This window comes from Malania oleifera, chromosome 7, assembly GCF_029873635.1.
Source record: "Malania oleifera isolate guangnan ecotype guangnan chromosome 7, ASM2987363v1, whole genome shotgun sequence".
NCBI classification, from domain to species: Eukaryota; Viridiplantae; Streptophyta; class Magnoliopsida; order Santalales; family Ximeniaceae; genus Malania; species Malania oleifera.
In genome coordinates, this window is record NC_080423.1 from 37,345,591 (window position 1) to 37,417,679 (window position 72,089).

Genomic DNA, 72,089 nt, shown 5'->3' on the forward strand with positions numbered 1-72,089 from the left:
TCAATGACTACTTTTTCAAAAAAAAAAAAAAGGGGGGGGGGGGGGGTGGTCGACTGCCTGCATGTGCCGACCGATTGCTTGCAAATCAACATCCATAAACATGCTCTTTTTTTATATTCAAACATGTTTTTTTTATGCAATCAAGACAAAAACATGTCTTGATATTTCTCATATGCATTTTTAGATGAATAAATGGAGAAATCATGAAGTATTAATCATAATATTCAAATAATATTCAATTTGCTTTAACATACCAAAATTCATAAAAAAAAAAAAAAAACAAGTGAAAATGAATGAAATAAAGGGTTAGACACTAACCTCGTTGAAGAATAATTCCCTATAGATAAGGTGAAAGGTACCCTCACTTCAGCTCACATCCCAGGTACCCTAAACAAAGGAAGAGGTGTGTTGTTTTCTCTTCTTTTATTCTTTCAATTAAAGTTTCCCTTTGACCTTATAAAAAACCTTGGAAACCTCACCTTGTCCCCACATGGGCTTGCAATTTTTGTCCCTCAAAAAGTCTTTTTATAAACCTCCAATGAAATAAAGGGAAATGTCTCTTTGAATTTGAATTTCAAAAATTCAAATTCAAAAAAAAAAATAATAATAATTTCTAATAACTTTTAACCACCAACTGCCAATGTCTGAGGTTGACATATGGCATCATTGGGGTATGTGGCAAGCCCAAATTCCCCAACTAATAATTTTAAGACAACTCAAAAATTCAAATTTTCGCAGGACCAATTAACCACCTGAAGGAGTCGATCGACCACCTATGCGTGGCATCAAGCATTTGAAATGGAGGGAAGGTTGATTGATCATACATCTATTGAAGAATTTCATTTTCTCCTTACTCTTCATTGTATTTTGGTATCTTCATTTGATCAAAACTAGTTTGGTCGAAAAATGATTATCAATAGCTATCCCTTTTTTACTGACATCTTTTGAAATAAGATGTTAGGAAAAGATAGAGAAGTCTTTTTTTTACCAAACTCCCACGAGAAGGATATAATTATTGCCCCTTCATGACTTAATCATTACTTTGACCAAGTCCCTTCACAAAAATTTCCAAAACCGTAAAAATTTGTTCATGAATTCTTCTCATATAGATTTATCTTTTTACTAAATTCCAATAGGAAGAATATAAATATCGCCCCATCATGGCATAATCATTACTTTGGCCAAAAGCCTTCATAATTTTTTTTTTGAAACAATAAAAAAAATTCATGAATTCTTCTCATTTGCTTCAACAAATGTACCTTCTAGATTTGCGTTCTTGTTAACAATGATGTTACTAAACACCTTGTAAAATAGTTTGGGTTCAAAATTTCAGAAGATGAGGTTAGGAAAATGAAAGTGGCAGATTGTTAGAGGCTATGTTGAAACAAAATTTTGGTCACAACGACAAAATCATTGTTGATTGTTTTTTACTATGACCTTACTATTCTTCATGAATAAATAATAAATTTGAGTAAAATAATACTTTGTGAAAGAATGACATTTTCAAAGCTACCTTAGTTGAAAACCCCTAAAATTCACAGAATATCCTTGACTACCCTTAATATCAACTAAGCAAACCTTCTATCCAATATTTAAAGTGTTGGCTCAATTGTAATCTTTCGTTTTTAAGACCAAATGATGAGCATCAAATTTTCATTGGAGACCTCAACCTTGTGATTGTTTGGACGAAACCTATCATTTGATAGGCTGCTTATGTACCCCATTTTGAAGGGATTAAGTTCATTTGTAGTTTAAATGTTATTGAGATGATGCTTTGAGAAATTTAATCATATTCCTTTTTTATTTTTAATTTTTTTACAAAGCTCATCTCTCCATAAATAATGATGAAGTCACAAAAGATATATTAATGTTGTATTTGTATGTGTGGCTCTTATACTTGGGGCTCATAAATAGAATATGAAAAGAATATGGGTTGAATTCTTGAAGAGTGCAATAGTGACTCGTTGACAAGTGTCATATTCTCGTTGACGAATGCTCACAATGACTCATCAACGAGTGTCCTGTTCTCGTCAAAGAGTAGATAAAGAGAAGTTGGAAATTGAAGTCTCTAAGATACCGAGAGCATGAAATTAGACTCGTTGATGAGTGGTCATACTAGTCGATGAGTGGTCTTCTCTTTCTCGTCGATGAGTGTCCTGTTCTCTTTGACAAGTGCTCCTGGGCTGCGAGGAAGAATTCAAATTTTGAATTGGAACATTGGTACGGTTGGGTATTTGGAGGGAAGCCTTTGAGGGGTTGTTAAATAGGTCCTTCTGGGCATATTTTGTATATAGAGAGATCATTGTGTGAAGTGTAGTGTAAATTTTCAATTTCATAGTGAAATATTGGCCGGATAGCTCCCGTGGATGTAGGCATTGCCGAACCACGTATATTCTTGTGCTGTTCTCTTTACTTGGTTTTAGATTTACTAGTTGTGTATGAATTTTTGTTCTTGGTGCTTCATCATTTGCTGCAAGTTTAATTATTCTGCTGTGCATCCTATACCCGATTTCCATAACAAATTGGTATCAAAGTGTTTGTTATCATGGTGTTGGGTACTTCTTCTACAAGATTTGGTGTCGTAAAATTCGATGGAATTGGGAATTTCTATTTGTAGTAGAGGAGAGTTAAGGGTATACTTGTGCAACAAGGAGTGGTGAAGGCTCTACATGGTGTTCAACCGGATAATATGGATGAGGCAACTTGGGGAGAATTGCAGGCAAAGACCATTTCTACAATATGCTTGTGTTTGGCCGATGAAGTTCTCTATCATGTGATGGAGGAGGATTCTCTAGTGGTTGTATGGCAAAAGTTAGAAAGCCGGTACATGTCCAAATCACTCTCTAATAAACTTTTTCTTAATCAGCGACTTTGTTGGCTTAAGATGGTTAAAGGAACAAACTTAAATCAACATATTAATGCCTTTAATCAAGTCATAAGCGATTTGATGTATGTTGATGTTAAGTTTGATGGAGATGATAAGACTTTGATGTTACTAAACTCCTTGCCAGCGACTCATACTTATAAAAATTTAGTTACCACTTGCACTTGGGGAAAAGAATCTCTTAATCTAGAAGAGGGGACAAGTGCCTTACTGAATTTTCATCAAAGGCTTAAAATATGTGCTGAAGGAGAAGGACTTGTGGTGAAAAGTTATAATGAGCATGGCAAAGGAAAATTCAAACATGGATCAAGTCAGAAATCTCATACTTAATCCAAGAAGAAAAAGGATATCCAGTAATATAAATGCAGTAAAAAAAGAGCATGTTAAACCAGAATGTCCGGATTGGAAGAAAGGAAATGCTAAAAAGCATGAGGGTACTTCAAAATCCATGAATGTGGTTTAAGAAGGAGATTTAGTTTGCAGTGATGGTGATGTTCTTTCGATTTCGTCGGGGTCGGATCACCTTATGGACTCTTGGATACTTGACTCGAAATGTTCTTACCATATGAATCCAAACAAGGAGTGGTTCAACACCTATAGGTTGGTAAACTCGGGTTCAATTCTTATGGGTAAGGACGTTTCTTGTAAGATCATTGGCATAGGAAACGTTAAGATAAATATGTTTGACGGTGTTGTGAGAACCTTAAGTAATGTGTGACACATACCAGAGTTAAGGAAGAGTTTCATTTCACTTGGTACCTTGGATTGTAATGGCTTCAATTACAAGTCCGAAGGTGGGGTTATCTAAGTATGGAAAGCTAATCTAACGGTGATGAAAGGGCAAAAGATGGTAATGTCTACACATTGTAGGAAACTACTGTTGTAGGTGGAGCTGCAGCTGTAGATGTTGAATCTAATGAAACTATCTTGTGGCATATGCATCTTGGGCATATGGGGATACATGGTATGAAGGAACTACACAAGAGGAAACTCTTGAACGGTATGAAATCATGTCAGCTGGACTTTTGCAAGATTTGTGTTCTTGGAAAACAAGATAGGGCAAAATTCAAGTCAGTTGTTCACATGACAAAATATATTCTTGATTATGTGCATTTTGATGTTTGAGGCTCAGTTAGAGTAGCATCAAGGGGTGGACATGTGTATTATGTGAGTTTTGTTGACGTTTACTCATGGAAAGTCTGGGTATACTTCACACGACATAAGTTTGATAAGTTTGCCAGGTTCAAGATGTGGAAGGCTGAAGTGGAAAATAAGATGGGGAGGATAGGAGTGAGTATGCTGATTCTTGGTTTATGGAGTTTTGTGAGTAGTAGGGCATTAAAAGACACTTTATCGTTTGCCGGACACCTCAGCAAAATGGTGTGACTGAAAGGATGAACCAAACTCTGAATGAAAGTGCTTGGTGTCTTAAGCTTAATACAGGGCTACCGAAGAACTTATGGGCCGAGGTAGTTAGTATGACTTGTTTTCTGATAAACCGATCAGCAAAGGCATCACAAGAGGGTAAAGTTCCAGAAGAGGTATGGACGGAAAATGCAGTAAACTACTCTAAATTGAAGGTATTAGGTGTCCAACCTATGTTTACGTGTCTAGTGAAGAGAGGACTAAGCTTGACCCGACGTCTCAAAATTGCATGCTTTTGGGATATTAAAAGGGTGTGAAGGGGTACAAGCTATGGGATCTAGTGGCAAATATGGTGGTGATAAGTAGAGATATATTCTTTGATGAGAAGGCTATAGTGAAGCATACTCAAGATTGTGATGATCAGAAACATAAGCCAGAAAACTGGAGCAGAGATGAACATGCTGTGCAGGTGGCGTTGGAAGCTCAGGGCAATGACAATGATCATGGTCCTTTGGTTGTAGGGAGTTCTAGCTCGGGAAATCAGCAAGTTGAAAATCTTCCTATATGGAGATCCAGACGCACTATCAAACCACCACCAAGGTATGAATTTGAAGAGTTAGCGTCTTATGCTTTTCTTACTAGTTGCAACAATCCAATTACATTTCAAAAGGAAGTGCACGACCAGCAGAAAGGTAGATGGATGGGTGCAATGATTGAGGAGATGGAATCACTATATAAGAATCAAACTTGGGATTTGGTGGAACTTCCATATGGGAAGAGACTGATAGGTTGCAAATGGGTATATAAGAAGAAGGAAGCAATTTTAGAAAAGGAAGGAGAAAAATTCAAGGCACGGTTAGTGGCAAAAGGGTACTCACAGAAGAAGGGAATAAACTATGATGAGATCTTTTCACCTGTGGTCCGACACACTTCAATCAGGATTGTGTTGGTCTTGGTAGCCCATTATGATCTTTATTTGGAACAAATGGGTGTGAAGACGACGTTTCTTTACGATGACTTAGAGGAACAAATTTTTATGGTATAGCCAGAGGGATTCAATGAACTAGAAAAAGAAAACTTAGTTTTCAAGTTGAGGAAGTCTCTTTACTGGGTGAAACTGTCTCCAAGGCAATGGTATAAAAGATTTGATTCCCATATGATGAAGATTGTTTACAAAAGGTGTGAGTATGACTGTTGTGTGTATGTGAACAAGCTTGATGATGGTTCTCTTATTTTCTTGTTATTGTATGTCGATGACATGTTGATAGCCTTAAAATATTTAATTGAAGTAAAAAAGTTAAAGGAACTGTTGCATAAAGAGTTTGACATGAAAGATCTTGGTTCAGCTAAGAAGATACTTGGGATGGAGATTTGCCGAGACAGAACTACAAGGAGGTTATGATTATCTCAGGACGGTTATGTAAAGAAGGTATTGGAGAGGCTTAGCATGACAGATGCAAAACTGGTGTGTACACCCTTAGTGAGTCATTTTAAGTTGTCTATTACAGATTGCCCAAATACGGATGAGGATATCTGGGACATGTCAAAGGTCCCTTTTGCAAGTGTCATGGGGAGTTTAATGTATGCCATGGTGTGTACGAGGCCATACTTGGCATATGCTGTGAGTGTGGTAAGTAAGTTTCTTTCTAATCTAGGAAGAAAGCATTAGGAAGCTGTAAAATGGATATTCAGATACTTACGGGGTACATCAGGTTATGACATCATCTTCGGCAAGCAACAGGGTAGTCCTTCAGTTATGGGGTTCGTTGATGCTGATTATGCAAAAGATATGGATGACAGAAGGTCTACAACGAGTTATGTTTTTACCCCTTATAAGAGGACCTATATGTTGGAGATCCATGGTTCAATCTCTGGTGGCATTATCCACAAATGAAGCTGAATATATGGTAGTTACCGAAGCTACAAAGGAAGCCTTATGGCTAACCAGTTTGGTCAAAGAGATGGGATTACAACAAGACTGGTTTGTGCTGCGTTGTGATAGTCAGAGTGCTATTTACTTAGCAAAGAATCAAGTGTACTATGCTAGAACCAAGCATATTGATGTGAGGTTCCACAAGGTTCGGGAGTTGATTACTTCGAGTGAGCTTGTATTGGAGAAGGTTCACATGTTTGAAAACGCAGAGGATATTTTTACAAAGCTGGTCACTAGTGAAAAGTTCAAGCATTGCTTAAACTTACTCCATGTTTCCAAGTGACAAAAAGGAGACAAACTCAACTGAGCAGTCCAAGTTCAAGGTGGAATAGTTAGATATGTTTTTCAGGTTCTCCTAAGGGGTGTATAATCTCTAAGGTGGAGATTGTTGTATTTTTATGTGTAGCTCTTATACTTAGGGCTTATAAACAGAAGAAGAAAAGCTTATGGGTTGAATTCTTGAAGAGTGTAGCAGTGACTCGTCGATGAGTAACCTGTTCTTGTAGACGAGTAGATACCGAGAGGCTAGAAATTGCAGAGTCTCTAAGATACCGAGAGCATGAAATCAGACTCTTCGACGAGTGGTCATACTAGTCGATGAGTGGTCTTCTCTCTCTTATCGATGAGTGTCATGTTCTCATCGACGAGTGCTCTTGGGCTGCGAGGAAGAATTCAAATTTTGAATTGGAACATTGGGACAATTGGGTATTTGGAGGGAAACCTCTGAGGGGTTGTTAAATAGGTTCTTCTGGATATATTTTGTATATAGAGAGATCATTGTATGAAGTGTATTATAAATTTTTAATTTCATAATGAAATATTGGCCGGATTGCTCCCATGGATGTAGGCATTGCCGAACCACGTATATTCTCGTGTTTTTCTCTTTACTTGTTTTTAGATTTATTGGTTGTGTATGAATTTGTGTTCTTGGTGCTTCATCATTTGCTGCAAGTTTAATTATTCTACTGTGCATCTTATACTCAATTTCCACAACAATTAAAGGGAAAGCTTGAATTTTATTGTTTTTCAAAAGATCATTATACCATTTTTGAAAAAAAAAAAAAAAGCTTCTAAGACATAGATCTAGTTACGTCATATATCTTTGAGGCTTATTCTTAGCTAAAATTGTAGCTCGTCCAAATTTTTTTTTTTTCTTCACTACAAAGGGACCTTGGTAGTCATGATCCTTCTTTGTTCATCTTGTTGTTCATTGTCTTCAACCTTATTCGTTGATTTAAACATATCCTTGAACTCCATCACTCCTGATTTGTTGTGTTTTTGTGGCTCATATACTTGATGGATGGCATAAATAAGGAAGAAGACATAGTGAAAAATCACATGTTGTGAGGTGCAGCAGGGAAATTGTCTAAGATTTGGCTAAATTAGTCAATGGTTTGGCTCTAGAATTCAAACAATTTACATTCTGTCTGAAACAGTTGACGATTTGACATAATCAATCAATGGTTTGGCTTGGGAACCCAATGTAGATTTTCAAAATTTGAATGTGAATGTTAAGTTAGTTGTGTGTTTGGAGGGAAACCTTCAAAGTGTTTATAAATATTCCATTCTGGGTATATTCAAAGAGTAGAAGATCATTATAAGAGTGATTGTAGTGTATGTTCTTTGACACTTACATAGTGAAACATTGTTGATTACTCTCGTGGATGTAGGCATTGCAAAACCACGTAAATCTTTGCGTTGTTGTTGTTCTTCCTTTTAGATATACTATGTGTGTGTGTTCCATATTTGTTCTTCACTGATTGCTGCATTTAATTTTCCCTATGCAAATCTAAATTCATTCACAACAATTGGTATTAGAGCGTTGTTGTTATGGCATCGAGCACTTCATCTGCGAAATTTGATGTTGTCAAATTTTATGGAATTGAAAACTTCGGTTTGTGGCAGAGGAGAGTGAAAGATTTGCTTGTATAGCAACGGATGGTGAAGACCTTGCATGGTGTTCAAGCAGAAGGTATGGGTGAGGCTAATTGGAAATAGTTAGAGGCAAAGGTTGTTGATGTAATATGATTTCATGGAGGAAGATTCTCCTATGGTTGTTTGGAAAAAAGCTTGAAAGCCGGTACATTTCCTTGCGAGTGACTCACACATATGAGAACCTGGTTACCACTCTTACACAGGGGAAAGAGACCCTAAACTTGGAAGAGGTGACAAGTGCGTTGTTGGGGTTACATAAAAGGATGAAAGTTTGCGATGAAAATTCACATGGAGATGGACTTGTGGTGAAAGGTTACCATGATCGTGGGCGAGGAAAATTCATAAATGGATGGAGTCAAAAATCCCGAACTCAATACAAGAAGAAAAAGGATATTTGGTGTTATAAGTGCAGTAAAAAGGGGCACATTAAACTGGAGTGTTTGGATTGGAAGAAAAGAAATGCTGAAAAGCATGAAGGGACTTCAAAATCAACAAATTTAGTTTAAGAGGGAAATTCAATTTGCAGTTCTTACCATATGATTCCAAACAAGGAGTAGTTTAGCTTTTACAAGTTAGTAAATTCATGTTCAGTTCTTATGGGCAATGATGTCTCTTGTAAAATCATTGGCATTAGAAGTATTAGAATTAAAATGTTTGATGGTGCTGTAAGAACCTTAAGTAATGTAAGACACATACTGGACCTACAGAAGAGTCTCATTTCACTTGACACTTTGGATTGTAATGGATTCAATTATAAGTCCGAAAGTGGGATTATGAAGATGTGCAAAGGTAATCTGATGGTGATGAAAGGGAAAAATTTAGATGGAAATATTTATACACTGTAGGGAACTACTGTTGTAGGTGGAGCTGTAGCCGTAGATTCTGAATTTGATGAAACCATTTTGTGGCATATGCTGCTTGGACATATGTGTGAACATGGTATGAAAGAACTTCATAAGAGGAAACTTTTGAAAGGTATGAAAATTTGTAAACTGAATTTTTGCAAGTTTTGTGCTCTTGGAAAACAAAATAGGGCACAATTTAAATCAACTATTCACAAGATGAAAGGTATTCTTGATTGTATACATATTGATGTTTGGGGGACTGTTAGAGTAGCATCAAGAGGAGGACATGTTTATTTTGTGAGTTTTTTTGACGACTACTCATGGAAAGTCTGGGTATACTTCATGCAACACAATTCTGATACATTTGTCAAGTTTAAGTTATGGAAAGCTAAAGTGGAAAACCAAACTGGGAGGAGAATCAAATGTCTTAGGTCAGACAATGGGACCGAGTACGCTGATTCTAGGTTTATAGAGTTTTGTGAGTAGTAGGGCATTAAGATACATTTCACTGTTTGTCGGACACCTCAGCAAAATGGTGTGGCTGAAAGGATGAACCGAACTATGGTTGAAAAAGCTTGGTGTCTCAGGCTTAATGCAGGGCTACCAAAGAACTTCTAGGCCGAGACAATTAGTATAACATGTTTTTTAGTAAACTGATCCCCAAGGGCATCACAAGAGGGAAAGTGGCAGAATAGGTATGGACGGGAAATGCAATATACTATTTCATATTGAAAGTATTTGGTTGTCCAGCCTATGTTCACATTTCGAGTGAGGAGAGATTGAAGCTTGACGCAAAGTCTAGACGCTGCATCTCTTTGGGATATCAAAAGGGTGTGAAGATGTTCAAGTTGTGGGATCCAATGGCAAACAAGGTGATAATCAGTAGGGATGTAGTTTTTGATGAGAAAGTTATGGTGAAACATAATCAAGAATTTGATGAAGAGAAATAGGAGCCAAAAAACTAGAGCTAAGACGAACATGTTGTGTAGGTAGAGTTAGAAACTCAAGGCAATGATAATAATCTTGGTCCCCTGGTTGCAAAGGGTTCTAACTCGAGAAACTAGCAAGTCAAGAATATTCCTATACGCAGATCCAGACGCATTATTAGACCACCGCCAAGGTATGAGTTTGAAGAGTTAGAATCTTATGTTTTCATTACCAGTTAGAATGATTCAACTACTTTTCAAGAGACAATGCACGGACAGAAGAAAAGTAAATCTATCGGGTTATGTTCATGAAGGCTACAAAGCCCAAGCGTGAAGACTTGGAAAATTTGTTTTGTATATTGAAATTAGGAATATTGTAAGTACACTTCATTTGAACTTTGTGACGAACGTGTTTGAAATCTGCAACACAAAGCCGCTTTGAGGATTTTCCTTTCCACTTTATTACCAGGTGATGTATCTCTCTCTCAATTTAAGGTGGAGACGCCTCTCTAACGAGAACAACCCTTTCGCTAGGTGACTCACTCTAAAATGAGCAACGTAAAAGCTATCTCAAGTATAAGATTTCTGTTGCGTAATAATTTGCCCAAAAGGCTAGATCGTCTCCTCAAGAAATGTAGACTAATTTCAAAATCGCATTAAAACAACAAGGAGAAAATAAGAAAAACATTTACTAAACACAATTTAGATTCTTATTTATGGGTTTCTAGGAGTTTGTAACGAAATTAAAACAATGCAAAACTTAAACTACAAACATAACATGCAAGAAATGGATAACAGTAAATAAACGATGGAAGGTAAATGACAAAAAAAATGAAACAATAAATTAAACAATGACAAAATTAAACGAACCAAACGACTCAATGTTTAAACATTCAACTATAAACTTAAACATGAGTATTCCATTTATTTAATAAGCATTCAACCATGAAATTTCCACTCCAACATTAAATTAAATAAAAATAAATCCAACAAACTCAACCCCATAATTAACCAAAATAATTTATCTAATGGTTCATTCAAACAATAAAACAACTATAAATAAATTGAATAAACAAAACAACTAAATACTTAAGCATTCAAATAATAAATCAAAAGCAAGAATCTCATTAATCTAATAGCAACCATTCAACAATAAAATGAACTTAATCCAACAAAGTCTTAAACAAAAATAAATCCAACAATAAACTAAACTCAACAATGACATAAATAAAGATAAACTTAAACAAATAATAAATTTGAGCAAGGTATTAAAACAAGAATTGAAATTACAATAAAGTAAAACAAAATATAAATAAACAAAGAAAGGGAAAAGAGAGAGAGAGAGAGAGAGAGAGAGAGAGAGAGAGAGAGAGAGAGAGAGAGAGAGAGAGAGAGAGAGAGAGAGATGAGGCTGAGCGTCTCTTTTTTCCCAAAGTTGTTGCCCCAATTTTTTTCAGCTGCCACCCTCCAAAACTACTGTTCTAATCTCTCACTTCAAGCCCAATTTTGACCTTAATGCAGCTAGTGTCTCTCAAAACTCAAAACATGAAAATTGTAGAGTTTTTTCTTAGCGTTCCATAGCATCTTAAATCATCTCAATCAAAGCTCGGATGAGAGAGTTATTCTCAGATTACGAAACGATGTTGAAACTGTCCATAATCGCCCAATTAGCTTCGTTTTGCACTTAACGCCTCCATTTGCATCATTTTGCATGGCCTACTCCACTTTTTGCATGTGCATCTTTATTGCTTCTTTAATTCCTGAAAATACCTTGCAAAAATTAAACACAATTACTTGTAAATTTACGAATAAAAATAGAATAAAAATTCAAATATTATAAATTGAGCTCAATATTGAAATATTGGACGTAATTAGGCATTTAAGTAAAATTGTAATCTTTAATTAATGCTTTTAAACACCTAATTATGCAACTTTGACGCATAATCACATAAAGAATATGTATGTGCAATTGTGTGCTACTATGTGATTTTAATTTGATGTGTGCATGTGTTAGATAGTTGGTCCACCTTTAGGAAGTGTTGGTATTGAGATTAGAGTACTCTAAATCCCTTATTTATGAGCGTCACGTGCTAAATTTTTTTCTTTTTGAGAACATGAAACATGTAGGATGTAGTGCAAATTAGAGTTTAAATCAAAAGGGAAACTTATCCATTTCACTTAATTTCAACCAAGGGAAGGATGTTGAAAGTTTTGCTAAACACACACAACACATGTCAGAATACTTAGAAAGACTACCTTAGATCGTTTTTGGTTGATGTATACTTCAATTGTTCGGAACTCTAATGAACCATATCCTAATGGCTTAGAAAAAAAGAGAAAAATAAAAATATTGGAACTGGTGTATTCCAAAGAGGGGGGTGAACTGGAAATTTAAAATTATTTCTTCCTAGGTATAACTAATCCAACAACAGTATACCTCAACCTAGGGTTTGTCTAAAACACATACCAATTCAATAGATAAATTACTGAGTAGATATATAAGAAATTAAAGCAAACTCAATATATCAAACATTCAAAGTAATAAATATTAACATACAGGTGCAGAAAGTAAATTTTAGAAAATAAAACTGACACCAGATATGTTATCGGGGGTTCAGCCAAAACTGCCTATGTCCCCGCCTTAAGCCACAACTCAAAGATTTAACTAATTGTTCGCTTAATGGGTGGAGCGACACCAATTACAACATCTTACAAGATGGTGCACCTAGTACTCCTAACTGGGTTTGAATCAGTCCGGTGCTCACCTAACCAAGTCTGAGCAATTCGGGACTATTCACAGGGCTAGTCTCCCTCTTCCGACAATTCGTAGGGAATACAACAGATAATCAAATAAATTTTGTGTACAAACAAATGTGTTTCTAACACTAAGCAAATGATGTACAACAATATGCTCAATATACTCACGTATGATAAGGAATTAATGCTCAAGTGAGATTTGGTCTAAATAATGTATCTACTCACAACAAGATATATATGAGTACGTGTGAGTGAGTAAGGTCTTTGATTCTAGAAGATGTTCACAATATGAGCAATCAAAGACTCTAAATAACCTTAATCAAATACGTCAGTAATATGTTTAAACAATGAAGCACAAAAAGGTTATAGATTAAGTTGGCAAAATATTTATCAAGGATAAATGTAAAATTTTAGTTCTTGCAATCTGTATGCAAGAAACTCACAAGTTAAAATAATTTTCCCAAACAATGCTAATCAATCAACAACAATAGAGGAAAAATTACCAAGCAAACTCTCAATGAAGAATTTTCAAATGAGTATATAGAGATTTGTGTAGGAAAATACTTGCAACAATAAAGCTCAAAACTCCCCTTCAACTTACAATTAATTTGCAAGTGAGAAGAATAAGCAAATAAATCTCTCCACTCTTAAAAAGATTTTAGCAAGTAATGTAAGAGAGAGTATGAAAAATTTTGCTTGAAAATATGTAGTATGGTCAAATGGGAGTATACAAATTTGAGAGGATTTTTTCTTAATCAATTTGCTAATCTTATTGCTAATTAGGGCAAATGAAGGGTATATATAGTTTTCACAAAAAATATAACTGTTACGGACACAGACAGTATTTTGAAAAAGTTTAATTAAATATTAACCTTCATTAATCGCGGTAAAAAATGGATGAACTCGAGAGGGTCGGTCAACCCAAGCTTTGGTCGGTCAGTCGAACAAACTCAATGATTTAAAGTTCTTTTTCAGGTTCAGTTAATCGTGGGCAATGACCGGTCAGCTGAGCCAGACAATTTCCCAAGCCTTCGTAGGTTCGGTCACCCGGTGAATGGTTTGGTCTGTCGAGAGGTTAAGATCAGTCGACCGAGAGGTTTTTGAATTGAAAGTTCGGTCGGCCATGGTAGCTAGAAAGAGTCATTTTTGAGGTTTGGTCAACCATGGAAGCTCAGTTCAAATTTGGGTCGATCTACCGAGCTATGGTCAACATTTTCACTCTAGGGCAAACAGTGGTTCGGTCGACCATTTGATTAAAGCACAAGGGTGGTCAGTCAACCGAGGACATCTAGATTTATGTTTTTGCACTCAAAATTGACCCTAAAACTCCAACGCCAGTCGTCTGAAGGTAGATCAAAGTCTATTTTTGTCCTTTAAACTTATTTAACCATGTGTGAATAAGTTAGCATTTTACTATAAGGGTTTTGGGTCCTAATGGTCAGTCTATGACCTTTTGAGCATAAGATTCTAATCATGCATGAGATGCAAATATTACAGATCATAATTATTACAAACCCAAATAATAAATGCATTACAATACAACTTGAAACAAAAATATCCATGCTCTACTCCTTTACAATTTTATAGATTGCGCCGAATAGTGTGCGCATTTAAGTACTTCTCAGCTTCCATTTCTCATCTTTCATCCATGCTTAGAAAAATGAACTTTTTTATACACTTAGCACGCAAATGAGATATTGTAGTTTATCATAATTAAAACAGGGATCGGACTCTAAAAATCAACAAAAAAGTTTGAAGCAAATGAAAATGAGAAACAAGTCAGGGATCAATTGCAAAAAGAAAAAAATAAAAATAGGGAAACAATTGTGTATTGGAAAGGACTACCTATTACCGGCGTCCTAACTAAATAACAAAGTGGGTACCTTCTAAAGTGTAATAGCGTGAAAGTCATCATTATACATTCATGTAGTGGAAAAGGCTACCTACTACCAAGGTCCTAACTAAATAAGAAAGTGGGTGCCTTTTAAAGTGCAATAATGTGAAATCCACCACTATAATGGTTTTGAATTAGAGTAAGATCATGCGGTTGTCTCAAATTAACTGTTGTAAATGAAACTGTTAATGTCTATTGGTAGTCAATCTTGGAATTCTAGCCTTATTCCCATTCACACGAGCTTTGTTACATTCCATTACCTTGATTGATTTACTAAATGGTGTATAAATCTTTTAATTGATACTTAACTTTGACTAATTTATTTCCTGTGTTCCTGTACTCATTAAGCATATTTCATGGCATGTGATTTTCAAAAGTATTGGAATTATAGTTGCTACTCCCTTGGTATGAATGCATACAAGTTATTTTCTAGAGACGTCAAAGTTGCGTAATTAGGTGTTTAAAAACATTAATTAAGGATTACAATTTTACTTAAATGCCTAATTACGTCCAATATTTCAATATTGAGCTCAATTTATAATATTTAAATTTTTATTCTATTTTTATTCATAAACTTACGAGTAATTGTGTTTAATTTTTGTAAGGTATTTTCAGAAATCAAAGAAGAAATAAAGATGCACATACAAAAGTGGAGTGCGTCATGCAAAATGATGCAAATGGAGGCGTAAATGCAAAATGAAGTTAATTGGGCGATTATAGACAGTTTCAATATCGCTTTGTAATTTAGGCATAACTCTCTCATACGAATTCCGATTGAGATGACTCAAAATGTTATGGAACACCAAGAAAAATCTCTACAACTTTTATGTTTTGAGTATTGAGAGATACTAATTGTATTAAGGTCGAAATTGGGCTTGAAGTGGCAGGCCGTGCGGCAGCAGAGCCACGTGAGGCCCATGCATGCAAAGGAGGGCTTTGCGCTGTGGGCTGCCAGCATGTAGGCCGTCTGGGTGGACATTGGAAGGCCCATTCGGCCAATTGGAATTAAGGAGGGCTGAAATTAAATTAAAATCTTTGGAGGAGGCTAGGGCAGCAGCTTAAAGGGGCTGTCATGTGCTGGAAATAAAAGGAAAAGGGGGAGATTAGGGCAGCAGTTTTGCAGGGTGGCAGTCAAAAAGAATTGGGGCAGCAGCTTTGGGAAAAAAGAGACGCTCGGCCTCATCTCTCTCTCTCTCTCTCTCTCTCTCTCTCTCTCTCTCCCTTTCTTTGTTTATTTATATTTTGTTTTACTTAATTGTTATTTCAATTCTTATTTTAATACCTTACTCGAATTTATTATTTGTTTATCTTTATTTAAGTCATTGTTGAGTTTAGTTTATTGTTGGATTTATTTTTGTTTAACACTTTCTTGGATTAAATTCATTTTATTGTTGAATAGTTGTTATTAGATTAATGAAATTCTTACTTTTGATTTATTATTTGAATGGTTAAGTATTTAGTTGTTTTATTTATTTAATTTCTTTACATTTGTTTTATTGTTTGAATGAACCATTAGATAAATTATTTTGGTTAATTATGGGGTTGAGTTTGTTGGATTTATTTTTATTTAAGTTAATGTTGGAGTGGAAATTTCATGGTTGAATGCTTATTAAATGAATGGAATAATCATGTTTAAATTCATAGTTGAATTTTAAACATTTAGTCGTTTGATTCTTTTAATTTCATCATTATTTAATTTATTGTTTCATTTTTTTTTTGTCATTTACCTTCCATCGTTTATTTACAGTTATCCATTTCTTACATGTTATATTCGTAGTTTAAGTTTTGTGTCATTTTAATTTTGTTACAAACTCCTAAAAACCCAGAAATATGAATCTGAACTGCATTCAATAAATGTTTTTCTTATTTTCTCCTTATTATTTTAATGCGAGTTTGAAATTAATCTACATTCCCTGAGGAAACGATATGACATTTTGGGTTAATTATTACATGATAGAACTCCTATACTTGAGATAACCTTTACGCTGCTTATTTTAGAGTGAGTTACCTAGCGAGAGGGTTGTTCTCGTTAGAGAGGCATCTCTACCTTGAACTGAGAGAGGGATACCTCTCCTGGTTGAATCTTGTAAAAAATCCGGTGTTCAACTCTTCTTTCCTTAGTCTTTAAATTATTGCAAGATATAACCTGCGTGTATGCTTTATTCTCATTAAGAAATTGTTGAATATTGAGAACTTGTTGAATATTGGGAATTTCCTGAATGTTTGAAAATTGATTGTGATTAAATCAAGTTGTATCTTGGAGATTGGTTTGTTTTATTGGACTAAAAATCAAATAAGCATTATCTCTGAATTCAGGTGCAAAGTTGTTGAGGTAAAATATTTGTGATTGATTATCTGATTGAAGCATAAGTGCTCAAATAATAGAAGTTGCATTACTGAAATTCTTAAGAAAATCATTGATCATTACTGAAAATCAAATTCTATTAATTGCTTAACTGAATTAATTGAAGTTTGATTTTGTATTATAATTTCATATTCATATTCATATTCATATCTAGGATTCCCGATTGGTATAGTTAGGTCGCTGTTTAGATATTGTGATTGTGTGATTGTGGTGATAGAAATTAAAAGGGCTAAACTAAATTAAAATTCAACTAAGAAAATTTAAATAACCCAAATTCACCTCGCTCTTAGGAATACATATTAAATTTCAGGGACTAATTTTTGAAAATTTTATTGAAGTTTATTTCAATTGGTTGGAAAGTTTTAAACCTCACTTCTAAATTTTGAAAGCCAAACTAGATTTCAAATTCAAATTATATTCTTTGGGAACTATTTAAAATCAAGTTTTACTTCAAGAAATTTCGTATAAAGAATATTTCCTAAGAAAGAATGGAATTTCACTTAATATTTCTTGTTCTCTACCTTCGCCAAGGTTGCCTTTCCAATAATAATTGACCTCCCAATTCCCACCTAAGCTCAAATTTGAAGTTAGGTTTTAGTGTGTGATTTTTCAATTGATCCTTGATTCTATTCTTAATTTTTTAATATTTTGCACAATGCTTGTGCAGTTCCCCAAAGGGTATGACTATCCAAGCAATGAGCCAAAATGAGGCGAAGGAAAATGAAGGTGAATCAAATTCTCTTGTGTAAATATTACCTAACCAAGAAGCCATGTCTTTGATAGGCCAATTAGGAGTAAGAGATGGCTAGAGTGAAGTGAGGAAGATGAAGCTAAGCTAAGCACAACCAGGTGAATATTACTTTACCAATTAGCTACTTCCCTAGTTAGCTAGATAAGAACAAATTTAGCATTATCGTAGAGAGGAATCATTTAAGGCTTGAGGTATGCCCACCCTCGACTAGCTAAACCTAAACCAAAATGAGATGAGGAAAATAATAAATGAGACAAACTTGGGGTTATATAATAAAAGGACTCAATAAAATAAGGCATGCCTTGTCCCAAGCACATAGTAGGATATCTTGCTTTTGATCCAACAAGTCAAGGAGTTGACTTCAGAAGCATTCTAATATAGCTAGCTTAGGAAAAAGTAATAAGCAAAAGTCAACTAAAACAAAGTGACAATATTTCAGAAGTTTTGTTTATGTTAACAATGTATCTCAAGAGCTTGACTCATATAAGTTTGCTTTACCAAGGGCATGATTTGGGGGTTACTTTCAAGAGAAGGTAATATATGTATTTTATATCCTGTAAAGGACATTACAATCAATACACATACCAATACAATTAGCCCAATGCAAATCAACCTGGCACAACTTTATCTCTCCTTTTATCTTATTTTTTCTTTATCTTTAATCTATTTCCTTCTATCCCTCTCTTCTCTCGTCTAACATATGCCTACTCACTTCACTATTTTCTCCCTCCTTTTACAAATTTCTATGACTCTCCTTTTCTAACCCTAATCTTAGATGTGATGGGGGTTGGCAAAACAATCCCATCTTATCCACATGTTAGTAAAAATCACACCACTCCTACAACTTGAAAGGAATTTTGGATCCACTTTGATAAAATTGAAACAACCGAGATAGTTCGTTCTTGCTTAATAATACATTCAAAAGAACAAAATAATTCAAATATTCTAACTTTATAGTGCATAGAAATAATATTTACTTTTCAAGCCTCCCCAATGAATTCTACGTCAAATAGAAGAACTGAGTCCGGTGGAATAATACATGAACCTAAAACATGCAAACAATATAAAATAGTCACTAGAAATCTTCGTTATCCATACTTCAATGCATAAATACATCCATATAGACAATAGTATAGGTATAAATCAAATTTCTATTTTCTATCAAGACACTTAAAGAGCTCTCGTGCTGACCTTATGCCAATTAAGAAGTCTTTACCACTTCCAGTCATGCTCTCGTGATTTTTGTTCTCTTGATTCATTGTTTGTTAATTTTTGTTAGTAATTCTTGAAATACTATGTTGCTATTGTTTTTATTTGGAGTTAGGAGCATCTTTTGCTGGCATGCTACATGGATTATTTCTTAAAAAATCTAAAACTGTAGTGGAAAGATTATATGGATGCTTACTTATGTATGAAAAGCATAGTGGACAAATTATGAAAGAAGAAGGTATTTACAATGGAGATTATTTTCAATTTAAAATGGTTCTTATGTGATCTAGAAGTTTAGTATTGGATTTTAGAAAATAACCCATGGTTTATTAGAAACACTCTAAAAATATTCTTGAAAAATTGGCAACTAGTGCCTAAAAGAGAGCAATTAAACATTAAGAAAGTTCTAGTAGTACCAGAGGAGTCCATAGGTGTGCTTGATACACATGGGTGAGAGCACTAGGTTGACCCAAAAGCTTAATCTTATTGGGTCTTGGGTTCAACCATGTATACATCATCAACTCACTTTTTTCAATGTGAGACAAACTCACAAGTGGAATTCTCAACTGTCTTCCACTCACTTGTGAGTTCCAACTGCTCCTCCTTGAACGGAAGCTCCCTCACTTATGAGTTCCAACTACTCCCCCTTGAACGGAAGTCATCTTCTCCCTCATGGGGCTAATTCTCCATTAGTTGCTCAAGTGAGCCTTACCACCGCACCTTACATGTCTCGAATTGTATTCCACGTAAGCCTCCAAACCAAACCTACCTATCACGTCTTGACCCTATTCGGATCCATCTTCTAGGCCTATTGCTCACCCAGAGTTATGAACCATCAGCTCTAATAACACTTGTTAGTACCGGAGGAGTCCATAGGTCTACTTGATACACATGGGTGAGCACCAACTTGACCCAAAAGTTTAAACCTATTGGATCTTGGGTTCAACCATGTATATAAGTACCCATCATCCACTCACTTTTCCAAAATGGAACACACTCACAAGTGGAATTCTCAACAAGTTCATGTTTGAATTAAATCCAAAAAATTTTATAAATTTTTTTTTTAGTTTATTAAACTCATATTAGTGTCAACAAAATATAGTCATTTCAATTCAAATCCATATTTATTTGGACATGTATAAAATAAAAAAATGAAGAATTGTATATGTGTAATAATCTGTGTTGAAATTCACCTTAGAGAGGATTTTCTTGCTCATATTGGGGTAACGACTTTTGAAGGTGATACTACCATTGTTAATCTAGACCTTTCTTGGAAACCTATGAAGTGCACAAGTGTTCATCATTTTTCTATTAAAAATAAAAATATATATTGTGAAAGTTAACAAAAATAAATACAAAAACAAATATTTCTTCAATTCTAGTTTCAAATAGGAGAAATAGTGAGGATTCTTCAAATGATGGGAAGAAAGTCGATAATTATGATTCTATGGTCAAGAAAACTTCTTCAGCATGAGAAAAATATAAAAATAATATAATACTTCATAAATGGGGATCCATCTACTAAAACTCTAACGTTTTGTTTGGTTTGGGGAATAAATATTCTTTGGAATAATATGAAATAGGCTAAAAATTTGGGAGTAGTTGAAATAGACCTTCAATCAAATTCACATATCAACATAAATAACCTAGTGCACCCTCTCTCTCTCTCTCTCTCTCTCTCTCTCTCTCTCTCTCTCTCTCTCTCTCTCTCTCTCTCTCTCTCTCTTATTTTCCACTATATTCGATTTATTCCCTTTTATTTCCCGCTTCCCTCTTTTAATATGTTTCTATTCATGTTCCTTTTTTCTCCTTCCTTTCTACAAATTTCAATGACTTTTACAATTCTCAATATACATTCCACGGGCTATATACCCCTTGCATAATAGGTCAACTATCCCTACACCTTTTATGGTAGTTGGCAAAATATTCCAATTTCCATTCATTATACCATATTCATCTAACCAAACACAACAGCACAACACTTCTTAAAAGGTGTTTGACACCCAAATTTGATAAACAACCTTTTTTGACATGCTTGATGGGACCTTTCATGGCCCAATTGCTAAAGATGCAGGATAAGTTATAAATAGAGATACAATGTTGCTAATGCCAGCCAGACTCACCAATGTTGATTGGCAAGGATTTACATAACATGATGAGGAAAGTCTATGTATGGTTTCTAATAGCTCAAACAAAGCAATGACTACAATACAGATGATTGTTAAATGATTTGAAGGTTAAGATGGGATCTTGAATGGATAACATGTAGAGAGAAATGTTCAGAGATACAAGGTTCACAATAAAAGCTCCTATGTAGTTTGCTCACAATCCTCTTATGGATGTGACCAAACCATTGCCCACAATTATTGTGATCCAGTGGGTTCAATTAACATGCTCTTTGTTAGGTAGACACTAAGGAGCAAGTGTCAATCACTCCATAAATCCCTCCTTGACAATGCATCATTTACGACAATTTACCATGCTTAGCAGCATGGGTGCAAAAAAAAAAAAGAAAAAAAAACTTTTTATAGACAATGTTGCTGTTCTAAACAATTACATTGATAAAGACAAAGAATCCAAGCCCACGGTTTGTGAAGGATATGGAGATCCTTTAGTGACCAACTGCGATGAGGAGGATGATTTTGAACTTTTGAAGTATACAAAATTCAAGAATGCCTTTTTGGATGAGGATTCATTGTTTTCCAACGATGAAAGTTTAAAGATTTGTAGAGCAAAAAAGTATTTTAATAATGACAAACGTCGTAAATAGGACTAATGTATATGTTTGAATCCTTATGTGGCGATTAAAAATAAACTTGATTTAGATATTGGTAAATTCATCGGTGAAATTGTTGAGTTGGGTGAGATTCACTCTTTTTCTTATCTTACACCTAGTATAAGGTGACTGACTTTTATCTTCCACCCTTTGTCAATAGTCATTTTTTTTTTTACCAAACCAGCAGTAACCCAAATGAAGATATCAAAAATTAGAGGTGGGGGGGGGGGGGGGGGGAAGCAAGATTTTCACTAAGGTTGTCGACTGGTCCTTTTGGTTCCCTATATTTATGGTGTTTGGTGCCACCCACAAACGGTCGATTGGCCCCTTCAAAATTCAATTTTTTTAGCTATCTTCAAATGATTGTTTGGGGGAATTAAGGCTTGCTATGTACCTTAATGACGTCACATGTTAATCAACGACAATAGCAGTTGGTGATTGGTAGTTATTGGAAGTTATTTCTGAATTTAAATTTTTACAATTAAAATTCAAAGGGGCTTTTCCCTCCACTCCATTAGAGGTCTATAAAAGGACCTTTTAGGGGAAAGATATAGGCACGTCCAAGTGGGAGCAATGTGGGTTTTCAAGGAATTTTTGTGGGGTCAAAAGGGGACTTATTTCAAAGAAGAAAAGGAGAGAAAATCGCACATCTCATCCGTTTTTTAGGTTGTGAAGTTAAGTAAGGGCATCCTCCACTTGATCTATAGAGGATTGTTATTTATTAAGGTCAGTGTCTAGCCCTCTACTTCATTCATTTTCACTTGTTTCTTGAATTTTGAAATGTTAAAACATATTGATGATTCTTTGAGTGTCATGTTCGCTACTTCATGATTTAATTTCTCCATTAATTAATGTCAAAAATGCATGTTAGGATTAGTAGGTCATATATTATCTTGACTACATAGAAACAAGCATGCTTAACCAGACTTTAATGACTTATTTTTTATATTTTCTTTCAAATGTTTTTTCAAATTTTTGGTGATCTAATTATGTTTTAATATATTGTACGATAATGCCTTGGATGTGATTTGTATTGTATTTTCATATGAAAATATTTCATTTCCCTTAAGTATTTTGTTATTTTATTGCATTATTTTAGCCACTCATAGAGGAGAACCAAGCTTGAAGTGACTCTTTTACTGGTAGGATACATGTAGCATCGTGTTGGCAGGTGATCGTGAGTTTTTTTTTGGTGATAAATATGTTGAATTTTATTTCATTGTAAATGTTTGGATGATTTCTACTTTCTTTTTTTTTTAGTTTCTTTTATTTTACTTTTCATTAGAGAAGTCTTTGCATGGGTCTTTATGATGGATGATAAGAATTATGAGTACTCTATTTATTTTCTTGCAAATGGTTGGATAGTTTTTTTGTGTGTGTGTGTGTGTTTTTTTTTTTTTTAAGTTTCCTTGATTTTCCTTTTAATTATGGGAACTTTTACATAAGTATTTATGGTGGGATAGTAAAATTATAATTAGATTTTGTGAACATAAATAAATTCTTGCCATTGACTTTTTTACTTGTACTACTACTACTATCATTTTTATTATTTGAGAATAGATTAGGTTTTCTTCATCTATTTTTTATATTTCTTATTTGCACTAAATTGTTAAAAAAAAAAAATGGAAATAAGTTTTCAAAATTCCAAAAAAAAAATCAAAAAATGCATTCGAAATTTTTTTTTTAAAAAAACAAAATATAAAAAATGCTAGGATAGACTTTGAACTCAAGAGAAAGCTCCTATTTCACAGGCATTTTGTCTAGATTGCATGCGTACAATGATCTCATTTACACTATTGGGTCCATTATCATGCTTGTATAAAATTGGAATTTTCAATTACACTTTTGGGTTCATCTTAGAAAAATAGGCAACCTTGCTAACCTCCATGATGTCATCTTGACTTATGATGTGACAAGTGAAAGAATCCCACTATGTGGTGTTTTTTTCTCTTCCTTCCCCAAACACAATGTGAGTACTCTTCCTTGAGCCATATAGGTGAATGGAGAAATGTGCTTACACCATGAGATTGAAGCATGAAGGATAAACTTGTAATTCCATTTCTTTTAAAAAAAAATACCTTCCATTTTTAAAAGAGACATCTTTTATTGCTTTCTTTTTTTGCTGTGACGAAGCCTAGTAATATTTTTCAAAATTCTCTTCGTTTTGTCAAGTATTATCTTTTTGAAAAGAAACTTCCTGTTCTTGAACCCCAAATATCTTTTGCATTTAAAATCCTTCTCAATGATTGATTGCAAATTGAAAATCCTCCCTGTCTCCATAAACTCCTCGATTTCAATCAAGAGATTTTTCAACCTTGTTACCATTAAACGCCTGATTTCAATCAAGAATTTAAATTTCCATCTCCATTAAAACTCTAATTGAAATCAAGAGACTTTTCAATTCAATAAATACTTAATATCAATTAAGGATCTCAATCACCATTTCCATCAAAACCCTAATTCCAATTAGGAAATTTCTCAACTCCATCATCATTAAATTTTTGATTTCAATCAAAGATCTCAATCTTTACCTCCACTTAAACCCTGATTGTTAATTAGGAGATTTTTCAACTCCATCACTCTTAAATGTTTGGTTTCAATCAAAGAATCGATTTTCGGCTTTATATAAACCCTGATTACCAATCAGGAGATCTTTCAACTCATCACCCTTAAATGTTTTATTCCAATCAAGGATTCAATTTCCACCTCTATTAAAACCCTGATTTCAATCAAGATATTTTTCAACCTCATCCCCCTTAAATGATTGGTTTCAATCAAGGATTTAATCTCCACCTCCATTAAAATCCTAATGGCGATCAAGAGATTTTCAACTCCATCATCATTTAATCATTGATTTTAATCAAAGATTTAAACTTCCATCTCCATTGAAAGCCTAGTTTTGATCAAGAGATTTTCAACCCCATCATCATTAAACTCTCGATATCAATCATGCAATTCCAATCATAACCTCCATCGATTCACAACTCAGTCAATGATTACATACAAACCATTCATTCCCCTGATCTAAATTGAGGAATTTTGATGTTGACTTCGAATAAGCTTAGATTTCAAACCATCTTCAAATTTATTCATTGCAATCAATCACAACTTCTTCATCCTTTTTTTTCTTTTTTTTTTCCTTTCTGTTTTCAAAAATCTAAGGTTACATAAGGTCAACCCTTTTTCAAGCAAGAGCATATTGAGGTTTCTAACTCTTTTGTTGGGCATCTTAGACAATGATTATTTTGTTGGATGATTGAAAAGGGGTTCCTCCTTTTTTCTTTTTCTTTTCTTTAAGTTGCTCACACACACAAAGTGATAACTGTTCTTAGAAAGGGTGTCGATAGGGGTGTTGATTAACTGATCTCCTTTAGATGGCTAGTCCACCATTTTCCTTATGCACAAGTGTACTCTGGAACCCTTATTCTCTATGTCATAGACCTCTTAGGAATTTTTCCTTTGTTTTCCCTTTACAAAAAATAATAAAGGCATCCTTTCAACCTTTTTATATAGGCGAAGTCGCTATGCAACCGCCATTCATTGGCACCACTGGACGAGAATCCAATCTCGACAGCTTAGCAACTTTATTGGGGACACTTAGAGAATCGAGCTACTTCCTATATGTGTGTTGTCGTTTTACTAATTCCTTGAGTTAGTCTTGATTTGCCTAATTCGTTATATAGATTCTTCTATACCTTTTTTTTTTTTTTTTTATGTATTTGGTTGTATAAACTGTGTGATTTGATTTATTTTGTTTGCTTATTTTTATAACTATTATGGCTCTAGCACACACTATCCACTAACATTGCACAAGCCCTCACCCAAAATGAACCTTGTCCACTCAAAGTCTTTAATGACTAAAACGAGGGACCTTGCTAACCACTAATGGCACAAGCAAGGATGGTCTAAGAGCCTTTAGAGTTTCAAGAAATAGAGTAGAAGTCCTACGCTAGTACCTTGAACCTCACTTCGTCCTAGTATAAAGTCGGCAATGATAAACATGTGAACCTTGTCGCCATATTTAGTTAGGACACTAAGAGCCTCATCATGTTTGCTAATTGTTGTGTTGTTATTCTTTAAGGCCATATCATAACTTGTTGGGATGAGTGATGTAGAAGATTTAATAGTGAAACCCTCCTTTTGGTTTCATGCAGCAAAGGTAGTGTAATCATCGTAGGGCAAAAGCCCTTGCTTGGACCATGAATTCAATGACTCAAATGATGGGGTCACCTTATATATGAGTAATGGTTCCCTTTTTACAGTTGGGATTATTGAATTTGAATCTTCATACTACTTTGATATTTGATTTTTGTATATTTTTCGTGTCCCTACCGCTGGTTCAAGGTAAAATTTTGCACTCAAGTTAGGATTAGCTCATTGCATGCAACCCTACCATTGCCCGATCAAAGACTAATTAAGGAGATGAGTACTTAAAAGGGGCAACCAGGTGAGGGATTTTTGACAAGAGGATCGAAGCTTTAGAAAAAGCCTTGGTAGAATTAATGGCATTGGTGAAAGGAAAGGCCGCAAAGGACCATATTCCTTTAGCCTCAAGGTCAACCAGTGGGGAGATCAACCTCTCGATCTCTGTATGCCTCAAGTACTAGCAAAGAAAGATCAGATAGTAGATGAATTTTCAGGAAATGATTGGATGGCTTATCTAAAGAAATTTTTTAGAAGTATCTGATGAAGTCCAAACTATAAAGAGTGTGAATTTGAGGAACTATGCTATTTACTAATCTGAACATGCTCGCTAAGTTCAAAACCCTAGAGTTTGACAAATATAATGGAACTAGGTGCACAAAGACTAATTTGCAAATGTATGCAAGGAAAATGATGAAGCATACGAAAAATTACAAGTTGCTAATATATGTGTTCCATAAAAGCCTCACTAGACCAACCTTACAATGGTGCGCCTTGTCAGGAAAAAAACAGGGTATGAAAGTAGAAAAATTAGCAGATGCCTTCCTGATACAATGTCGTTTCAACACTAACATAGCCTTTACCAAGTCATAGTTAGAAAGCACGGAAATGAAAAGGACTAAGACCTTTTGAGAGTATGCATGGCGTTGGAGAGAGATGGCAGTGCAAGTCCAGCCACCAATTGGAAACAAAGATATGGCGGAGTTTTTTTTTTTCTAGAAGTCATGACCATGGGGAGGAGAAGGTGCAAATGAGCTTGAAAATAGGCAAGTTGGTGGATTATATGGTCCCATTTAATGCCATGAATAGAAAGGCACCTTTTGTAAGGAAATAAAGCAAAAAAAAAAAAAGGAGGAGGAAAAATCAGTGTCTTGAGCAACATAGCATCAAACCAGTTCCATACTTCATCTATCTACCCACAAGCCACCTATGCCTAATTTTGGAACCAAGATACCTCTAAGACCACTTAACCAAATAAATAAATTAATGCCTTACTTCTCCCACTGCTCGAGTTGTATCAAGAGTTGGTGGCTTAAGGAAGAATTGCCCCTGTCCCTCCAAAGTCTAGTTTGTTGACCTTTTGAGCCAGATCTTTGTTTTGATGCTGACAAAAGCACAAGTTACATATGTGTGCATTTAGCATGTGAGCAAGTCCATATTTCAGATCACACATAAGGGAAAGAAAAATGGAAGCCAAAACGGATCTTAACGCGCATACTCCTGGCTTATTTCTTGAGGAAAATAAGGACCAAGAGTAGAAGACACTTTTTTTGTATTGTAAATGCATGTTAATTCAGCTATTGGGTTGTAATAATGCATTACATGCATGATGTGTATTTTAAGCTCAAGAACATGACCTTAGGTTGACTTTAGGTCCCCAAATTAAAAAAGACAACACTTACATAAATAGGGATACTCTTTTGAGGTCAAAATTAGGGCACAACTTGACTTTTCGAGGTGCTCGGTCGACTGACCTCATGGCGTTATAAATGCCTTGGTTGACCAATCAGACCAGAAGTCAATGGTTTGACTTGGTCTCGGTCGACCGACCAAAAATGATCATAACTTCCTTGGTCGCCCGAACATTAAACTAGGGACTTTTTCATTGCCTTTAGCCGACCAACCAAATTAGCTAAAAAAATAGCTCGGTTGACCGAACCTACGAAGGTTCGGAATATCACCCATGGCTTAGCCAACCGGAGATATGCTCGGCAACTCGAACCTTAAATGATTTTGAATATATGTAAGGGCTCAGCCAACCAGCCAAATACTCGGCCAACCGAACCTGTCAAGACAGTCGACCGACCCTTTAATTCGGTCAATTGAACCTTTCTGTTTATCGAATTTTTAAGTGCTTAAACGCAATTAATTCATCATTAATCTTTTTCAAAAATACCAGTCGTGTCCCCAACGGTTCTATTTTTGGGAGTGCCTATATATACTCCTTCATTTGCCCTAATTAGTAACAAGATTAGCATTAAATTAGAAAAAATTTTCTCTCAAATTCTTTGTTGCTAAATATTTCATACTCCCATATTTTTTACAAGCATATTGTTTAAAACTCTTTCTTATGTACATTTCATTATATTTTAGAAAGAGTATATTTCCTCACCTTTTTCACTAGCATATTGTTTGCATTTCAAAGCTAGGTTAAGTGTGCATTTTCGTGAGCAAATCTCATAGTACTTACAAGCTTGAACTCTCCCATACTTGCATTTGATTGTCTACTAATTTTTGAGAGTAAGCTAAAGTTTTCCCTGATGCTTAATATGAAACTCATTCAAAATCTTAGTGTCTAATTTCTTCAATTTTTGAAAAGAAATGGTGCTCTCAGCAATAAAACTAACCCAGAATCGAACACTTCTTCACATCTGATCTGCACTTTGATAAATTTCTTCCATTCTCGCTTTACATCTTCGATTCTAGAGGCACCACGTAATCAAACATGGAATTAGCCCGATTAAAATACCTTTAATAGGTGAATTTTTTTGCATAGTGGAACCAATTTGCCATTTTATTTTTCCAAGGAAGAGATCGTTGGAAAGGAATCCCCAATGCCACACTAGCCCGACGTAAAACCTCTGAAGTCACCTCTCCTAAAGAAAGAATATGATCAATATTTTCCTGACTTCTCTGAACGCAGCAATCACAAGCCAAAGCCATCGATATTCTTTTGGTCTGAATTCTATCATCTACTGCCAAACATCTAAACCAGGCTCTCCATAAACACATTGAAATTCTTCTAGGCAATAAAGAATGCCAAAACCAGTCATTCCACAAAAAAATTATCACTTCTGCTCCTCACTGCCTCCTAAGCCATTTTTGTAGAAAAATTACCGTCTGGGGCAGGCTTCCAGACAAAAATATCCTACCCACTTTTACCTGTCGACACTTGTTGTAAAATTTCCCTTGTTTTATCAGAACCAACCAATTCCCGAACTAAATCAGAGTTTCAATTATTATTTAACCAGAAATCCTTAATACACAGTTTCTTGTTCAAAATATCCTTAGTGCTCACAAATAACGGGCTTGATGACAGCCACTTGTCGAACCAAAAAGAAGAGTTCCCACCTCTCACCAAAATTATTTCATGGGTTAAACCTCCAGTAGGGTGGATAAAATTTAATTGTGATGGGAGTTGTAGGACCAATCCAGGTATTTCAGGAGGTGGAGGAATTATTCAAGATTGCCATGGCATGGTAAAATCGGCTTTTTTAAGTTATTTTGGCAATGGTACGAAAAATACTGCGAATTAAAAGCAATCAGGGAAGGAATTCATTTGTGTAAATGTTTGCATTATGTTAATATGATTATTGAAAGTGACTCGCGAATTGTAGTTGATTGGCTTCGGAAAGGTAGATGTACTTTGTGGTATCTTTGGGAATTTTGGGAAGAGTTCGTGGCAGAGTTAGAAGGAGTGAATGTCATGGTGATGCATCAATATAGGGAAGGCAATAGTACGACTGATTTTCTTGCTAAAGAAAGAGAAATGGGAAATAATGTAATTTACCAAGAACAACACCTTCTACCACGTTATCTTAAAGGTATCATTCGGATAGATAGGTGGGGTCTTGTTTTCGTTCGTCATTAGTTCATCTCTAGAGTTTTGTTTGGTGTATTTCGTTTTGTTTTTGATTGTTTTTATGTTTTTATCTCTTTAGTTAGTTATGTTTAATTTTGTTTGTTCTAATTTGGTTGGTTGGTTTTAACTTGTAACCACGGTATTCTTCCGCCAAAAGTGAGAGTTTTTTAATAAATAAATGGAGGTGGCGCCCTCTTTTCCAAAAAAAAAAAAAACTAAAGTTTTCCCATTGTATTTTCATTCTTAAATATTGTTTGGGAAAATTCTGCATTTTCTTGAGAACTTGCATCCTTATTGCAAGTTTCAAAAGCTTGCATATTACTTTTGATATTTACATTACTTGCAAGCTTAAACCCAAATATCTATTGTGCTTAGTATTTAATATATATTCTTGAATTATTTGCTTAAGGTTGTAGAGATTCTTTGAATATTCATATTGCAAATATATTATTTTGAAATCAAAGGTCTCACTCTCACATATACATATTGATACACAAGAGTTAACACATTGGTTAACAAAATCTCACTTGAACTTAAGATCACATCATTTGTGAGTGTATTGTGCTAATTGGTGTACGTATTGCTTAGGATAGAAGCATCTTTGTTGTACACAAATTTTTTATTGATCGTTTGTTGTATTCCAGGCATGGCCTGAAGAGGATGTACTCTGCCCTGCGAAGGAGTGGATTGTTAAGGTTGGGGTCAACCCTGCAAATTTGACCTGGGGTTTCCCTTACCTAGTAAGGAGAGAGTGTTGTAAACGGTGTCGCTCCACCCGTAAGTGAGCAAAGGTAGTGAATCTTTTTGCTTGTGAGCTTGAGGAGGGGATGGAGGCAGTATTGGCCAAACCTCAATATCATATCATGTGTTCCTTTATTTTCCGCACTTTAAATTTTCATACATGTATGTTATCGTCTATTGTCTTGATTATTTTACATACATGCTTTGAATGATAGAGAAATATAGAGTCTAATATAACTGTTTTATTTATCTGGTCAGTTTATTGTGTTGGGTAATTGACATATCTTTAGAAAGACCTTAGGTTGTAATATACTGCTTGTGGATTTAAACTTAACTTAGGAAAAGTTTTAAAATTCCAATTCACCCCCCTCTTGGGAATACATCAAAGTCAACATAGTCCTCTCACAAAGTGGCACAAATATAATGCAACTTGCAAGTTCCACATAAATTCTTGAGACATTCCACTGAGAAGTGCACCATATTGAAGCACATGATACAAGATCTTATCGATGATAATGTCTTGAGATTCCCTATTAGGGAAGGAGAAACTTCAAATGTCAAGATCAATCCATTTCCAAATCATGGGGATCCTTCTATGAACAGTATGAAGATGGCAAAGTGGTATCAATAGAAGAAAGTTTGATCTAGTTATTTTTTTCCTTGTTACACCTTTATGCGGTCATTCAACTACAAACTATTTTTCCACTAGCAGCTAAGCTTATGGCCCTCAATGAATTTTTCATTTTAATAAGAAAATATTTATTTTTTTTATTTTTTTGAGCCAGATGTTTTTTTTTTTTCTTTCATTTTTGAATCCAAGAGAGCCTCTATTGTTATCCATTTCCCTATTTTGTGGAATGTGATTATTATTTCATTTAGTATGTATGCACTTTTTAGCCCTCTTTTCTACAAATCGTCACCTTGCACCTTGTGATATAATATTAATCGCAATAATAGACTTATGAACTATTCCATGGTAGAAGGAAAGAAGTTGAATTTCTAGTTGAGCTCCTTAACTTGACTAGAAGAAGGAAAGATAGTGTCTCATTAATGTCACACCCCCCGAATTTTAATAAGATTAATGGTACTTTCATAAAATGATTTTATTAACCATCTTCACCAAGCATACAAGAAAGGCACATTCAAAAATCTTATGCTTGTCCAAATTAGATTGGACAAGTTGTGTGATTTCTTTGCTTTAAAATGTGAATTTATAAGGGATGGCCAATTGGCAAGCAATCATCCTACATCCACATCCTTAAAATATGTCATCCTTTGCTAGACAATTGAGCCTTTGTGATGATTTTTTTTTTGTTTTTTTGTTTTTTTTTTTCAGGGTGGTCCCAAAATTATTCTGTTATTTTTACATCTATTTCAAATTTTAGCTGGGAATGGATGAGATCTAAGATTACAAAAGGCCCTCATTTCATCTATTCCTATATTGAAACATCCCATTGCTTAACCCTTTTTGAACCTGAGTTATCCTTTCATGAAAACCCAATCCAAGGATCACCCAACATTGGGGGATTTCATGCAAAGCTCCCCAACACTGGGGTATTTTTTTTTTTTTATGAAAAAGGAAGATAGAAAAAAAAAATTGACAAAAGGGTTGTGAAAAAGTAAAGAATAGCCAAAGGTCAAAAGGATAATGCAATAGAAAATAGAACAAATGATCAAAGCTAAGGAAGTGAAAGCAACAGGTGATCCTTGACCATCCTCAGCACCCTAAAAATTTTCTTTGAACCTATACCTTTTCTTGGTCTATCCCAAACCCCAACCTCATTACAACCAAAAAGAAATTCCTTTCGGATTGGATTTATCATCTTTTCCAATTAAGTCCTGAACGAACTACATCAAGACTTGATCCCACAATGGGTACATAGGCAACCTATTACTAGACAATAGGTTCAATCAAACTATCACCATCTAAGAGCATCGGAGCACATGAACATTGGTGAGTTTTTAAGCTTATCATTCCTTTATTTTTGAGAGTTTTGTAGCCATTGGCCACGTTTCGTCCTATTGAAATTTCATTTAAAGATTCATGTTTTTTTGCAATAGATTTAGCATGGTTGTTACATAATCAAGTTTGGAATCATATTGCATCATACAAACATGAGCCAACTCTTGGTGAAAACTGGAAATAAAGCCAAGCGGGAAAATGGGCATTCAAGAAGAAAAAGAAAATAAAAACAAACTTAGGGTTAAAGGTTTAAGGTTTTAGGGTTTAAGGTTTAGGGTTAGGATTAGGATTTACAAAAATGGACTAGTCCATGGTACGAACTAATTACTATAGAAATAGAACTAATAACCAACCCATCGCTTCTTATTATCTTGATCCAAAATCCAAAAAACCAATCAAGGAGAAGAAGTAGAGCTAGAAGAATAGCTCACACCATGACACTAGAGTAGTTTTGTTTTAGTAAGGATTGAATCAGCTTAACCTTATTTGAAATATTGAGGTGGTTTTTTTTTTTTTTTTCAATATGGTTTTATAAAGAGTGTGATAGTGATTTCCAAGCACTTGCCATCCTAGCTATGTGATTAAGGAAGGTGATATTATTGTAATCAATGTTTATCTATGGGTACCCAACCTCTTCTTCGCGTAGATTTATCCCAAGCTACTATCTTGACATATTATTTGAACTAATCCCATGATATATTGGCTCATTCTATTTTGAAAAGGAAAAAAAAATGTAATTTTTTGGCTAAACTCAAGTTCAAAGATGACATTCACCTAATGGTGTAATTGGGGCAATTAGTTTTGGGCTTTGATTCATACAACAGTTATATAGTCTCCAAATGGTTCAAAGATTTTCAGAAACACAAAAGAAACATGATAGAAAGTCAAGTATTTACATGTTCAATTAGGAAATTATATTGACCCCTCATAGTTTGGCATACTAAAGGCATCAACAATTCATGGGTGATGATAAGGTTTCAAGCATTAGCTGATGAGTCTCTTAGGTAAGCATTGTACATTCTTTGTTTTAACCATTATTTCATTTTATCACTTGCGCTACACACTACTCATTTTTTTTTCAAATCAATTCAAGCTCTTCAAATCCTCGAGGTCTATCATTTTAATGGCAAGTCAATTCAAAGACATCCAACCTCTAAGATCAGTCGCCTTTCTTTTAGGGATATGTTAATTCTAGGTCATCAAATCTTGGAGGCCTATCATTTCCCTATTTCTAGGTATTGAATCTCATTTTTTATGTTTTATTTCAAGTTTTTTTTTTTCAAATTTTTGGAAATCTAAAATCATGTTTTAACAAATTCTATGGTGATGCCTTGGATGTGATTTTTATTGTATTTTCATATGAATATATTTGAGCATTTCGTTGTTTTATTGCATTACTTGAGCCTCTCGAAGGGGAGAACCAAGCTTGGAGTGACTTAGTTATCGCTGGTAGGATTCGTGTACTAACATGCTCACAAGTGAAGGCCATAAAGGGGTTAAAGCAGTAGTCATAACTGTTGACTTTATAGGTTATACCCGGTTTTGATAATGATAAATACTCTTGGTATTTGATGACTTTCGAGTTTGTGTGCAGGTACATATTAGCAAATAAATTGATGGCACATAAAGACTCAAAGTATAACGACCCTGAAGTTTTATTTTGTTGTAATTTATATTATTGCTCAATTCGGGTTTGTAATAGTAAATATAGGAAAGGTCTGTAATATTAATGCATATCATACATGTAGGACTATAAGCTCAAAGACCGTAGATTGGCCTTAGGGATCACCCTTTGGTCGACTAACGCCGGATTTTTTCGGTGTCCTTATAGACCTTAGAAAGACCTTAAGTCCTTACACAAATGCACAAAATAGTCTCCATAATCACTTACATTATCAGGGGAAAGAATTGAAATGAATTGGACTAAATAGGAAAAATTGTGAGAGGTCGGGTGACCGAATCCGTAGTGTTAAAAAAACCTCGGTCGATCGAACCGCTGAAAAGTCAATAGGTTGACTTGGTTTCAGGTAGCCGAAACAATAATGACGTAACGTCTACGAGCTACCGAATCCCTGAGCTAACCCTTTTCACCAACTCAGCCAACTGAACGTTTACATTCAAAATGGGTCTCGGGTGACTGAACACATGAGTTCGGTTAACCAAATTTTAGACCAAGCACTTGAATCTTGGACACTGTGGAAATCGCCTTGGTTCAGCAAACTGAACCCATACTCAAGCGACTGAACTTCAAAAACACATTTTTGCACTATGTCTATTCGGGCACCCGAACCTTGGATTGGGCATCCACAACTCTCGGGTTGTTTTATTTTTTAACCAAGGTAAAATAGGTTAAAGAGGGTTAATTTTTCTAAACACTTTTAAAATAATTTTAAGAATTACCCTGGTGTCCCCAACGGACATAATTTTGTCATTCTCTATATATAGGGGCTCATTTGCTTAGATTAGCAAGGATTAGCAAAAAGATTAGGCAAAAATTCTCTGAAAAATCCCAAGCCCTATTTTTCTATACAAACCTCATACACTCATACTATTCTACTTCCTTTGAGAAATCAATCATTGTGAGTGTTTTATTTATCATTCTAGATTGCTAAAAACCCTCTCTTGTTATTGTGATTATGATTTTTATTTGAGGGTTAAGCAAAGGATTTTCCCCCTGATTTTATTTGATAAATCTTTATGTGGGAAAAATCTTATAGCTAAGTGAGTCTTTGCATTGTTATTGCAAAACTCATTTGGGCTTATATTTTTTATTGTGCAAAAATATTTTTATAAGCTCTGATTTGAATATCTCTTGATACTATGATGTTGAGAAAACTATTTTGAGATATTATAAATTGCTATTGGTTTGAATCTTTGAAACCCTAAATTGAGATTAAGATTTTATCACTACTTAGTTTCAAAGACTAGCTTGTAGAAACATTCTTGTGCTTGACTTGAGAAAATCACTATATTGAGTGTTGTTTGCATATAAACACCATTGAGCTTATAATTCTTACATGATTGGTGTGCATTGATTATATTGTGCTAAATCGGTACATAGTCTATGTAGTTAAGAAGCATTTATTTGTACGTAATATTATATTGATTGTTGTATTCCAGGTGTGGGCTTGAAGAGGGAGACTAGCCCTGTGGAATAATCCCGAATTGACTTAGACCTGGTTAGGAAAGTTAGATGCACCGTCCTAATAAGGTGCGATTGTTGGTTGAGGTCAGCGCAGTTAATTGACCTAGTTGTAATCGGTGTCACTCCACCAGTTAAGTGAGCATTAGTCGAATCCTCGGGCTTGCGAGCTAAAGGCGGAGACATAGACACAGTTGGCCGAACCCCGATAACATATCGTGTGTGCACTTTACTTTTCCGTAATTTATTTTTTGCATGTGTATGTTATTTTATGAATGTTGTGTATGATTTAATTTCCGTTCATTTTATGAATCTACGCATTTGGATTTATGAGTATATAAACAGACCCTAGGTTGAATATTACTGTTATTGACTTGAACATACCTAAGAAGAAATTTTAAATACCCAATTCACCCCCCTCCTCTTAGAAATACACCAAGGCTAATAATAACCAACTAAGGAGAGAAAATGAGAGAGAAAAAATAAAGCAAGTTTTTTTTTTTTTTTGGTGTGTAATAAGTATGTTGAATTTTGTTTCTTTCTAACTGTTTGAATGATCTATACCTTTTTGTTCATTTCCTTTATTTTAATTTTCAATAGGGAAGCTTTTGCATAAGTCTTTGTGATGGATGATAAGAATAATTATTACTCCATTTATTTTCTTACAAATGATTGGATAATTTTTTTTTCCTTTATTTTACTTTTAATTTTGAAAACTTTTACATGAGTCTTCATCGTGGGAAATAAGACCATGAATAGATTTTGTGAATATAAATAAGTTTTTGCCATTAACTTTTCTATTTTTTTGTTAGTTTCTTTTATTTTAATTTTTATTAGGGAAGTTTTTGCATGAGTCTTTATGATAGATAATAAAAATGATTATTACTCCATTTATTTTCTTGCAAATGATTGGATAGTTTTTTTTTTTCCTTTTATTTTACTTCTAATTTTGAAAACTTTTACATAAGTCTTTATGGTGGGATGATAAGACCGTGAGTAAATTTTATGAACATAAATAATACTACTATTACTATTATTATTATTATTATTATTATTATTATTGTTATTTGAAAATAGATTAGGTTTTCTTCTTCTATTTTTTATATATTTTTTTATTTGCACTAAATTGTGAAGAAAAAAAAAACACAAAAATGCAAATAATTCTTTAAAAATTCCAAAAAAAATATTTAAAATTTTTAAAAATATAGAAAAGCCAAAAAAAAAAAAAGGTAAAAAAATGTTAGGATTGACTTTGAAATTAGAGAAAGCTCCTCATTTACTTGCATTTAGTCTAGTTGCATGCGTATAATAATCTCACTTGCCTTTTTTGGTTTATTATCATATTTGGTCACTTTACTTCTGTAAAATTGGAATTTTCAACTACACTTTTGGATTCATCTTAAAAAAGTAGAGCGTTCTTGTTAACCTTCATGATATCATCTTTTCTCCCTTCCTTCTTGACGCACAATTTGAGTACTTCTCCTCAAACATGTATGGGTGAATGGAAGTATGTGCTTACACCACGGGGTTGAAGCATGGAGGATAAGCATCAAATTCATTTATTTAAAAAAAAAAAACTTCCATTTTTAAAAGAGAATTTTATTTTTATTTTTTAAATCTCTTTTTTGACCAATGATGAAACCTGATAATATTTTTCAAAATTCTCTTTGTTTTGCCAAATATTCTCTTTTCGAAAGGAAACTTCTCGTTTTTTAACCCTAAATATCTTCTACTTTTAAAATCCTTCTCAATGATTGATTGGAGATTGAAAATCTTCCCCATCTCCATAACTCCTAGATTTCAATCAAGATATTTTTCAACCCCATTACCATTAAATACTTGATTTCAATTAAGAATTTAAATTTCCATCTCCATTAAAACTCTTATTGTAATCTAGAGATTTTTCAACTCCATTAAATACTTGATTTTAATAAAATATCTTAATCTCCATCTCTATTAAAAAACTAATTATGATAAGGACATCTTTTAACTGCATCACCATTAAATGTTTGATTTCAATCAAAGATCTCAATCTTCACCTCCATTTAAACCCTAGTTGTCAATCAAGAGATTTTTCAACTCCACTTTTAAATGTTTGGTTTCAATCAAGGATTCAATTTTTCACCTTCATATAAATCCTAATTACCATAAATGATTGATTTCAATCAATAATTTAATCTTCATCTCCATTAAAACCTTGATTGCAATCAAGAGATTTTCAACTCCATCATTATTAATTCCTTGATTTCAATCAAAGATTTAAACTTCCGTCTCCATTAAAACCATGAATTCGATCGGGAGATTTTCAACCCCATCATCATTAAATTTTCGATTTCAATCATGGAATCCTAATCATAACCTCCATTAATCCACAACTCAATCAATAATTATATGCAACCCACTTATTCCCTTGATGTTGACTTTCAATGAGCTCAGATTTTAAAACCATATTTGAATTCATTTATTGCAATTAATCACAACTTCTTCATCTTTTTTTTTTTTTTTCCTTTTTTCCTTTCTATTTTAAAAAATTTTGCACTACAAAAAAAAAAAATTGACTTTTAGTGACGAAATTATTAGTGACTGTTTTAATTTCATCATTATTAGTGACGGTTTTTAGAAACCGTCACTACTAGTGTAAGTATTAGGGACGAAATTAAAACTGTCACTAATACTCCATTACTAAAACTCAAATTTCCCGCTTAAACCATCGCAGGAAACCACTTTTCGTGCAGAAACTATTTCGGGAAAATATTAACGACGTTTCCTAGGGTATTAGTGACGAATTAAAAACGTCACTAATAGTATCATATTAGTAACGGTTCTATAAGTCGTTACTAATAATGGATGTTAACTGTGAAAAAGTCAATAATATTAGTGACGATTAATAAAAATCGTCACTAATAACGCATTATTAGTGATAGTTTTAATAACTGTCACTAAAAGAGTAACATTAGTGACGATTTATTGACCTTCACTAATAGCGTCGTATTAGTGACAAATTTGAGTCAAGAATATGTATAATTTATAGTGACAGCCGTAGGCAATTAGTGACGATTTTTTTCGTCACTAATGCTCCACTATTAGTGACAGTTTGTATAATTCGTCGCTAATAAGTATTTAATATGGTTACTAATTTAAAATCGTCACTAATAATGATCGAACTGTGACTAATACTATTAGTGACGGTTTTTTGATTATTACTGATGGTTTGAAATCGTCACTAATAACCTTATTTTTTGTAGTGTTGGGTTACCTGAGGCCAACCCTTTTTCAAGCAGGAGCATACCGGGGTTTTCTAACTCTATTGTTGGGACTCTTAGACAATGTTTATTTTTTTGGAAGATTGAAAACGAAAACTTTTTCCTTCTTTTCCCCCTCCCCTTTTGTTTAAGGTGTGCACGCACACGCATACGCGCGCACACACACACATAGTGGTAACCGTTCTTAGAATGAGTGTCAATAGGGATGTCAGTGGATTGATTTTCCCTAGAATGGTTAATCCACTACCTTCCCTATGTACAAGTGTACTCTCGAACCCTTATTCTTTATGTTGTGCACCTGTCAGAGTTTTTTTCTTCATTTTCCTTTTAAAAAAATAAAAAAATGGCGACTTCACTTTTTCAATCTTTTATATCTTCTTAGAGTCTTTGATCCATCCTTTCGTTCTTCATATCTAAGGAAAATCGCCATGCAACTCCTATTCATCGACACCCCTAGACCAAGATCTGGTGTCGACACTAACACTCTAAGCACTGTGTTTGATGCTTACAAAGCATTTCAAGGAGAAGTCTACGATGCAAAATGTGCTTGAAACTTAGAATATTTGGGCATTTGCAAAGCTCTTATTATTAAATTGTCAAAGGTTAACAAAGTTGAAAAGAAAATTTATCAAAAATTATCGACCTCAACATAGCTTCATCTTATTGCTTTTTAGGACATTTTAATCTTAGTTTCGATGATTTTGTTATTGACATATATGAGTATGATGATCACCGGATTATGTGTATTTTGACATATACGATATCAATATCCCTATCAAATACAACTATGTACATTGTTAAAAACACATAGGTTCATTTAAAACGTATTATAATTAAATTGAACTCACTCAACTTCAAACATTCATTGCTACGACCCCATGTTGTGTCATTTAATCTGTAAACATTATATTTTATAAAACTTTAGCAATACAACCTGGGAGAACGTCAGAATTTGAATTAATTGAATGTTAAATTTGTTAATTTTCTAGCCATATAGTGCATTTCCTTGTGTTTCTTATTGTTTATCCTCTTTGAGACACACACACATACTTCATTCTAAGGAATGTATAGGCAAAAATCACTGATCCAAAAATACTCATTTGGCACAATCTGAGGAATGGGTTACCTTGCCTGCAGCCAGCTCCCCGCATGCCATATCCAAGTTCCGGAGGAAGTTTCAACGTGCGTTTTCCACCTAAGATCCAACGAATTGAGAGATAAACATTACGCATTCAGAAGAATTCTATTCGTGGGGGAAAATACTATCCATAGATTTATCGGTGATTGGTTGTACCAGCAAGCATGGGGGGAACACCCTGGCCGCCAAGAATTCCCTCGTCCCACCCTTTAATCACCTGCAAATCAAGATTCATATAATTGCACTTCATAACTTGGTTTGTTCATAATCGAACTTAAGACCTCTTATCCCCCATTTTAATTTTCATTTCTAGTTCTAAAATTTTTGAAAATACTATTAAATAACCCCTACCCAATGACAGCACCATGGCAGAAACTCAAGCCTACCTCCCCAGCCCCAATGCGAAACGTAAGAGGTCTCCCGCGATCGTAGCTGCTGTCAAATATCTTCCCGTTCTCCAGTTTCCCCACGTAATGTGCCTATCCATTTATCCATTCCACAATAAATACAAGAGGAAAAAAGAAAGAGGGTAGGCTTGATTAATTCCTCGCGAAATACCTTTATCAGCTTTCCCTTGGACGCCTTAGGGCCACTCCCCACAACCTGATCACAGAAGGCGAGGCCTGAAGGAGCTAGTGTGAGTTCGCAGGGAGCGACTTGGGCTGCTGCGGCGCTGGGCTGCGCTTGCGAGAACAGTGCGTCAAGAAGGCTCATACAGAAGCCGCAACCAACTATGCTTTCTCTCCTCCCCAGAACTGAGGTTGGATTTCCATTTGATCGGAGCGACGGTTGGTGATAATCAGAGCTGCTAATTTTATGGTGGCCACTTTGGATTTCGATCCTCCTCGTTGATGATGTTTCTGCTGTAGCAGTGGAATGAATTAGTGCGTGCAGCCTAGATCTAGCAGCAGTTGATGGAGTGAAGTTTGTGGGAGTGCATGAGCTGAATGAATTTACCAGTGAGCTCATCTGCACTCTTCGCCTACCACTGCTTTGAAACGGATAAGGCAGCTAATTGCTTCTGCACTGACGCAAGTTAGGGACCGATAGAAAGAGGAAACAGTCAATTATCAAACAAAAGTGGACATGACTCATGAGGCGATCCAAATGGGCCTTATCCTGATGACTAAGGCCTGTATCCGGCCCATAATTGATGTCCAGTATGTGAAACAAAACATTAGCTTGGGTACAAAATGGTTTCTTGTTCATGTTTCTGTGGAACACTCTGCTTCATTGAGTCGTCTTCTTGTTTTATCTTTCCATTTGCTAAGATGATTTGGACAACTGTAACATAGGTCAAATAATGTACCAATGAGCAGGCCGGCTCTTCACAATATGGAGCCTTAAGCGATTGATTTAATTAGAGATTCTTAATATTTTGTTTAATTTTTATTTTTATTTAAAATTAATTTTTCTAACTTTTTGAGATGCAAAATCACTTATTAAAGTTTTATATTCAAGATTTTCAAGTATTTCTTTTTTTATTGATAACATAGTCAATCCATTTGATCTTTCTTGTGACATAGTTGATCGCAAATAATTTTTTTATAAGTTTAAGTTTTGAAAAACTTCATTATACAGAAGCTACTGTCACAGGTATCGTTAATAAAATTCTATAACTAATAAATGCATTTGGAAAACAATCAATTTTTTTTATAAAGTTCAATATTTCAATTGGTGTACTCGTTTCTTCCAAACTTTCTTTTAAAATTCTCAATTCTGAAAATAAATCAAAACCATTAATATCTGAATGTGTTCCACATTTTAAAATATTTTCAAGTGTCAAACATTTTTGTTTCAAATTATTCTCATCTAATGATTTTAATACTTTTAAATCATATAAAAAACCAAAAATATTCTCATATGTCTGAAATTGTTCAAATTTACTCTCAAGTGAAATAATAGCTTGATTTATTATGTATAAGAAAAAATTTGTAAAGACCCGGAAATTTAAAAGGATTAAAATAATTTAGAAAAAAAAATAATAAATAAAATAACAGATAAACAAATAAAAGGAATGGCGTGGGAAAATAAAAAAAATTAAATTAAAAATAATGAAATTAAATTAAATAATGAAACTTTCTGCGTGCAGCGCGCCAGCTACCTCTTTCTCCGTCTCTCTCTCTCTTTCAATTATTCGGCGAGTTTGCGACAGATCGAGAAACGGAAGGTGCCGTTGGAATCCTAGTTCCGCTGCCGACATTTCTACTAGAGTAGATTTTTCATGAGAACGGCTTAGGCACTATTCTTGGGAAAAGGTAATTTTTTCACATTTTCTTAATTTCGCTATTAATATGTGGTTAAATTGACGAACAGACACTACCACGGGGTCCTAATCGTCGTTATCATCATTTTGGCATATGTAATTTTTCAATTAGAATTTTTTAGGCCCTACTCCAAAGCGAGAGTAGGATTTGGGAAATTTGACAATTTGGCTAAACTTAAGGGTATTATTATTTATTTAGGAATTATGGCCCTAAGAAATATTTAAATAATATTTTATTCATGACTAATTTATTGGAATTAGGAATTTAATTTTAGTGTCCGGGTGAGCGCCACAGGTATTTTTCGGAGTCCCTGTTGGCGTAGTTCAAGAAACCAGGTAAGGGAAAAAATATATATTAAATCAAAATTTTTATAAATTTAATGAAAAAATAAATTGTGTTATATGTACGTATATATGTTTCGGTATGGGTGAAATGTCAACTACTTAAATTATATTTTTTCGAGTTTAGAGTTGTTTATTAGATATGTATATGCGAGAATGAGCTGATGAAAGTGAGAAATATTTTCAGGATAATTATGTAAGAAATGAAAGGTATATTTTCAAAATATAAATGTTAAATGTAGGTTGACTTATTTTATAAGAAATATATGTGTATGAATTTTACTACTAAATTGTGTGGCATGAGTAAAATAAAATTTTGTGTGGAATTATGTTATATATACGAGATGCAAGATATACAGAAAATGAAATGAGCATGAAAATGATATATGAAATATGCTGCATGTGAGTGTTAATACAATTATGGAAACAACCACGGCTGAAAAGATGTCGACCACGGCTGAAAGGATGCCGAAGCTAACCAATCACGGCTGAAAAGATGTCGACTATGGCTGAAAGGATGCCGATGCTAACCAACCACGGCTAAAAAGATGCCGACCACGACTGAAAGGATACCGAAGCTAACCAACCACAGCTGAAAAGATGCCGACCACGACTGAAAGGATGCCAAAGCTAACCAATTACGACTGAAAAGATACCGACCACAGTTGCAAGGATGCCGAAGCTAATCAACCACGGCTGAAAGGATGCTGAAGCTAACCAACCACGACTGAAAAGATGCCGAGTATTTATGAATTAAAATAAAAATAAGCATGAAATGAAAATGGAAATAAATGAAATAGAAATGGAATGTGAAATGTGAACAATGTAAAATGGAAAGAATCACGTAAAGTGAAACGCTATAAAATGTAAAGCTGAGAACATGAATAGATGAGAATTACATAATAATGACCGACAAGAATGATGTATTATGATATTAAAAGTATGTATGTACGTAGAACATGTTACGATTGGGCGAGACGTACCTTTTGCCTGAGGGCTTGCTGAGTAAGGAGAGTGCACTAGTAACTTTAGATGTGGTAGTAGCTGTATAATGCACTAGGGTAAAGGGAACCTACTTGTATGAGCGGGTAGGATTCCCTATCTTTAAGGCCTTTGCCGGTAAACTATTGTTGAACTATGTGAGTATGAGATTAATCTACCACTTGAGAGCTTACTGAGTAAGTTGAGTGCTTTGATATGTTTTAATTGTGACCTTAGGTTTACCTAAGTATCAGAGCAGAGGGGTGCTACTTGTATGGACGGGTAATCACCCATATCCTCAGGAAATCTCGTGGGTTAAACATTTGCATGTATTTGAATAGGATGAGAGAATGATTTCAAAGATTGTGTTAACAATTTTTAAATGTTAAATATTATGTTGATTATAAACTCATGTTGGCCACACACTGCTTTAATATATTGTTTCTTCCCTTACTGAGATTTGTCTCACCCGAATATGAATTCATTTTTTTTCAGGATTTCCTCGAGATTGAGCTTTGAGAGCTCGAGGTTTTTATAGTATTATTGGGAAATAGAAAAAGTAAATTGTATATTTCTATGTTAATTTTGGGAAATGAAAATATTTATGTTTTATGCCCTTATGTTTTAAGGCTGTTGAGTAAGGAATGATTGTGAAAATACTGAATTGTTTGGGAGTTATGTAGATTTATGGAAATGCAGGTGATGGATGATTTAATATGGATTATAGTTAGAATTAGTAAACTCTGGTATTATGTTACATGGAGATTATGATTATGTTTTCCGCTGCGTATGTTATGTTAATTATGGATTATTAGGTATAACGCGCTGGACGCGGGTTTAAGGGTTCGGGGCATTACAAAATTAATCCTAAAAGATTCTTTAACTGAGTGTGTTGTATCATCATTAACATTCTCATCAAATTGTTTTTTCCTACTAATTACACGTTTTTCACAAAATATAGGTTCAATATTCATTTCAAGTGCAATCTCTTTTACTGAAATCATAGAAGATATAAATTCATTCTCCCTATAATTTTTTAGAAAAACAATAAGACCTTTTAATTGATTAATGGGGACATCAATACGCATATATTTTGATTGTAAATTTTTACTAACACAATTAACAGCAACTAGTATGTCATACCAAATAATCATTCCTAGTAAGAATTCAAAATTTTCCATTTCATAAGTTGCTATTGTAACGTCTTCAAAATTCTGACCATTATATTTTTTTTAAAACCATATTTACGCAACGGATATACAAGTCATACAATCATATGTACTTAACATTATCATAATTCAGTACATTCAAACCATAGCTATATACAATAATTCCTTTTAGTATTATCTACCCCAAAAATCCAAAACCCTATCACAAACTTACCCTACAACCAGGGTAATCAAGTCAACTCTCTATCCGCCAGCCTGATCTGCTTGCCTAGTTGGCTCACCTGAAAAGTGGTATAGTAATAGAGTGAGACTATGACGACCTCAAAATTTACATCATCATTATATATATATATATATATATATATATATATATATATATATATATATATATATATATATATAAACTACTCTAATACCCCCTGCTATGAAACTCGAGCCTCAAAAAGCACCAGGGTAAATCTGAATATCATACCTATGCAACGAAAACGTAATCCATACATCCATACACATCATACAATACTAGAAATCTGTAGTTCCAAACCATACTATATGATACATCTCTCTCCAAAATATTTGCCCCAAAACACAAAGCCCTGCACAAACTTACCCTCTAATCCAAGGTAATCAAATAAACTCTCTATCTGCGAGCCTAGTCAACTCGTCCAGCTGGCTTACCTGAAAAATGTTAAAGTCATGGGGTGAGTAGACACTCGGTAAGTGGAAATATGCTATTACTAGTGTGTAACAACTAAGTTGCATACTGTTAAAATAACAATTGAACTGTAATGAAATAGTAAATTTGTAAAGCATAACCATCATTTCACAATTTAAAATATAATTGTATCATCTGTATTTTCTATTTTCCATACTGCTAATATCATACTATACTCATCAAATACTGTAAAATTGTATACATATACATAACTTTGTTTTATCCCTAGAACTCTGTATGTCATGATTTGACCCCTCATGACAGGGTTGTGCGACCCGTAGGCGGGACTTAATCTAGTCGGCCCTCCAAATAAGTCAATATACTCTACACTACCTTAGTCCGGCCAAACTACATACTCTCCTAGGCACGGGACTGGCTACTACCTCGTCAAACTGGCCCCCTCAACCCAGTGAACTTGGGAGCTACATCGTCTCTAAGCACAGTTTGACGGTACCCACACACTATCTCAGATATGTGGTTGCACTCTATTCTGTATAAAGCAATATACACACACACACACACACACACACACACACACACACATTTATACTCTTTTACTGTTTTCATCATGTTTCTAAAATTACCATAACGCTATCTTTCTGTACTGTAAATTCTGTAATCTCTATATTCTGTATCAGTAGCATCTTGATGTCATCTTTGTATATCTGTATGTATACTCTGTCTATATACTATTTCTGTATACTCTGTATGTTATGGTAATAGAAAACATGGCAAACTATAAATAATGTATATACTGTTCTGAATAAAGTTGTAATATACTGATCTAAGTAAAACTGTAGTATACTATTCTAGATAAATATCTGTGATATACTGATCTATATAAAACTATAACATACTGATCTGAGTAAAACTGTAATATACTATTCTAGATAAATATATGTGATATACTGATGTGTATAAAACTATAATATACTGATCTGAGTAAAACTGTAATATACTATTCTGGATAAATATCTGTAATATATTGTCTATATCTGTGTAATCAATATAGTATGATATACTGTTAAAACTATATAAGTTCTTCATCACATAAATATTTACTCAGGCTACACAAGCATTTAAAACTCATAGTCTGTAAAACTGGGTAATAAGCCGGTATATACATATGTGTAAAATCTCTAATAGCATTATAAAAATTCCTAGCATAGCATATTTCCCTTACCTTATTTCTGAAAAGTCTCTACTGTACTCTAGCCCTATACCCGCAAGGTTCTCCACTCAACACCCTGAAAATCATATCCCCCAGAACAAAACATCAGTATTTCCTTACCTACAACATTTATTATAACTACAAGGAAGGCATAATTTGAATAAAATACCTTACCCTGGATTTGGGATGAATTCCAAACCAACTTCTCCCACGATCAGCTCTTGCAGACTTGAAGAGAACTTCTCTAAGAGCGTCGTGGTGGCCTCGAATTTTTATCCAGTGAAAAATGGGACCAGGATCAAAGAGAGAAGGAAGGAGAGGTGTTTCAGAGAGAGAGGGTGTGTGATTGCTGCGCCAAATTTTGCAATTTAATCCGGGTTTTCACTATTTATAGCCCTGGATTCGTCAACGAGACACGTCATCTCGTTGACAAGTCTTTAAGGAATTTTGTCGACGAACTTCCTCCCTCGTCGTCAAATTTCAGACTGCCCCAAAACCCTCTCTTGGTATTTTCTCGTCTACGAGAAGTGGCTTCGTTGACAAGGTCCCTTTATGCAATCGTCGACAAACTCCCTGTTTTCTTCGATGAGGCCTTGTGTGTTACTTCTGGGTTATTCCATCCAAAGTGCAATGTCATCGACGAACGCGAAGCATTCATCGACGAAGCCTACTGCCTCCTACTGTTTCTGTTTTCATTATTTTCCAGGTCATTACAGAGACGACGCTTAGTAAGTAGAAATATGTTATTACTAGTGTGTGGTGATCGAGTCGTAAAACTATAACATTAATATATAAAACTGCATGATCTGGAAAATCAGTAAAACATATGTATAGTAGCTTAAAACATTTGTATCATCTGAACTTTCTATCATTCATACTACTATATCATACTATATACGACAAAAGTTTTAAAATTGTATACATATACATAACTGTGCTCTTTCCCTGGGACTCTGTATGTCATGATTTGACTCCTCATGACAAGGTTGTGCAGCTTGTAGGCAGGACTTAACTCTGGTTGGCCCTCCAGGTAAGTCATCATACTCTACACTATCTCAGCCTGGCCAAAGTGCATCCACTCTGAGGCTCGGGACTGACTGCTACCTCGTCAATCTGGGCCCCTCAACCCAGCATACCGGGGAGTTGCATCCTCTCCGAACATAGTTTAACGGTACCCACACACTATGTGAGATATGTGGTTGCACTCTATCTGTATTAGCAACGATACCATGCTCTATAAACTGTATCTGTCTGTAATCTTTCCACAGGGATATGATACTATATATATATATATACACTTTTTACTATTTTCATTATGTTCCCAAAATAACCATAACACTAATAATCTGTACTGTAAATGTTGTAATATCCATAGCATCTTGATGCTATAATTATATAATTTGTCTGTACTTTCTATCTGTGTAATCTGTCTGTATACTTTGAGTGTTATGTCATTTAGGAAAACATAACATTTTGTAAATACTGTGTATACTGATCTGAATAAATATATATATATATATATATATATATATATATATCTGTGAAGCTATCTAAATAAAAATTGTATATGTACTTATATCTGTATATTCTATATAACATCATATACTAGAAAAACTGTATAAATTTCTACATTAAATAATATCTACTCAGGCCACACATACTTTAGAATCTCATATTCTGTAAAAGTTACATAATAACTGGTATACATGCACATATGTAAAATTCCTGTTAATATAATCAAATCTCCTAGCATAGCATATTTCCCTTACCTAGTTTCTGAAAAGCCCTCACTAAACTCTGGCCCTACACCTGCAAGGTTCTCCACTCAACACCCTGAAAACGACATCTCTCAAAACAAAACATCAATATTTTCCTACATACAAAATTTTCTATAACTGTAAGGAAAGCATATTCTGAATAAAACATCTTACCCTGAATTTGGGACGAATTTCAAACCTCTTCCACCGATGATCCGCTCCGACAAACTTGCAGAGAACTTCACCGGGAGCATCGTGGTGGCTTCAAATCGTCGATCCGGCGTGAAACGGGGCCGGGATCGAAAAGAGAAGGAGGGAGAGGCGTTTAGAGAGAAAAAGGAGGTTTCTTGCGCTGAATTTTCATCAAAAATTTGGGTTTTCACTATTTATAGAGCCGGATTAGTCGACGAGACACGTCATCTCGTCAACAAGTCCTTAAGTGATTTTGTTGATGAACCCTACCTCCTCATCGATGAAATTCAGACAACCCAAAAACCCCTCTCGGTATCTTATCGTCGACGAGGCCTACTTATATGCTCGTCAACGAACTCCTTGTGTTCATCGATGAGCCCGTGTGTAAAAATCTTTCGGGTTATTACATTCAAAGTGCAACGTCGTCAACGAACGCTTCTGCTACCTCCTTCTGTTACTGTTTTCATTTTCCTCCCTCTTTATTATTTAAATACCATTATTCTTCAAGTCGTTACAGTTATACAATAAGATTCACTCTTTGTTTTTTGGATTATCACTAATTTTTTCAAATTAAAGTAAAGCATCTCTAATTTGAGAAGCTTGAAACCTTATTGCCTTAACAGTCTCTATTTGACTTTCTCAACGTGTTTGTGATAATAATTTTACAGTTAAATTTGGTACATATTCGGTTAAAATTTTCCACCATTTCGTAGAAGAAAAAAATAATGTATATATTCATTGTACTATTCCAAAAAAAGTTATAACTTTAGAACAACAATTAGTCATATCACAAAGTACTAGATTAAGACTATGACAACCACATGGAGTGTAAAATGCTCTAAGATTTATATCTAATTGTCTCTTTTGTACACCTTGTTGTTTTCCTTTCATATTAGATTCATTATCATATCCTTGCCCTCTTATATTCTCAATACCAAGTTCAAATTTTTGTATGATATTTATTAATTCATTAAAAAGTTTTTCTCCTGACGTATTATCTACTTTTAGAAAATCTATAAAATGTTCTTCTATTTTAATTGGACTTGTAGAAAGATTCAAATATCGTATTATTAAAGATATTTGTTCTTGATGACTTACATCCGGAGTGCAATCGAGTATGATTGAATAATATTTTGCTTCATTGATTTGCTTCATAATTTTCTTTTTAATATTAAGAGTTAATAAATTTATCAATTCATTTTGCATATTATGACCAAGATAATGATTATGAATTTCACCATGTTGAAAACGTCGAATATGTTCTTTCATTATTAGATCAAATTCTGCTATCATTTCAATTAAACTTAAAAAAAATCTCATTATTCTCTTGATAAATTCATTCATTTTTCCCATGAAATGCCAAATTATTTTTTAGCAAGAGTTTTCACAACAGAAATAATTCTCAATAATACTTTTTTCCAGTATTCTTTTTCTTTGTTAATTTGTCCTTCCATATTTTTATCAATGGTTGTTTTTTTTAACAATTTTAACTCTAAATCAGTTCATTTACTCATATTGAAAATATGTTCTTCACTAATTTCGTAACTTTTAAGCTTAGTACTAAGATTTTTCCAATCTTTACACCCTTCATTAGCTAGTAACTAGTTGTTGGTTATTTAATTTTTGGCCAAATAACTTAAAACAAAAAAAAAAAATACTCTATCTAAATCTTTATAATATATAAGCCATTTTCTATCATGTTTCTCTCCATTTGATAATTTTTGAATATAATATATATTTGAAAAATGCCTTGAATTTTCAACTTTTGAAAAAATTAAATCATTATCCCTAATAGGACCTTTTTCAACTAATAAATTTTGTAATTTGATATCTATATTTTCCTAATTTTTTGGATCATAAATATTATCATCATTATTTATTTTTTCTTCTTCTATATTTTTAAAATGTCTTTCAAAAGAAATATCATTAGTTAGCATTTCTTGTATATCAATGTTATCTTTATCACTATTATTATTATTATTATTATTATTATTATTATTATTATTATTATTATTAGATTCTAATTCCATCTCTAGATTTAATTGCTCGTTTCATGGAGGATTTTTATCTTGCTCATTTATATTTTGTTTAAAACTAAAATTAAATTTATCAAGAGCTCCCTTTTGAGATGACACAAATTCTTCTATTTTCTTTTTCTTTCTTCATTTTTCATATTCGGATTCATATTTCCTCGTTGACATAATTAAATTTTAAAATTAACACTAACTATAAATTGACAAATTATGAAAATAAATAAAAATAAATTTAATAAATCTATAAAAATAATATATTGAAACAATATAATCTGATTATTATTATTATTACAAATCGATCGGCGAGCGAGACTTTAGAGATATCAGATTCTTATCGGATACAACGCTCTAGCCTCAAAGCTTCCAAAATCTAAGATAAAATAGAAAAAAAAATTAGAATGAAAATAATAGAAAAATAATGTACAAACATTGAAATCAAAATTATGGTTGATGAAAATTACAGAGAATCGGAGGTCCGAAGATGATGAACACAAGAGCCAGAGCAAAATCCATAGAGAGACCGAGAGATGAGAGTGAGAGAGTGTGAGAGATGGAAAAATTTTTTTAGAGAGACTAAGAGAAAGGAATGAAAGTAATAGATAGTTAGAAACATAATAAAATTGTTAGTTGGGAAGTCAGTGAGACTTGAAAAAAAAAATTTTAATTGCATTTATTTTGCATTTTAAAATATAATTTCATTTATTTGTTAGTTGGGAAGTCAATATATGGGAAGAGAGCATAATAAATAATATTAACATTATTTAATTAAAAAATTTTGGGACCCTAAAAATATATTATTATATTAAAAGAAATTAATTTTGGGGCCCTAAGTGAACACCTCAGCCGCCTTATGGCTAGGCTGGCCCTGCCAATGAGAAGTGAGTTAAGTTTAGTGGCAAGGAAGGAGTTTGAATAGATTTAAAATAATTTGGAATGTGATGGTGATAAAGTATTTAATAATACTTTGGTTATGAGAGGAAAGTGTCCACGGTCATGTAAATTGGTGGAAAATGATCCATGTAGTGGAATCTACCTAGTAAAATTTAATGCTTGGTTATTTTTATTGTTGTATCTTCTTCTCTCTTCTAATACATTTCTTTGTGCATTAATATAGTAAATTCAATGAACAAAAATGTAACTTATTGGTTACCAATCTATATTTTTTTTTTTTTTTGAAAAAAAATTATATTTGAACAAACTTACATTCTTAACAATATTTGATATAGAGAGATAACAGGCTAAAAAATTAACTTTTGTTCTCCCCCCTCCCCCCCCCCCCCCCCCCCCCCACCCCCCCTTTTAGGCAGAATGGAAGTATAGTGGGTTTAAGGTAATAAAGCCTAAACAATTGATCATGTCATTTAGTTTTGGCAATATAGCTTAGATACCAATTATACCAATTGTGAATAACAAAAGGTCAAGAGAATACAAGTTATAAGATAAAGAATTTTGCTCAGATATTTCTCCCTCTTTTGTCATCAACAAAAGGACTAAGCTAAGCATTGATATTATTTAAGAAAAAAAATCCTTAGCTTGAGAAGTTGTTCCTTATGACTGTTTTAAATAAAGTATGGCAAATTTGTGCCCAAAACAATATAACTGGCCATTTAAAATCAACTAACATGTTAAACATAATAAGGCTAGAACCAAAAAAAAATAACTCTGATAATTCATAAGACTTGTAAAGATGTTTGGAGTTCAAAATAAGTCTTATGAAATCATAATTGCAGTCAACTAGATAGCATGTATGTCTATATATGATCATGTAATTCATCATGCAATATCCTAGTCAACTACTAGCATGCATTCAGAAGGTTCTACATCAGCCATGTAGATAGCGTTCCATTCAAAATAGCATGCACGTGTCCTAAATAACTATCAGCATGCAAGTCATAAAGTTATGCATCAGCCATACATATGGCGTTCCATTCAAGCATGTAATCCAATATATCAATCAATTCAGTATACTCACAAAACCATATAAGCATGAAACAAATAGTGAGTGAATTTTAATTTATATAGCCATGAAATTTCAAAGGGAGTTGCTCCCCCTAAGTTATGCACTTCATTCATTTTCACGGGAAAGGCCTAATTCCTCAAAAGATTACTCTAGTAATTTTAGGCAACTTTCCTAGTGTGCAATAATCCTAATTCACGTCGAATTTGAATAAATCTATCCTCTTGAAGTGGGTTCGTGAATATATCAATCCATTCTTCATCAGCGCAGGCAAACTCAAGTGCCACGTCCCTCTTTTGCACATGATCACATATAAAATGATGTCTAATTTCAATGTACTTAATTCGTGAGTGTGAAATGGAGTTCTTTGAGATATTTATTGCACTAGTGTTATAACATTTTATGGGAACAGTGTCACAGTGCAATCTGTAGTCCATAAGTTGATGTTTCATGTAAAGATTTTGAGCACAACAACTTCCAGCCACTATATATTTAGCATTGGCAGTGGACAATGCAACTGAATTTTGTTCCTTAGAAAATCAAGAAACTAGAGATTGTCCTAGGAAATGACATGTACTGCTCGTGCTCTTCCAATCTACTTTGCTATCGAAAAAGCCTGCATTAGAATAGCTGACAATCTCAAATGAGATATATTTGGGGTACCATAAGCCTAAATCAATGGTCTTGATGAGGTATCTACGTATCTTCTTGACTGCTAGTAGGTGTGACTCTTTTGGTGCAACTTGGAATCTCGTACACATACATACACTAAACATGATATATGGTTTGCTAGCAGTCAGGTATAACAGGCTACCAATCATGCCTCTGTAGAGCTTAACATCGACCGGTATACCTTGCTCATCATTGTCTAATTTGGTGGAAGTGCTTATAGGTGTTCCTAAAATTTTGGAATCTTCCATATTGAATTTCTTGAGCAAGTCTTTTACGTATTTTGATTGGCTGACAAAAGTTCCATGTTTAGCATATTTTATCTGAAGTCCTAGGAAGAGTATGAGTTCACTCATCATGCTCATCTCAAATTCATCTTGCATGCATTTGGCAAACTCATTACACATCTCTTCATTTATTTCTCCAAATATGATGTCATCTACATATATTTGCACTAGGAGCATGTTTTCATTCTTAGATTTAATGAAGAGTGTTGTGTCTATCTTTCCTCTAGTGAACCCATTATCTAGGAGAAAATCACTTAGCCTTTCATACCAAGCTCTAGGAGCTTGTTTTAGACCATACAAGGCTTTAGAAAGTTTAAAAACATGATTTGGGAATTTCTTGTTTTCGAAACCTGGAGATTGCTCAACATATACCTCCTTATTTATGTAACCGTTTAGAAATGCACTTTTAACATCCATTTAATATAATTTGAAGTGTTTAAAAGCTACGTAGGCTAATAGCATTTGAATGGCTTCCATTATAGCTACAAGAGCATAGGTTTCCTTAAAGTCTATTTCTTCAACCTGGTTGTAACCTTGGACAACTAATGTGGCTTAATTCCTAATTACAACCCCATTCTCATCTTTCTTGTTCCCATAGACCCATTTGGTTCCAATAATAGTATGATCATCAGGTCTAGGAACCAAGGTCCAGACTTTATTTCTCTCAAATTGGTTTAGCTCCTCCTGCATAGACATCACCCACGATTCATCCTTAATTGCCTTATTCACATTCTTAGGCTCTTCCTAAGACAAGAATGTCATGTGGCTACACATGTTTCTAAGGGATGATTGGGTGGCCACACCTTGTGATGGTTCACTTATGATTTGATCTTTCATACGATTCTTCACAAATTTCCACTCTTTAGGCAATTCATGAACCTCACTTTGTAATGACCTACCTATTTACCATAATAATTTTTTTTCCCACATACATAAATATCATTCTTAACATAATAATCCTGATATCTTGCTAAGCTGATAAAACACGATCAACTATACCTGTCACACATCTTTGATACCTAAGCAGCGGAAACCATAAATTACATACATACCATTCAACAGTTACAATACCAAAGTACTACTAATCTGTCAAATATATATATAGACATCCCAAAAGACCAAAAGATAAATCTAGGATCATAATCCAAAAACCATCAAACCCTACCTCAGTAACTCACCCTCCCACCGGGGTAATATAAACTGCCTCTATTGACGCGGAGCTCGGTCTGCCTATCTAGCTGGATTCTCGGAAATGTTTTGTAAGTTAGGGTGAAACACCTCTCAGTAAGGGACATAAACTAACATCAGTGTGTGGCAACATTAGTATTTTCGTGTTATACATAATATCAGTACATAAAACATATTTGGTAAAAACAACTGATGTCGTATCTAAATAAAACATGATACCTCATAACATGAAATAACATACTAAATTACTTTTTATGAAAAACATCTTATATAGTTGTACATACATGAATAATGCCCAAGATGGATAGCTAGCTAATGTCATGTATTACCCCCACATGACTAGGTTGTGCGGCCCGAAGGCAAGACTTAGTAATGGTTGGCTGACCACGTTAAGTCAAACATGAATCTGTAAGTATGATGGGCCTGTTCCACCTAGTTTGGACTGTTAGGGGAGCGCCTGCACTACCATGAAGCCACATCGACTGTCATCTCCCACATTCTACATAAGATGTGTGGTAGCACTATCATGAACTTGAACTTGAACTTGAACTTGTAGCTACGGTACCGTACTCGTGAAATCTAAACTAAACCTTTTGAGTTCTGATAACATATAGTACATTTCATATACTTGTACATGATTGTTTCATAATCATAATAATATCTGACACCTTAATATTTCATGAAATCTTGCATATCATATATAGTAAAACCATATGAGCCAACATGAATCATGGCATCTGAGCCAGCATATCATAACGTGAAAATCACGGCATCTGCGCCTTCGTATCATAACATACTGAACATGAAATTCTTGTACTGATTTACATAATATCTGTAAAACATGGTTTTCATACTATTTAATAATTTTCCTGAAAACTGAGAAAAACATGCTTATTCTTGGGAAATCATAATATTCTGATATAACATAATTTCATGAAAATTATACTCATGCCACACAATTATGAATAATATTTCAAGCATAAGACCTGATCTAAAAACATATTTCCTGATAAATAACATTAAATCAATTTTCCTATTCAACTGCAATATTCCCAAACATGGTGTTAATACATACATAATTTCTAAAAATAAATGTTGTAATATGGTAAGTAATTTCATGAAAAATGCTATCTTAGTTTATCTCCTTACCTGGCTTATTAAAAAGCCCACAATTTACTCCAAAATTACACCCGTGGTGTTCCCAACTCTACACCCTTAAATTTACATTTTCCCCAACAAAACTTATGTATAAACTCATCTAATACCTTTCCTCAGTCCATAAATACAAACTACCTTAATAAAACATAAAATAATCAACTTAGCCAAAATTTGGGATGGTTCCTAAGTTAGCCTAACCGACAATCTACTCCTACAGATATGAAGAGAAACTTCCCAGGAGTAGCGTGGCGGCTTCGGATCATTGAACCAGCAAAGGACGGAGTCGGAATTGAGAGAGTAGTAGGAGAGAGAGAGAGAGAGAAGGTTTTTGAAAATTTTCTCGTAGGAAAAATAGATTTTTGGCCTTTTTATAGAATTGTTGTCCACTTGGCCTCGTCGACGAGTCACATCTCCTCGTCGATGAGTCCAAGCGATAGTCTCATCGACAAACACCTTCTTCTTGTCGGTGAGTTTTAGGCTTTGGAAGAAGTCCTCTCGGTAATTTCTCGTCGACGAGACACACATCCCCATTGATGATCCCAAAAGCCTTGCTCGTCGATGAGCATTTCTGCACTCGTCGACGAGACTCAACTGAAATCCCTTTTTTTTAAAAAAAATTTCTCTCCTTCTTTTATTATTTAATTGTTATAATTCTTCGCGTCTATGCATTCTCCCCTCCTTATAAAAATTTCATCCTCGAAATTTACTATCTGTATTGACTTCATCCTTTAAAGAAAATGGACTACTTATTTTATTACTTACCCTCACTTGTGGATGAGGAATACCGTGGTAAAATTTAGGGTCCTAGGAGATTACAAATACATAAACTAAAATTCTCCCAAAACTAAAATACTACTTATTCAATAACTTACAATACTACTCATACATATATCATCTTGCTTTTCATAACTTTAAACCATACTACATTTACTTTACTCATATACCCAGTGCTGATCTCCATTGAATAAGTGTGGGTATTTCTGTCGTATCTACTCCTCGAGCTCCTATGAGGCTTCCTCTACCGCATGATTTCTCCACAAGACTTTTAGTAGAGGAATCTTCTTATTGTGCAATTCCTATTCTTTTATGTCCAAAACCTACACTGGTATCTCCTCATAAGCCAGTGAATCTCTGAGTTCTAATTCTGCATAACTGACCATGTGGGAGGGATCTAGGACGTATTTCTTCAACATGGAAACATGAAATACGTCATGCATTCCGAACAAATCTGGTGGTAAAGCTAGCCGGTAGGCAACTGACCCCACTTTTTCAACTATCTCAAAAGGGCCAATAAAGTTAGGGCTTAACTTACCCTACCTCCTAAATCTCATAATTTCCTTTAATAGAACTATTTTCAAAAACACGTGATCTCCCATATCAAATTTCAGTTCCTACAGCAAGTATTAACATAACTCTTCTACCAGCTCTAAGCTGCAATGATCCTATATCTGATGAGCCGAACTTTATCATATGGCTGTTGCACTAATTCTGGCCCCACAACTCGTCACTCACCCATCTCATCCCAATATAAAGGAGAACGACACCTCCTACCATAGGCATATACTAGGTCCAACTACCCCCAAAATCTAGCACACACGCCCGCAACATATCTTCTAATATTTGAATCACCCTCTCAGTCTGGTCTTCTGTCTAAGGATGAAATGTCGTGCTAAAAGATAACTGAGACCCCAAAGCCTCCTAAAAGCTCCTCCAAAATTGTGATGTGAAACGTGGGTCTTGGTTTGATACTATAGGCACTGGCACACCATATGATCGTACTATCTCCTAAATATATAATTTTGTCAGTATGTCCATAGAATAGTTGACTTTAATAGGAATGAAGTGAGCGGTCTTCATCAATCTATCAATGACCACCCTTATAGTATTCTGACCATGCGGTGCCAGCAATAAACTCGTCATGAAGTCCATAGATACATGATCCAATTTTCACTTTGGAATGTAAAGTAGCTGCAATTGGCCTGCCAGCCTCTGGTGCTCAGCCTTTACCTGCTGGCACATCAGACACTACTGAACAAACTCTGCAATTTTCCTCTTCATGCCGCTTCACCAGTAAGACTCTCGCATATCCCTATACATTTTAGTACTACTTGGATGAACCGTGTATAAGGACCTGTGAGCCTCCTCTAAGATTGTCCTCCTGATGTCCATATCTGCAGGCATGCACTACCTGGAACGGAACCTCAAGGCCCTATCATCAAAAATACCGAATTCCTCTCCCTGTCCATCGTGCACCTTAGCTATCAGCTCTACTAATTCTGTGTCATCTCTCTAAGTGGTCTTAATCCTTTCTTGTAGAGTAGGCTGCACTACTAGGTTGACAATAAATGCCTAAGGATCACTCTCTACGAACTCTACATCGAGTCTCTCCAGATCCATCTGGATCGGATGCTGAACCTCCATAGCTACCAGTGCTGGTCCTACTAATTTCCTACTCAGAGCATCAGCTACCACGTTTGCTTTCCCTAGGTGGTAACTGATAGTGCAATCATAATCTTTAATAAGTTCCAACCACCTCCTCTGTCTCATGTTCAGCTCTTTTTGAGTGAAAAAGTACTTCAAACTTTTGTGATCAGAGCATATTTCGCATCTCTCACCGTACAAGTAATGCCTCCAAATATTTAATGCATGTACAACTGCAGCCAATTCCAAGTCGTGGGTAGGGTAGTTCTTTTCATACTCTTTCAACCGTCATGAGACATAAGCTACAAACCTACTATGCTACATCAATACACAGTCGAGCCCTTTCAAAAATGCATCACTGTAGATTACATAACCATCACTCCTTGATGGAATCGTCAGTACTGGTGCAGTGACAAGTCGCTACTTTAATTCCTAAAAGCTTTACTCGCATTCACCATCCTATACAAATCTAGCATTCTTCCTGATTAGTCGCTTCAAAGGCCATGATAACCCCTCTACCAACCGACGGTAATATCCCGCCAGTCCAAGAAACTTCTAATCTCCTGAACGTTCCCCGGCCTTTCCCAGTTCACCACTGCCTCAATCTTGCTGGGATCCACCGAAATTCCATGCCTTGATATAACATGCCCCAAAAACGTAACTTTCTCTATCCAGAATTCACATTTACTCAACTTGGCATACAACTTCTTTACCCTAAGCATCTGAAGTAGTAGCCATAAGTGTGTCTCATGCTCCTCAAAGCTCCTCGAGTAAACCAGTATATCATCAATGAAAACTACAACGAACTGATCTAAATACTTGTAAAAAACTCTATTCATCAAATTCATGAACACAGTAGGAGCATTTGTCAAACCAAATGGCATAACTAGAAATACATAATGCATATACCTGGTCTTGAAGGTTGTCTTCGAGATGTATTCTGCTTTGAATTTCACCTGATGGTACCCAGAGCGCAAATCAATCTTCGAATACACCTGCGTACCTTGAAGTTGATCAAATAAATCATCTATACAGGGTAGAGGATACATGTTCTTGATTGTCACCTTATTAATTTCTCGATAATCTATACACATCCTCATAAACTCGTCCGTCTTCTTTACAAGTAACACTGGAGCTCCCCACGGTGATACACTAGGCCGAATAAAACTCTTATCTAGTAAGTCTTGCAGCTGATTCTTTAACTCTCCCAACTCTGCTAAAGCCATTCTATAAGGAGCTTTAGAAATCAATGTCATCCCCAGAAGTAGATCAATAGAGAAATCTACCTCGCGATCAGGAGGCAAACCAAGTAGCTTATCTAGGAAGACATCTGAAAATTCCTTTACCACTAGCGTATTAACAAGCTTTAATTCATTTCTAGACATTTCCTTTACAAAGGCCATAAACCCCTTACATCCCTCTAGGAGCAGTCTTCTCACCTGCATGGCTAACACTAACTGAGGTGGAGAACACATCTGTGATCTCACAAATTTAAATTCTTACTTTCCTAGTGGTATGAATATCACCTCTTTCAGATGGCGGTCAATATTACCATAATTAGCTACCAACCAATCCATACCCAATAGTATATCAAATCTATGCATATCTAGCACAATCAAATCAGCAGGTAACACCCTCCCCTGAATTTCTACTGGATAACCCCTGAGCACTCTACGACACTTCATCACTGACCTTGACGGTGTAGCTACTGACAATTCTACATCTAATAACTGGGTCTCATTTCCAAACAATTTAACATAGGCCGCATACACAAAGGAATGAGTAGCACCTGAATCAAATAAAATAATAACTTGATATGGTAAAATAGTAAAGGTACCTGTCACTACATCTGCGACAGTCTCAGCATCTCTTGGCATCAAAACATAAACCCTCATTGGGGCTACATTCCTCTGTGGGTCTTCACGGGGCGCCTGGTAACCTCCCCTGTAAGGTCTGGGAGTAGGAGCAATACAGCTGGTGTAGGACAATCTCGTATTAAATGTCCTGGTCGACCACATCGATAACAAAGGCCCCTCCCTACTCAACACTCTCCCTAGTGTCTTTTCCCACATGTCTAATAGACAGGGTAGGTATGTACTGCCTGGACCTCATGACCTATAGCTTCCTGCCTCTGTCCTGTGCAATAGTTTCCTCTCCTCCACTAACTCTGCCTAAATCCCTGCTGAAAGCCTGAAGGCGTGGATCTCTTCTTCTGTCCCTGCTCCTCTGCGTCCATCCGCTCACTAGCCTCAACCATAGCTGCTCTATCTACAAATGCAACAAATACCTGCACTTTCAAAACTGCTACTTGCTTAAGAATTTCTTGCCTAAAACCTTTTTTCAAACTGCCTTGCTTTCTTTACTTCATTAGGAACAATATACAGAGCAAAGTGAGACAACTCTATGATCCTCGCTGCGTACTGCTAGACAGATTGTTGTCCCTACTTCAGATTTAGAAACTCCTCCACTTTGGCCTCTCTGATAGTCGTGGGAAAATATCTGTCGAAGAATATTTCTTTAAATCGGTCCCATGTCATTTCTATAGGCACTGACCTCTACTGCTCCAGGAGTTTCACTATTGTCTACCATCTCTCGGCCTCTCCTGTCAAAACCCTCTACTCCTCTGTACACTGCAACACTGCCAACACCTTTTCAATCTCCTACATCCAGTTCTGAGTGACTGCAGGATTAGTCTCTCCTGAGAAAGTCGGAGGATTAATCTTTGTAAACTTCTCAATCATACAACCGTGGCTTGCATACGGACCTCCCTGCACCCTGGAGCTTCTGGAAATTTCAGCCATGACTTGTTAAGCCATGATGGGTAATACTACGTCTGAGTCACCACCAGCTGCACCTGAGGGTCCAACACCCTCACTACCACTTGCATGCGCACTACCACCTCCAGGGTCTACCCTAGTAAAACAATTAACTCAGCTTTAGTACCCTATAACCATAACATATCCAACACATTTCATCTAACTAGTATATCATATCTTGAATTAATTTATCCTCCCATATCTTAATTCAAGGTTCAATCCTACAACCTAGACACCCAACCCGACAATAGTTTACTATGGTTTTCCAAAAATCGTCATCCCAAGAAAGGCACATAAACCATCACAGAAGTCCTGTATCTAAACTACAAAACAAAACCTCAAATTCCTTTGTCCTATACTCTAGTATTGTTTCCACTGCATTCTAAAGTCTACAGAACCTAGCAACCTAGGCTCTGATACCAAACTGTAATGACCTGCCTATTTACTATAATAATTTTTTTTCCCACATACATAAAAATCATTCTTAACATAATAATCCTGATATCTTGCTAAGATGATAAAACACGATCAACCGAGACCCGTGGGTACCAAGGATATACCTGTCATACATCTTTGATACCTAAGTAGCGGAAAACATAAATTACATACATACCATTCAACAGTTACAATACCAGAGTACTACTAATCTATCAAATATATATATATATATATATATATATATATATATATATAGACATCCCAAAAAACCAAAAGATACATCTAGGATCATAATCCAAAAACCATCAGACCCTAGCTCAATAACTCACCATCCCACTAGGGTAATATAAACTGCCTCTACTGACGCGGAGCTCGGTCCGCCTGTCTAGATGGATTCCCTTAAAATATTTTGTAAGCTGGGGTGAAACACATCTTAGTAATTGATATAAACTAACATCAGTGTGTGGCAACATTAGCATTTTCATGTTATACATAATATCAGTACATAAAACATATGTGGTAAAAACTGTTGATGTCGTATCTGAATAAAACATGATACCTTAGAACATGAAATTACGTTCTAAATTACTTTTCATGAAAATCATCTTATATAGTTGTATATACATGAATAATACTCAGGATGGATAGCTAGCTAATGTCATGTATTACCCCCCACATGACTAGATTGTGCGGCCTAAAGGCAGGACCTAGCAATGGCTGGCTGACCATGCTAAGTCAAACATGAGTCTGTAAGTATGATGGGCCTGCTCCACCTAGTCTGGACTACCAGGGGAGCAATTGCACTACCATGAAGCCACATCGACTGCCATCTCCCACACTCTACATAAGATGTATGGTAGCACTATCATGAACTTGAACTTGTAGCTACGGTACCATGCTCGTGAAATCTAAACTAAACCATCTGAGTTTTGATAACATATAGTACATTTCATATACTTGTACATGATTGTTTCATAATCATAATAATATCTGACATGTTAATATTTCGTAAAATCTTGCATATCATATATATTAACAGCATTTGAGCTAACATGAATCACGATATCTGAGCCGGCATATCATAAGATGAAAATCACGGCATCGGCACTGGTGTATCATAACATACTGAACATGAAATTCTTGTACTGATTTACATAATATCTGTAAAACATGGTTTCCGTACTGTTTAATAATTTTCTAAAAACTGAGAAAAACATGTTTATTCTAGGGAAATTATAATATTCTAATATAACATAATTTCATGAAAATTATACTCATGCCACACAATTATGAATAATATTTCAAGCATAAAACCTAATTTGAAAACATATTTCCTGATAAATAACATTAAATCTATTTTCCTATTCAACTGCAGTATTCCCAAAGATGGTGCTAATATGTAACGACCTGCTTAATAAACTGTTTTATATATATATATACTATGATATTTTACATGCTCTGATATCATATTGGGGTAAACCCAATCATTAACCTAAGCGACGAGAAGCAGAAATCACATAGACATTACCATATGTAAATATATATATATACAATACCAATACCAGACTACTAACATATTTCCCAAAATATACACATATATCTGTTTCCCAAAAATACCCTCAACTATGCTAGGATATACAAAAACGCTCCCAAAATATACTCACTCTCTACTAACAGGGCAATACCGTGGCCCCTCTATCTGCAAGCCTGGTTTGCTCGCCTACCTGGATCACCTGAAAAATGATTCAACACTGAGATGAGTCAACGCTCAGTAAGACGAAACATGCTATTACTAGTGTGTGGCAAATGAGTTACAATATTATGAAATTTTGTTTTCATATAATCATATATAACTGAATATGTAAATACAGTACAAATGATAAAATCCACCACCCCTTTCCATGTTGCTTAACATAATAGTATTGAAGATTACTATTCAAAATACTTCTAGTATAAGTAAGTATGTTCCCTGTTTCTGTAAATCTGTACATACGTAATAGTAACTGAAAACTTTCCTTGTGGATAACTGTGTGTCATGATTTAACCCCTCATGACAGGGTTGTGCCGCTTGTAGGTGGGATCTACACTGGCTGGCCGACCAAGGTAAATCAATATAGTCCATCAGTTTGATCTGCCCACCTTAACCTATATTTGATGGGAAGCCTGTCCACATCAAGGGCCTAGGTGATCGACCTACTACCACGTATTATCTAAATAGGTGGTTGCACTCATAACATAACATAATATCTGTAACAACAGTACCGTGCTCTGTAACTGTATAGTCCAACAGGGTCTGATATTATATAATATATCTCTATATACCACTATCTGATTTACCATGATTCTGAAATAACTGTAATAACCCTGATGCTGCATAAACTATAATTGAAATTCATACGCCATAATACTGAGAACTGTATAATCATAACACTGATAACTGCATAATCATAGTACTGAAATTCATATAATCATGGTACTGAGATTTGTATAATCATGGTACTAGAATTCGTACAATCATGGTACCGAAATTCATAAAATCATGGTACTTAAATTCATAAAATATATCTCCGTACTATAATCATATTCTCAAGTCACGTCATACTTTAATACATAATTTTCATAATTTAATAAACTGTATAATATTTCAAAATTTCCTAGCGTAGCATATTTCTCTTACCTGACTACTGAAAAGGCCTTATGGTTTACTAGCCTAACACCTGCAGGGCCTCCTACATAATACCTTGAAAACAACATTTGCCAGAACAGAATATCAGTATTTCTTCACCTACATCATTTCCTATAAGTGTCATAAGGCCAAAAATGGACTAAAATGCCTTACCCTGAATTTGAGATGAAATCAAACTTTGTTTCACTAACAATCCACTCTGGCAGACTTGCAGAGAACTTCACCAAAAGCATCATGGTGGCTTCGGATCGTCGATCTGCCGGCTGGCGGGCCCAAAATCAAAGAGAGAAAAGAGAGGGACTGTAGGAGAGAAAGGAGAGAGAGAGCACTGAAATTTGTGATAAAAATCTGAGTTTTCCTTATTTATAGGGCTAGATTCATCGATGAGACATGTCACCTCATCGACGAGTCCTTCATTAAATTTGTTGACGAACCTTACCCTTCGTCGACGAAGTCTACTGCCTCCTTCCGTTCCTATTCCCATTTTCCTCCCTCTTATCATTTAAATACTATTATTTTTCGGGTCACTACATAATACATACATAATTTCTAAAAATAAATGTTGTAATATGGTAAATAATTTCATGAAAAATACTAGTTTAGTTTATCCCCTTACCTGGCTTATTAAAAAGCCCACAATTTACTCCAAAATTACACCCATGGTGTTCCCAACTCTACACCCTAAAATTTACATTTCCCCCAACAAAACTTATGTATAAACTCATCTAATACCTTTCCTCAGTACATAAATACCATCTACCTTAATAAAACTTAAAATAATCAACTTACTCAAATTTTGGGATGATTCCTAAGTTGGTCTAACCGACGATCTACTCCTGCAGATATGAAGAGAAACTTCCCAAGAGTAGCGTGGCGGCTTCGGATCATCGAACCGGTGAAGGAGGGAGCGAAAATTGAAGAGAGAAGGTGAGAGAGTCATAGGAGAGAGAGAGAGAGAGAGAGAGAGAGAGAGAGAGAGAGAGAGAGAGAGAGAGAGAGAGGGTTTTTGAAATTTTCTCGCAAGAAAAATGGATTCTTGGTCTTTTATAGAATTGTTGTCCACGTGGCCTCGTCAATGAGTCACATCTCCTCATCAACCAGTCCAAGCGATGGTCTCGACAACAAACACCTTCTTCTCATTGACGAGTTTTAGGCTTTAGAAGAAGTCCTCTCAGTAATTTCTCGTCAATGAGACACGCGTCCCCATCGATGACCCCAAGAGTCTTGCTCATCGACGAGCATTTCTGCACTCGTAGACGAGACCTTGCTGAAATCTCTTTTTAAAAATTCTTTTTCTCTCCTTATTTTATTATTTAATTTTTATAATTCTTTGAGTCTCTACACATTTTCTATTTGATTAACCTCAGCAGATGTTTCTTTAATTTCTGTGCTATTTTCTTCATTATTTTCAAAGGACAATTTTTCTAATCCCTTTCTTATTTCAAAATCATCCTTATCAATCATTTTGGAGAAGGGATTGGACTCATCAAACACTACATGGATGGAATCTACAACAGTTAAAGTTATCTTATTGAACACTCAGTAGGCTTTACTATCTAGTGATAACCTATACATATTCCCTCATCAGATTTTGCATCAAATTTTCCTAGGTTATCTTTCTCCCTAAGAATAAAACATTTACACCCAAAGACACGGAGGTAGGAAATATTAAGCATGTGACCATTCCACAATTCATAAGAGGTTTTTTTGAGAGTGGGTTTGATTAATACTCAATTTATTACATAGCAAGCGGTACAAACCCGCTTCAGCTTAGAAATATTTGGGAAGGTTATGTTCGTTAAGCATAGTTCTACCTATTTCCTGTAGAGATCTGTTCTTTCTTTCAACTACACCATTCTGTTGTGGAGTCTTAGGTGCAGAAAAATTATGGGATATGCCATGTACATCACAGAAGTTTTCCATATCTTGATTTTTAAACTCTCTTCCTCTATCACTCTAGATATGTGTAATTGTATACCCCTTTTCATTTTGTATTTTTCTACATAATTTTGCAAGTTTTTCACATGCTTCATCCTTATGTGCTGGAAATATAACCCAGATGAATCTAGAGTAATCATCAACAATGACAAAAGCATATTATTTACCTCCTAGACTATGAACTTTATTTGGGCCAAATAAATCTAGGTGAAGCATCTGGAGTGGTCTACTTACGTAGATAACTTTCTTCTTTTTAAAGCTAGGCTTAATTTGTTTACCTAGTTGACATGCATCACAGATTTTATCTCTTGCAAATTATGCCTTAGGTAAACCTTTAACTAGTTCTTGTTAGGATCAAGTGCTACCGATTCTTCTAAAACCAATTGGTGCTAGAAGGGGCGTAACTTATTCCTTAAACGATAGCACAAAGCCTCGCACTAAGCGTAAGGTGGACATCAGAGGCTGCACAAAACCATGAGGGGTGTCACGGACTTGGCCCGCCAAGCCAATGTGATCCTTGGGCCCCTGCTAAAATGCGATAGGGTTGACTGTTGGACCCCTTAAAGCCAACAATCTCCCCCCTCCCCCAGAAGCTACCCGGGGGTGCTCAAACTTGCGACCTCGCTCTGATACCACTTGTCAGGATCAAGCGCTACCGGTTCTTCTAAAACCAATTGGTGCTAGAAGGGCTGCAACTTATTCCCTTAAATGGCAGTGTAGAACCCTGCACTAAACATCGGGTGGACATAAGAGGCTGCACCTAACCATAAGGGGTGCCGCAGGCTTAGCCTGCCAAGCCAATGCAATCCTTAAGCCCCTGGCAAAATGCGACAGGGTTGACTACTGGCCCCTATAAATCCAACAGTTCTCCTTTTACCAGTTTTGAAAGTAGATCCATGCTAGCATGACCTAATCTCCTATGCCAAAGCCAACTAGCCTCATTAATTGTAGAAAAGCATTTTACAACTTGAGAGGCTAAGTTGTCAAAACTAGTAGTATAAACATTTTCATTTCGTTCAGCAGTAAACAATATTTTATGCTCAGATGGATTTTCTACAATGCATTTATCATGTTCAAAATAAACCTTATATCCTCTATCACATAATTGATTGATGCTTAACATATTATGCTTTAAACCATCCACAAGCAAAACATTACCAATAACAAGAGAGGGTTCTTTACCAACCTTACTTACTCCGATAATCTTCCCTTTGGCATTGTCTCCAAAGGTCACGTACCCTCTGTCCTTCAATGAAATGGATGCGAACTTAGCTTTATCACCCATCGTGTGCCTTGAGCATCTGCTGTCCATATACCATTTGTCCTTAGTGGAAGACAACCTCAAGCATACCTGCAAGAAATACTCAAGTGACTACTTTTGGTACCCAAGTTTTCTTGGGTCCTTTGGAGTTAGTAACTGGTTCTCCCTTAACTTTCCAGACCATCTTGATTTTAGTATACTTATTTTTTAAAGGACAATCAAATTTAATATGGCATTTCTTCGTACATTTAAAACATGTAGTATGCCTATAGGAGTCTTTAAAAGGAATAAACAATTTTGATTCTCTTACAAAATATCCCATGTAAAGATTTTTCTGCCTCCTATTTTCTTTCCCATTAATGCCAAGGTCTTCCTTGTCTAAATATTTTCTTTGAGCACCAAGGAGTTTTTCAAAATTATTTTAGCCTTCAATAAATTTGAAAAAAAATTTGGAGTCATCTTCTAATTTTCTTTCCAAACTTTCAATTTTCAACTCCTTTTATTTTATCAAAGTAGAATGAGACTCTTCTGATTTTCTAAAAATTTGAAAATTCTTTATTTTTATTTTTTAAATCAATGCTTTTCTTAGTCATTTTCTCAAGCACTTTAATAACATGAAGATATTCCTTTTGTAATTCATTATAAGTAGGCCTGTTGTTATCAATAGAATCATCACTAGAATAATATGAAGATAAAGAACATGATGAATTTACCTCATAGTCGCTATGTGCCATTAATTACAAATTTGCGATTTCATTATCGCTAGAGTCCTTGTCTAAACAGCTGGTACTATTTTTGTCCCAATAAGTGGCTTTCATTGCCTTCTTCTACTTTTTTGAGTCCTTTAGCAAAGGGCACTCTGGCATGATGTCACCTACTTTATTGTAATTATAGCATGTCAGACGATCAGATTTCTATTTTCTTATGCTCGACTCTCCTTTTTCTGATTTCGAGCTCCAATATTTTCTATTGGATCTCCTATTCTTTTTGAAGAACTTGCTGAACTTCTTGGTTAGCAAGGCCATGTCCTCAGTGGAGTCCTGATCACTCTCCTCACTAGAGCTACTCGTCGAGGCTTTGAGGGTTGTGACTTTCTTCATTTTGCTCTGCTCGTTCATCCTCTTATTGATTGCCATTTCATATGTGATAAGGGATCCAATGAGCTCATCCAACTTCATAGCTTTCAAGTCTCTCCCCTCAGCTATGGTAGTAGCTTTAGGCTCCTAGATCGAATATAGCCCTCTGAGTATTTTCTTGATCATATCATATGTGGGATAAGTCTTACTAAGAGCAATTAAAGAATTTGTGATGTGTGTGAATCTTGTGTACAAGGATTGCATGGATTCACTAGCGGTCATTCTAAAAGTCTCATATTCACTTGTAAGCATGTCTATCCTACCATCTTTCACATCCTTAGTACCCTCATATATTACTTCTAGTTTGTCCCATATCTCCTTAGCTGTTTTGCATGCCCTAATTCTATTAGACTTATTTGCATCTAAAGCACAGTATAATGCATTCATGGCGCTAGCATTAACTTGTACTAATTTCATATCATCATCAGTAAAATCATCTTCCTCTTTAGGAACACTTTTTTGCCTTCTACAGTTTTAATAGGTATATAATCTCCCTTTGAGACAACTCTCCACACTTTCCAACCTAAGTTTTATAGAAAAATTCTCATCCTTTGTTTCCAAAAAGTGTAGTTAACACCACAAAAGATTGGAGGGCATGTGGACGATTGTCCCTCATCAAAAAAGGATACACCAAGATAAGCCATTGTGATCTTTAACAAAAATGGTTAAGTTATTTTGCAACGAGGCTCTGATACCAAAGGTGGTTTTTGGTGTATTCCCAAGAAGGGGGGTGAATTGGATATTTTAAAATCTAAGTCCATTTTTGCCCTATTTCAAAATACGATCTGTATATCTCAAGCTTTAGGGTTTTTCAACCAATCTCAAATCCCAAAAATATTTAAGTATGAAAATATTTAAAATAAATATGACAATCTCAGTATTTCTTAACCAATCACAAAACTGTATTCAAACGCATATAAAATAATCACAACAAATGAATATAAACATGCAAATGCAGAAAAGTAAAGAGTGTAGGGAAAGAGAATACAAACATAGGATTTTTACGAGGTTCGGCTATCCCCACCTACGTCCTCACCTCAAGCCAACCCGCTTGAGGATTTCACTATACCGCTCCTTAACAAGGCCGAGCCACCTTTTTACAACACTCCTTTTGTCCGGTGGAGGCCCCTGTTACACTAGTCCTTCTAGGCAGACCAACCTCTCTAAGCGATACCCCACGCCCGACACAGTTCACTATTCGAACCGCAGGGATATAAAAGATAAAAAAAAATTTGCATACAAATAAATGCTTCACGAAAAGCTAAGTTATACAATGAAAATTTATATGCACTTTCACAAGATGAGATTTAAACTCAATAGAGTTTTAGGGTTTCTTTCTCAAAAATAATTTAAAATAAATGAGAGAAGATGAGAGTAGGTGATTTTGATTTAAAACTAAAGTATGCAATAAATACTTTCAAAGATCTAAATGTTATAAATGATTTCTCCTCAAAATATTTTTGCAATAAATGATGCTTGGAGAAAATGGAGTTTGCTCTCAAGAAATGATTTTCAAATGGAGAGTAGAATAGAGTAAATATGCCCTTTTGATTTTGAAAGGATGAGTGAAAACTAAGCTCAAATGTTCAAGAGAATAAGCAAGATGATCAAAAGTTGTTTAATGAGCTTTGGGCAAGGTATTTATAGGCTATTTCAAAATTCTAGTCGTTAAGTGACCATTTGGACAATAAAATAATATTAAATTTGAATTTTTGTGACCTTTTTTGGCTTAAAAATGGCCCAACACGAGAGGATCGGTTGACTAGCACAGGGTCTGGTTGACTGGCCTTAGGTTTCCAATTTCACGAGGTTCGATCGACTGGGCACATAATTCGGTCGAATGGATCATCATTCATGTGAAGTTCGATCTACAGGTCTTTAAGGTCTGGTCGACTGGGCCTTTACACAATTGAAATTCTGGCCAAGTGGTATAGCCGGTCGACTTGGCCTAAGAGGCCGATTGACTAGGCACATTAAAAAAAATAAGTTGTTGCCCTCATTTGACCTAAAAAACACTTCAAACCTTTTTGATGGAAATGGTGTGATCCCAAAAGGGGGGTGAATTGGGTTTTAAAACATTTTGCCTAATTTAAACTTTTACTCATTCACCACATGTCATATCTCATTCAATGTACACACGTGTATGTAATATGATTTTAATAATGAAAGCAAACATACACGTGTACAGTATATCTTATTTAAATCAAATGTGTGTCTACAAATAAGTATTTATATTAAATAAACATTCATACACATGCTGAAATTAAAGTGCAGGAACTTAAATAAGATATAGAGAGAGTGATACACAAATTTGTTATCAAGGTTCGGTCAATACTACTTACGTCCCTGCCTTGGGCATACCCCCCCAAGGATTACACTATCCCTACTCACTTAAACAGGCGGAGTAGAAGTTGTTACAACCTTTCCTTACGGGGTAAGGTAAACCCCAGCTCAATTATCAAGCTGAGCCCAACTAGTCTCCCTTATAGGGTGGAGACTCCCTAGTTCAATTTTCAGGCTGAATCGAACCAGTCTCACTTACGGGGTTGAACTTCTCAGTTCAATTTACTGGTTAAACACAACCGATACAATAAAAATATTTTTGTACATGATAAAATGATTCTAAATACTAGCAGAGATGTACATCGTTTAAGCTCTAAATACATGTACTCTAATATGATACGATTTAAGTTTAGTTGAGTAAGGGTGCTTATCAAAATAATTAATATACAAATAAAACATATGAAAATATCAAAATGATTATTATGTTCTCCAACAAAGATTTTTGCTAATAACAATGTTTAGAGAATTTGGAGTTTAGGCTCAAAAAAAATATTTGTGCAATAAAAGATTTCTTTAAAAATGTTTATCAAGAAAAATAACCAAAAGAAATATTAAGGCTGCTCTAAAAAATGATTTTAAAAAATGACAATGCAAATAAGAGTAAATGTAAATGAATATAAAATAAATGCCCAAAATAAATATGTTCTCCTTCAAAAATGATTTTGAAATAAAAGTATGAAAGAGAGTTGGAGAGATTTGTATAAAAGATTTTGCCCCAAAGGAATTGATTTTAAAAATAAAAAACGTTTTAGGGGAACTTTGATTAACAATGGATTAGATAAAAAATATGAGCTAATCAAAGTTCCTAATCTCAACTTATGAAAGGGTATATATAGACTTTGTAAAAAATATGACCGTTGGTGACATGCTTGGTATTATTAGAAAAGTTTAATTAATTTTCAGTGTGTTTTTAACATTTAAAAATGCTAGAACCCGAGAGGTTCGGTCGACCAAGGGCAAGGGATGGTCGACTACTTTTATAAGTTCGGTTGACCAAGGCTATTTTGAACTACAAGGATGGTCGACCATCTTAGGGTGATTTTGAACCCTTCGTGGGTTCGGTCGACCAAGGTAAAAGGCTTGGTTGACCATCCACGAAGTTCGGTTGACCATGGTGTTTTTGAACTATGAGTTCAATCGACTAAATAGTTGGAAAAGTATATTTTTATAGTTCAGTCGACCGAGGAAGGTTAGTTCAAAACAGGTTGGTCGACCAAGGCAAGTTAAATTGTTGACTTTCTCCTTGTTTGGTCAACCAAGGCATTTAACACACCAA

General features: G+C 34.8%; 1 protein-coding gene across 5 annotated transcripts; it reads right to left on the reverse strand.

Moving 5' to 3' along the window:
- Positions 1 to 10,993: 10,993 nt before the first annotated feature.
- LOC131160150 (peptidyl-prolyl cis-trans isomerase FKBP13, chloroplastic) lies at positions 10,994 to 41,114 on the reverse strand. 5 transcript variants are annotated; one of them, XM_058115515.1, is made up of 5 exons: positions 40,451 to 41,114; positions 40,279 to 40,371; positions 40,049 to 40,109; positions 39,881 to 39,949; positions 10,994 to 11,648 (listed from the first exon to the last, which is right to left on the reverse strand). In XM_058115515.1, exons 1-5 carry the CDS (start codon positions 40,859 to 40,861, stop codon positions 11,605 to 11,607), a joined length of 678 nt encoding a protein of 225 aa, XP_057971498.1. In that variant the 5' UTR covers positions 40,862 to 41,114; the 3' UTR covers positions 10,994 to 11,604. The 5 variants fall into 5 exon arrangements, with proteins under 5 accessions (XP_057971498.1, XP_057971499.1, XP_057971496.1 ...); XM_058115516.1 differs by having other exon boundaries at positions 10,994 to 11,658; XM_058115513.1 differs by lacking the exon at positions 10,994 to 11,648 and adding an exon at positions 18,501 to 18,700.
- Positions 41,115 to 72,089: the final 30,975 nt, after the last annotated feature.

Excerpts from the sequence above, each read along its gene's own strand:
- LOC131160150 (XM_058115511.1), bottom strand. The coding sequence starts at position 40,861 with ATGAGCTCACTGGTAAATTCATTCAGCTCATGCACTCCCACAAACTTC. Across the intron at positions 40,372-40,450 it reads CCAAGGGAAAGCTGATAAAG|GCACATTACGTGGGGAAACT; the intron begins GTATTTCGCGAG and ends ATAAATGGATAG. Across the intron at positions 40,110-40,278 it reads TTCGCATTGGGGCTGGGGAG|GTGATTAAAGGGTGGGACGA; the intron begins GTAGGCTTGAGT and ends CTTGATTTGCAG.